Genomic DNA, 63,760 nt, shown 5'->3' with positions numbered 1-63,760 from the left:
GTCCCATTGAGCTCAATAGGAATTACTTGACAGTAAACAAGCATAGGATTGCACCACATTGCCCCAAATTTAAGGAAAGATTGTATACAGACTGACTGATTCTGGGTGCTTCCAAATGAAGGCTTAATACTGCAAATGGGTTCTTCACAAATGGCAACATTTTATAAGCGAACTCATCAGATTTTCCATGGAAAGGGTAAATCTGGATCAAATGTTAATGGCATTGTGTGGACACTGTGAAGCCCTTGGATGCATGTGAAGCACCAATTCCACAATAAGCCCACATCTGAAACCACTCTTTGCAATGCATGGATCCCTTGACTGTGCCACTAGGAAGAAAGAATTGCTTCCAGGTTACAATTACACAATTGCATAATTTGCAATTTGCTTTGCTTTTGAAACTTGATCATGGCTTTGTAATGATTTTAACTCAATGAATAAGAATTTAAATTATAGTTATTAGGCTAAACACACCCCTTGGGTGTCAGAGATACACACATGCAATAGATGCAGGCAATTCATGTAATTTCAGAGGCAAATATTACTAAACTGCAGATCTGCAGGAACCACTTTAGAATTAAATATTGTGCAAGTTGCACAAATCTCAGAAAAGTCACTGATTTGTAAAGTAAACTGTGGGCAAGTATCTGTCTGGTATTTGTGACTAGCTCACTGGTGTAAAATCCATACATCCACAACTGAGCATACTATGTGAAAATTCATTTTCTAAATGCTCTCTGCTTACTCTACTGTAGTTCACATTACATCTTGTTTACAGAAACCCAGGTTTGATCAAGACAATATCTGCATGCACAACACCAAACAAAATACAGCAAGAAGACCTGAACTCCTAGAAGAAATGGATTTGAAATGCAAATATTTCCCTATATGGGTGTTGAAAGGAAGCTTTAGAAACAAATGCATTTCAGGCTGTGTAGATACAATATTCCATTTTAGAATCAGTGAAGACTCAGTATGGTTTTTTTCCCCTATGTAGTCCATGCAAATCTTGATCTATTGCATATTTGTTGCCCCTGAAAAGTGCTTCTTGAGACATAGGTTTCGTTCCAAAAATAAAGCTTGTTGCAGATTAATTCCATTACCCTATGGTGTGGTCCAAACAATAAGGGCTGTCCAATGGTGTTGTGGTGGGCATATACAGTGGCACCTTGGTTTTCAAATGTAATCTGTTCCGGAAGACTGTTCGACTTCCGAAACGTTCAAAAACCAAGGTGCAAAAGGTGGCCTGCAAATGTAATTGAGGGAACTGAGAAACATTCAGCTGTAGCCATTCGACTTTCGAGGTGCATTCGAAAATGGGAGCATTTACTTCTGGTTTTTTGGCATTTGAAAACTGAAACGTTCGACTTCTGAGATGTTCAGAAACCAAGGCAGCCCTCTGGCAAGATTGCTAACACCAGTTCCTTCTTCATTCATCTGGGGCATGTGCAGTGAGGAAAAGGCATGGATAACCTAATCAAGGGGAGAGCTTTTGAATAGTTTCAAGTGACCACATCCAGGCTTGTTCATGGCAGGATCTAGAATCAATCTGGACTGAAAGCAGCACATTGAGCATGAATCCAGATTGAGAGAAAACTTCATTTTTGTGCTGCAAACAGGCTAGGGTTTCACAGTCTCAAACAACATTTAGCAGAAAGAAATAAACAGATACCAGACCTTAGAAAAACAATGAAATGCACTGGTTATTTTAGAGCAGGCTTCCTCAGCCTCGGCCCTCCAGATGTTTTTGGCCTACAACTCCCATGATCCCTAGCTAGCAGGACCAGTGGTCAGGGATGATGGGAATTGTAGTCTCGAAACATCTGGAGGGCCAAGGTTGAGGAAGCCTGTTTTAGAGAGATTGAGGGTAAATTTGTATATTGCAGTGACTTCAAAATGGTGGTTGGATGATTGAAAATTGGCTTTTGGTACAGGGTCTTCCAATACCAATGCTTCTGCAGAGAGAGGAAGAATCATATTCCGTTGCATAGTCTTGTGACATCTCCTAATGGGATGCAGAAGGATGCAATAGTGTGGATAGAGTAACCACAATTGCTTATTTCAGTATAAATTATCCTGACGGTCATTTCAGATCCCATTTGGTATCTGGATTGGATTTGAAATTTTGTTTCGTGTATGTTTCTATTGTGTTTGTGAAATTGCTTTGAGACGATTAATAAATGAAAATAATACTTTTGTGCAAATCAGAATTTCTTCGGGGGAAATCTCTGCCATATGGAAAGTAGTACAGACCTTTAGTGTACTTCGACATATGCGTCAGATCTCTTTTGCCACAGCATGTAGGCGTGGTGGGAAACCATTGCCAACTGTGGCTTCCCACCAAGTGTGCGCGCTCAGCAAAGCAGACACACACATCCATCACTTGCGATGAACCACACATGGGATTTGTGCAATTTCCTCCACGGAAGTGTTTTGGGTTTTTTCTGGTAGGAAAAGGATCTTGTGTCAATGGGGGACTGCATGTAAGAGGGATCAACCCCACCTCCAGGAAATCTGACATGAGCTGGAGAAAAACCGCTGGTCCTGGGGTCAAGTCTTCTCAGCATCTGTACCAGAATGTGTGTAATGCTGCCACTAAACCCAGTAAGAGAGTGTAACACTAGTGCAGGAAGTCCTGTATGCACCTGCGCTGGCTTAAGGGCTCCCTGAGCTGGCTGGAAGGAGACTGGGAGAGCAGGACGGAAACGTAATTAGGTATAAAGAAAGTGAACACTCCAGTAAAGTCTACACATCTGCATGGCTTGAGAAATCTTTTCACACTCAGACTGAAGCAGACATTACATCTCATTGGCGTTTTCCCTGCCTTGGTCTACGTCAGACTGTCTCCCACATACTCACAGTGGCGTGCCAAGTAGAAAAGAAAAGAAAAATCTCAGGAAATCTAAGTTTTGGGATTCAAGTGACTTGTGTCAATGGAAACTACTTTGGAGCATTAAATTCTGTCAAGGGAGATAACACAGAGAGATTCTCAAAGAGCCATCTCAGTTTTTTGATGGTAAAGGTCTTGTATTCTACCACTGAATTTCTTTCTCTTGCTTTCACTCTAACATACCAATTATTAAGCCTTCCTTTTCCTTTTTTTTTTCATTCCCAGTACAATGTGATGAATTTCTATAAGAGAAATTCTATAAGAAATTCTATAAGAGAAATCTGCTATGATGTTCCTCAGGACATTATTGTGTTTACATTATCCATTTTTATAGTCATTGGCCCACATCAAAAGCATACATATATAGGATTTATTTTCTACGTGATTAAAGCATTTCAATTATTTCAGTTATCCTAAATCTGTCCTATGAGGTTGACCAGCATTATTATCCTCCAGCTATGGCTGGGGAAGTGGTGAGGAGTTGAGGATAGCGGCCATCCTATGAGCTCAAGGCTGAGCTAAGATTTCAGCCGTGGTAAAGGTAAAGGTAAAGGTACCCCTGCCCGTACGGGCCAGTCTTGACAGACTCTGGGGTTGTGCGCCCATCTCACTCAAGAGGCCAGGGGCCAGCGCTGTCCGGAGACACTTCCGGGTCACGTGGCCAGCGTGACATCGCTGCTCTGGCGAGCCAGAGCCGCACACGGAAACGCCGTTTACCTTCCCGCTGGTAAGCGGTCCCTATTTATCTACTTGCACCCGGAGGTGCTTTCGAACTGCTAGGTTGGCAGGCGCTGGGACCGAGCAGCGGGAGCGCACCCCGCCGCAGGGATTCGAACCGCCGACCTTTCGATCGGCAAGTCCTAGGCGCTGAGGCTTTAACCCACAGCGCCAGCTGCGTCCCTTTTCAGCCGTGGACCTAGAGCTTATTATGTCCCCCGCTCTCTAATCGTGGGTCTTGACCAGCTTCACACCCACTTTCACACATGCATGCAGAGAGTCACAGCCACCTGTTCATTTGCCCAATGCCTCCACCAACACCGGCTTGGTTGAAAATCTTTCAAGTTTAATTTCTGCATTTCCACGTTAGGCTGGGAGAGACATCAGCCTGAAATTTAGGAGTGTCATCGCCAGTCAGTGTAGATAATATTGCTCTATATGGATCAAAGGTCTGACTCAGTTTAAAACAGCTTTATGCTCCAAGTGCTACACTTTTTCTTTATATTCATCCTTCTGCGATAGATAAACTGGAAGGTGGCACAGAATCCATGCACAAAAGTTATACATTTTGTCTGATGTTTTAAAGGGCTCATCAACTTAGGCAAGCAATGTCATTTGGCCATGTGATAGGGTTTCAAAGTGGCAGGCACAGTTTCAAAATAACAGCTAAAAGCACTACTCCTGAGGCCAGTATAATGAACACAGAGCCTTGAAACCAAAACTAAATGGCAGGGGAAAGCTACCCTTTCTAAGCAGAAAAGAGGTTTCCACTGAACTCTGCACAATCAGTTCCATCCTCTCATGAAAGCCACCAGGCAGACAGTTGCTTGAAGCAATTGTACTACATGTACACAGTGCCTTTCAATTGGAACTCATCCTTTTCTTTTAAAATAACCCTTATATTTGTGCCTGGACAATTGTGTTGGACTAGATCCTGCATGTGTGTGTTATAAATGTACCCCCCCCCCCTCCACTCCCATTTTGAGAAATATTGATACAGACAGAGACAGATGTAAAAACCAGAGGCGAGTCTGGATTCAAAGCCACAAAAGAACATGTAAATAGAATCACTATAAATACACTGTGTGCATTTGAGATTTAATACTGTTGATTTTGGAACTAATCACTACCAAAGCTAAAAGAACTACATATGACTGTTCTTTGTATGCGTTATGATATTATTGCAGGGATTTAAAGGAATATAAGACAGAAAAATGTAACTTCTTTTCATCAACTGCCAAAATGGATTTGACAAAAAAAAAGCCGTTCACGTAATTGTTCCCTTGATTCACAATTTTGTGCTATCAATCTGATCTGCAAGCCTTAGCAGGTGTTCCAGCTTCTCTCCATGCCGTGAAAACTCCACCTGTCTATTTCTGCAGATAAAGCTGTTGTCTCCACACCATGGGGCAGATGACAATTCAGTAGTGACACATGTTTTAAAAAACATTTGTAACGATTGGACTAAACATGAGGGAGATGCTGAAATCCTACTTCCCTTAGTGGTTTAGCCAATAGAAGTGTGAGGGGGCCACAAAAGATGTTTATAAGATTGTGGATGGAAGCAGAAAGTAGACAGAGAGAGATTGACTAGAACTTCTTGTCACTCCATAAAACTGACTAGAAGCTTTCAGCCAAAGAACTGGCGGGGTTATTTTGAAGCTATAATAATAATAATAATAATAATAATAATAATAATAATAATAAATTTTATTTATATCCCGCCCTCCCCAGCCGAAGCCGGGCTCAGGGCGGCTAACAACACTAAAACAGTACAACATTATAAAACATTATAAAAATGAATTAAAATCAAAATTGATGGCAACCATAAACTAAAGTTTTGTAAAGATTGCCAAAGGAGGGAGTCAGGCTGCGCCCTGACCAAAGGCCAGGTGGAACAGCTCTGTCTTGCAGGCCCTGCGGAAAGATGTCAAGTCCTGCAGGGCCCTTGTCTCTTGTGACAGAGCGTTCCACCAGGTTGGAGTCGCAGCCGAAAAAGCCCTGGCTCTAGTTGAGGCCAGCCTAACCTCTCTGTGGCTTGGGACCTTCAAGGTGTTTTTATTTGAAGATCGTAAGTTCCTCTGTGGGGCATACCAGGAGAGGCGGTCCCGTAGGTACGAGGGCCCTAGGCCGTATAGGGCTTTGAAGGTTAAAACCAGCACCTTAAACCTGATCCTGTACTCCACCGGGAGCCAGTGCAGCTGGTATAGCACCGGATGAATGTGATCTCTAAGCGAAGACCCCGTAAGGAGTCTCGCTGCGGCATTTTGCCCCCGCTGGAGTTTCTGGGTCAGTCTCAAGGGCAGCCCCACGTAGAGCGAGTTACAATAATCCAGTCTGGAGGTGACCGTCGCATGGATCACAGTGGCTAGGTCAGGGCGAGAGAGGTAAGGAGCCAACTGCTTAGCTTGGCGGAGATGAAAAAATGCCGCCTTTGTTATAGCTGCAATCTGCGCCTCCATGGAGAGGGAGGTATCGAAGATTACACCCAAACTCTTAACGGACGGTGCTGGCACTAATTGCACCCCCGCAAGAGATGGGAGTTGCCCCCTCAGTCCCATGTCGTCCCATCCCAGCCAGAGGACCTCTGTCTTCGAAGGATTTAACTTCAACCGGCTCCCACGTAACCATCCAGCCACAGCCTCCAAGCATCTGATCAGTGTGTCTGAGGCCGAGTCAGGGTGGCCGTCCATCAACAGATAGAGTTGGGTGTCATCAGCATACTGATGGCAGCCCAGCCCAAAACTCCGGACAAGCTGGGCGAGGGGGCGCATAAAGATTTTAAAAAGCATCGGGGAGAGTATTGCACCCTGGGGCACACCACACACCAAGGAGTGGCGGGATGACAATTCCCCCCAAGCGCCACCCTCTGTCCCCGACCAGAGAGAAACGAACGCAGCCATTGAAGGACTGTGCCCTGGATCCCCACGTCGGCAAGGCTATATGAGAGCTTCGCCCCACCAGCCTACCTCACTCATCCAGGCACACACACTGCTTTTTTGCCATCACTACTCTGACTTGCCAGGCCACAGTGACAACTGTCTGGCTCTATATTCCTAGAAACCACAGCTTTCCTGGAACTCCTGCCTGCCTCAGCTTAGCACACGGCCCCTCGTGGTGATTGTTGCTGCTGTGAAAGGTCTTTAGTCCGGGGCCACCAGAGATACTCTGCTCACTTGAGGCTTGCGTAATGTGGCTAAGGAAAGGGTTAATAAAATTACAAAATGGACAAAATGCTCTATGGCATATTAGCAGCTCCCATGCAGGTGCTGGGAGCTGAACTGTTGCAAAATATTTCCTTATATCACCAGCAAAACCCCACATTGACTTCACACTTCCATCCAGATGCTGCAGTCAAGGGCTGGGGGCGGGGGTGGGAACAGACCCACCACAGCTCATGAGGTGGTTTTCCTAAGGCATAAAAGCATCTAGGGCCTAATCTCAATGTCACAACACCACTGTATGCATACCATTACCTCACTGAATTCAGGCAACAGATTTTTATCAGTACAGCGGGACATAAAAGGTGATCCGTTTTTGGCGGGAGGATGGAGGCAGTGAACTTTTTGGCTATCTGTTACAGGTTTCTGAGGAGCAGACACTCCTGTGACAGCCAACCCCTTGAAGTGATTTTCCTTCTTTCCTTCTTTTTAAAGACTCGGCCAGTCATCTCAAATCCTTCTGCTGCAGCATGGGCTTGCAAAGAGTGTTTTCAGGTGCAAAAGAATGTCACATTTTGCAGCATCTTCACCAGCAGCGCAGATTGCTAGCGTGCTGTTTTACACTGAATACGGAGCTTATGCAAGAGCTGAGATATAAGAAGGTCGTGCATAAGCAATGGAAGAAATGAGAAATGAAGAATGAAGGATATACAAGTTACAAGAAAGTAGACTCTGACTGAACATCAGGAAGAATTTTCTGGCAGTAAGAGCCATTCAACTGTGAAATAGACTTCCATATGAGGTGGTGGCCTCTCCTTCCTTGGAGGTTTGTAAGCAGAGGTTGGATGGCCATCTGTCATGGATGCTTCAGTTGAGATTCCTGCATTGCAGGGGGTTGGGCTAGATGCCCTTCAGGGTCCCTTCCAACTCTACGATTCTACAATTCTAGGGTAGTGTTGTTTTCCCTTTGCTCTCAATCCAGAGACCAGTTGGCTTATTGGACACATAAAGGCGCTGTGGGTTAAACCACAGAGCCTAGGACTTGCCAATCAGAAGGTCGGTGGTTCGAATCCCCGCAATGGGGTGAGCTCCCGTTGCTCGGTCCCTGCTCCTGCCAACCTAGCAGTTCGAAAGCACGTCAAAGTGCAAGTAGATAAATAGGTACCGCTCCAGCGGGAAGGTAAATGGTGTTTCCATGTGCTGCTCTGGTTCGCCAGAAGCGGCTTAGTCATGCTGGCCACATGAGGGAGCTGTATGCCGGCTCCCTCGGCCAATAAAGTGAGATGAGTGCCGCAACCCCAGAGTCGGTCACAACTGGACCTAATGGTCAGGGGTCCCTTTAACTTTTCCTTTTTAAGATTGTAAAGAATGTCAGCTTTGCAGAGATCAAACCACTCCCTGACTGGTGCTTATCTCGAGGAAGAAGCATCTTAGTCAGAAGAGGTTACTGCTTATGGTGATGCATAGGCCGTAGGGTTGCCATATTTTGAAGAGCAAAAATGTGGACGCTATGACGGCCATTCAAACCAAATAAATGCAATTTGTCCCAAAGTTTATCCCTGGAAAAGAGGACGAGTCCGGGGAAAAGAGAACACATGGCAACCCTAGCCAGGGTCTCCCCCAAATAATCTGCCTATTGAGAATTCATCCTGATTTGGTTATACAATATCTGCTCTTTACTACACATTCTGTTTGCAATGAGCTTATAGTTCTCTCTATCAGTTTACCGCAATCCCACATTTAAGCACATTTCCTTGTCACTTTCCTAACTGCAAAAAGTTTTGTTTTTGTTAAAGCACTTTAATTCACTTCAGTTGTGCAAACCTAATTTTCCAGCATGCAATTGAATCTCTCCTGCAAAATACTAACAGTTTGGAAGCAACTTATAACTTCCTTGAAATGGAATGTGGAAGACATCTAAGTGCACCTGCGTATAATTTTGTTTATCACCTTTTGAAGTTTGCCTCCTAATATATTTTTTTTTATTCTGGAATATTTTTCTTATAAGATCAGAAATCAGCCATTTGGGGAAACTGCATCTCATCATGATTGTGGCCATATGTCTGTTATTGAAGGCTATCTTCAAGAAACAAAACACAGGAAGAGAAAATAGAACTCTAATCCTTTTTTCTGTTTTCTGTCCTAGTTGACTGCATTCATTGATGTCTTTTTCCCCTCTGTGTTTTGCCAGTAAAAATACCTGGCTAGTGTAACTCTGTAAAGTCAGCTGTAACTCCAGAAGCCTACGTGCTCAAATAATATTTTCAGCTTGAAAAGGGCACGAATGTGAGGATGACAGGTAATAGATTTTACAGCCAGAATGCATCCTCCAAAAAGCTACCTCTTCATAACATTGGGGTAAAATAGATTAGTCTATTGGCATTTGTCACCAATCCCTGAAGGTGACATTTTAATTATCAGACCCCTGATTGCTATTGCAAAAAGAGGTGTTTGAACCTTACCAGGGGAACAAGTGAATAACAACACAATCCTATACACATCTACTTAAAAGTAAGCCCCACTAAATTCAGTGGGGCTTACTCTCCAGTACTGCAGCATAAATCACCCAGATTATACTATTATGAGCTTCCATCAGAGAAGTCAAACCTTCCCCCAAATATAAATAAAATAGAAAATTAATCTTGCACCCTTTTGTTTTAGGAACATGACAAAGCATATTTGAGTTACATCTAAACATATTTTAAAGTACAGGAGCAAAATGTTTGTTGGGGGCAAATAGTTGGCTAAATGGTCTCAACACTGACAATCAACAAAAGAATGGGCTTGGGCTTTTGACCCCATCATCCTGCAATCCTATTCATGCTTACCTGGGATGTGCAAAACCAACATTTTGAAGGAAAACTGCAAAGTTGTTTGAAGTTTACACATCTTTTGCCAAACCACAGCACATACCGGGAACCAAAAGTTTTAAAATGAAAAACTCATTAGAGTTTGGAACGCCACTTGGTAAAGACCTTTTGCTTAATTAAACTACTAATATGCCAGAAACCAATCACCTTGGCATTGTTATCTCTGAAAAGTGACCTTAAACAGACAGTTAAGCATGAAGATCAGGTCTTGTTTTTACTGGTGGCGACTCAGATTATCATTGGTCAATTATGGAAGTCATGTTTAATGCTACCTAAGGAATCATGGTTCAGTAATGTCTGGGATAGATCACTGTCTCTTACATGACACAGACAGGTGATGAGAAGTGAAGTGGTGAAAGATTGGTCTGACGGATTCTGGACTTTATTCCCCCCCCTCCTTTATTTGGTGCTGTCAGGGAACTGCCATCGGAGCTAGAGGCGGAGGGAAGGCTCCAGAGGGATGCCGGAGAGGGTCACAGTAGGGAGAGAGGCAGCCCATCTGCTGGGGAAGGAAATCAGCGTAACACCAGTGGTGAAGGGGGGCAGATTGGGGAATCGGAGAGGAGGCTCCAGGACTCTTCACCGGAGACCAGCGGGGAGAGCACGGGTCCTCCGCTGCCCACACCCACCCTGCGCAGAAGACTTCCGCGCAGGGAGAGTAGGAGGAGACTTGGCGTCAAAGAACTTCTTTGCTGGAAGAAGTTCAAGAAACGCCCAATGACGGATTCTGCCAGCGACTGAGACAGCCACGAAGTGAAGGGCTGTCCAGACAGAAAGGGTTCAACCAGGCAACCTAGCCAGGAGTGGCGGCAACTTACACACGAGCAACCCCTAGAACCATTACAGGTGCATACTGATCACACAAAACTGGTAATGGGATGGCTCACTTGAAAGAGCATGAGACTCTTAATCTCAGGGTTGTGGGTTTGAGCCCCACATTGGGCGGAAGATGCAATGCAGAGGGTTGGACTAGATTACCCTCATAGTTCTTTTCAACTCTACAATTCTGTGATTCTATTAAGTCATTTGCTGAGATCTAGTCTGACTCCGTCCTGGGTATTTTATGTCTCTAACAGGATTCCATTATGTAGTTGTTCTATTTTGTTTTCTTGTAATCAATAAAAATTATTAGAAAGACAAAAGGGGAAAATAGAAAAAATGTATGGTATTTATGTTGTGGGGTTTTTGTATGGCTCTGGGTATGATAGGGTGTAAGTAGCACTGCGTGTGCTTAAATTTTTCAAAAAAAATAATAATGTCATGAGACTGAGATAGAATTTGTGCAGCTGGACACTTTTTCCATGAGACCCATCTTCTTCACATCCTTTTTCAGCATGTCATTGATTATTCATAATACAGAAAGCAAATTATTCTGTTGATTGGGCTTTGTTGCATGCCAGAGAATAAGACAGGTGGAGTGTGACAGAACTCACTTTCAAATTTATGGAAAACTGCCTTCTGTACTATTCAAGCTTCAAGGAGGCAGAAAGTGACACAAATCTTCTGTGTTAGATCTGTAAGACTCCAAGGGAGGTCTTGAACTGGGGCTTCCGGAAGCCAACCTTCAGAGCTTTACCTCTGTGCCCTGAATCTTTGACCAGCCAGTCAGACTAGGCTCCATAGGCCAGTGGCATCTTCTGGGCTGCAGGAATAGCCTGAATCTTATGAGCTAACTTCACAGACTGAGGGCAGTCAGCTGATCTTGTTACCCAGTGGAGAACTACCAGCCCTATTTAAAAACAACAACAACTTGCTTTTAAGTCGATTTGGGAGATTGAACAACTTTTACAATCATTTATTGTAAAAAAACCAAAACAAAACCTCTCTTAATCTTCATCTTTCGAGATATGAACTCATAAATCAAAGAGCTAGGCACAGAGGATCATGTGAATACTTCTTAAACCAAGCAGTGCCATCAAATGCCATTTCTGATAGTGCTGTTGTTGGCACATGCTGTCTTATTCATAGCATCTGCCCAACTTTTTCACCATTCGTCTCCGCTGATAATAGATGTGTGTGTGGATGTCACATAGATGTGTTAGCTATACAAATCTGATCTTAAGCCAACCTCTGACTTTACCATGATCAAGAAGTCATGTTCTTCATGCCTAAGAAGCAGATAACGTTGTTTTAATAAACAGAATGAACCAAATGAGAAAGCTAAAGCAATATAGTTTGCTGGCACAGCTCCACTTCTGATAAAGCAGTTACGATGTGTGCAACATGGAAAACATACAGGAAATATTTCGTTGCTTTTATATCCCTGTCCCCCCCCCCCTCCCCAAAATGTGATCACTTCAAAGGGCCTCAAATAATTGCCTGTTTGCTCAAGGAAGACATTATTTATGGTGGTATTTTGGATTGCTGACACCTGCCATTATTTTAGACCACTTAAAAATAAATGGAATAACTCCACCCAGAGACACAAGTCCTAACGTGAGAAACTAAACAATCCAGAAGAGATTCCCCTGAGGACATTGAAGAGAATTATTATCAAGCCCTAGAGGCCTTCAAGGGAGAGCAGCCAGAATTAGGAATCCACTCATTTTCATAAATAAATTTTATGAGTGTGTGAAGAAATTTAACCATTGTGCTTCTTTAATTTCTTGAGATTTGGCTGCTGAGAGCATGGTAACCCTGCACTTTCTAAGGTGGATTTGTTTTATAAAGCCTTTATGGCTATGGCTGGTTTGTGGGTTGTTCCCTAGACCAAATGGATGAGAGGGCACTTGATCGTGATGGGGTTACACTCCCTCTGAATGAGTGGGTATGCAGCTTGGGGGTACCCATTTCCTGTTGCTTGAGGCTCAGGTGGCCTCGGTGGCATGGAGTGCCTTCCATCAGCTTTGACTAGTGGCCCTGCTGCACCCCTATCTGGGCAGGGATAGCCTAACTTATGCCGTCTGTGCTCTGGTAACCTCTAGGCTGGATTACTTTAACACATTATACATAGGGGTTCCTCTGAAGATGATTCGGAAGCTTCAGCTAGTGCAGAATTCGGCAGCCAGGTTTCTCACTGGGGCAAGAAAGTTTGAGAATATTATATTGATCCTGGCCCGACTCCACAGGCTGCCAATTCATTTGCAGGCCCAATTCAAAATGCTGGTTTTGACCTATAAAGACCTAAACACCTCAGGGCTGAAAGGACTGCCTTTCCCCATATGAACCAACCTAGACCATGCATTCATCATCTGAAGCTCTTCTTTGCATGGCTTGTCCACAAGAGGTCTGGAAAGAGGCAACAGGAGAACTGGCCTTCATTGCAGTGGCTTTCTGTTTGCGGAATGCTCCCTCTAAGGAAGCTTACCTGGTGCCCTCATTACATATCCTTAGCCTCACCCATTATCGCTCATCATTGCCATGAGGCTTCTCATCCTTGGCCATGGCTGGGTGGTGGTACTTGGGTTAAGGCCTTGCCTGAGATCCTGGAAGTCACTGGTTCAAGACCTGTTGTGGGGCTCAACCCCTGACTGGAAACAGGATTTGTACCATGAAGAAAGTGCATGTTTAAAGGATGGCTGCTTAGTTTCCTAACTGGATTAGGAGTTCAAGCAAGGCTTGTTTTCAGTGGACAGATGCTAGAATAATGAATCTCTGGCTACTGGTGTTGCAGGATTACAGCTCCTATAATCTCTGACCACTGCCCCAACCACTGGAGGACACCACCATGGGAATGGCTGATAAAATCTCTCTCAATTTTATTTTCTGTTATTTGCAGTTCTCTCTCTTTATAAATCTAAAAGAGCACTATGGTCATGTTAAGCACATTTAAGCAGAAAGCTTAAATACACTGCTTTGTTCTGTTTTCTCACTTAATCATTGATAAATGGGGCACCACTTCACAGTCTTTAAAATGTAAAATTGGCCGTATTAGGTACCGAAATACGTGCGAATAATTCCTGCCTCACCCTTTAAAGAGTTTCCTAGCAGCACAAAACAGAACACAAAGAATGTTGAAGACCAACTTGTCTTATCTTGCTTCCGTTCCTGCATGGGTTTGTGCAGACAAGGGTATAAATTAAAGGTTAAAATAATGGCTTGGCACTTGAGAAAACAAATTAAAGCACATACGCTCTCATCTGCTCTACACAAACCGAATGCACATTTTAGTGACTTGGGGGTTAATAGCAACATGAAATGCACAGGAGTGTAGCATGGAAAGAACCCCCCACCCCACCCTGTGCCTACTGCCTGAGGGACAAAATAAAGAAGACTATGATTATGTATTCTATAGGGCCAACTTAGAGAGAGAGCTTTTAAAATGTTCATCTCTTTAAAACGGACAGAACGAAAATGAAGGGCAGAATCCAATGGTGGGCCTTTGTGGTCAGAAGATGCTTTTGATGTGGAAGTCACCTCTGCTAACAAAGCCCAGCTATTTTGGCCTATTTGCCTTTCAGGGGGGCTTCTCATACCACCTTCCACCTCTTATGAAGGGCCCCTGAGCCTTATGGAGCTCATATTCAATCAGGAACGTCACAGGTAATCAGACAAAATTGCTACTCTTCCTCTCCTGCTGGTGGAGACATCAGCTGGACCCAGGCATGCAAACTCTAGGGGGCAAAGGTGTTCTGCCCCCTCAATATTTGTTTTAAGGGGCCCCCACATCCCTCCCAATATTGAGGGGGGCCCGGCACAACATCACAGAAGGCTGCACCAGCCTGCACAGTGTTGGGAGACTGGCGCACCTGGTGCAAGGCCGCACCAGCCTTCAGTCCCCCAAGGAATCCTGGGAAGTTTGTTAAGAGTGCTAAGAATTTTAGCTCTGAGAGGGGTGAACTACACTTTCTAGGATTCTTGGGTTGGCAGTCGGAAATGTGCTTTAAATTTGTTTTAAAGGTGTGGTGTGTACACAGCGTTAGGTTCTCCCATCAGTTTTCTAGTCCAGAATGTGGCTACACAGAGGCACTTAATAGCCTGTGAAATATAACAACCAACAAATCAGCCATGTTGTAAATCAGGTGTTGCCAACATGATGCACTGCAGATGCCATTGGCCGCCAAGTCCCAAACAATGTGGCCAGTGATGAGGGATGATGTGAGTTGCTCTCCAACAACATCTACCACTGCTCCAAATATTTATAAACGTATTAATGTGCTTCATGACAAATGCACATGCAAACACACGTACATATACAGGTCCCTACTTGCAAACTCAAGTGAAGTTTAAGTAAGTGACCGGTACGCCTACCGAACGATGGGAATGTGTGTGGAAACACTGCCCAAGGAGAGGCAAATCCTTGCATAATGAACATGCTGTGTCTTTTTTCTCCATTGCTCCCTAGTGTCCTTTGACAGGGTTGCTCAGCATGATGACTCACTCTCCCTCCCAGCCAGAACCACTGGGCACGGGCATGCCCTTCTCCTTGCCTTCGTAACATTCTCCTTCCACTCCACCGCAGCAGTCTTGCAGCTCTTCTCCTCCACTGGCTTTCCATGGGATCTTCCTTGCGTGTGTGTGAGCACAAATGCCTCCGCTTAGTCACTTGGTACACAGGCACTAACAGCCTTTTTCCCTGTCTCTCGCCGCCGCTCAAACCCAGAGACAGGATAATAAATGGAAGCTGCGTGGGCTTATAGGCTGCTGTATACATTTGAATAAATTGACTTAATTCTACCTGCCCCGTCTATTTATGTCTATCACCTGGAGAAAGCAGAACAAAGACTCCCAGTTCAGACAGAAAGCAGGCCTGTTAATATTTTCTAGTCCGTTTACATGAGGCTTCTTATCCTTGGCCCCTTCAAGCATGGGAGCAATTCATTCAGAGGTGAGGACCATTTAGTCACTATGCAAGATCTGGAGTTAGCTCCCTTAGCTGTATATCAAGCGGTGGTGGCTGCAAGCATGGAAATGTTTATTTGTTTCACAAAATTTACGTACTGCTTGATTGTAATAAAACCTCAAAGAATGAAACAGTAAAGTTTAAAACTACAGTAGTACCTCAGGTTACAGACGCTTCAGGTTACAGACGCTTCAGGTTACAGACTCTGCTAACCCAGAAATAGTACCTCGGGTTAAGAACTTTGCTTCAGGATGAGAACAGAAATCAGGCGGGGGGTGGCGCAGCAGCGGCAGCAGGAGGCCCCATTAGCTAAAGTGGTACCTCAGGTTAAGAACAGTTTCAGGTTAACCAGAACAAATTAAGTTCTTAACCCTCTATTTAAAATATTCAAAAAATAATTAAAATGAATGATAAGCTAAAAACCAGATTAAAATGCTTCTCAACATTCTACTTCTCTTGATAAGCTTGCCTAAAGAAAAATGTTGAAAAGAGCACGGTGAAGGTGCCTGCCTGGTTGTCAAGTGGCAGGGAGTTCCAAATAGTGGGAGCTGCCATATTAAAATATATACAGAATATTATGTGGCACCTGTAACAAAGCCAGTACCACAGGTTGAAGTGGTCAAGTGGGCATAGATGAGGTAAGGCAGAGATAAATTTCTAGGTTGGCAGAAGCTGGGACAGAGCAACAGGAGTTCACCACCGTCGCATGGATAGTAATAGTAACACTGTAAACTTGGCCCAGTAGCAAATAAATAGGCAGCCAGTTCATATCTCTGAGCAGGTGTTATATGACGACAGGGTCTCGCTCCTGTCAGGAATCACACTGCAGCCTTCTGCACCAAGTGTGGCTCCTGGATCAAGCTTAAGGTAAGCCCCACGCATAGTGCATTACAGTAACCCAGTTCTGAAGTAGCCGATGCATGAACTACAGGGGCATGTCTTTCCTGGTCCAGAAATAGCCATAGCTGTTGCATCAGTCACAGATAGCAAAAGGCACTTCCAGGCACTGAGGCTACCTGGGCCTCCCTCCAGGGACACAGCTGGATCCAGCAGCACTCCCAGGCTGCAAACTTGCTCCTTCGGGGGGAGTGCAGCCCCACCCAGAGTAGGTAATGGACCAATTTCTCGGACATGGGAATGACTCGCCCACAATGCCTCCGTCCTGCCAGAATTCAAGTTTAGCTTGTTTTCCCTCATGCTTTTAATCACTGTGTCCAGGGCACCGGTCCAGGCACTCAACAGCCTCTCCCAATTCAGATGTCGTGGAGAAACAGAGCTGAGTTTCACCTGCATGCTGTTGGCACCTTGTCCCAAATCTCCTAATGACCGCTCCCAGTGGCTTCATATAGATATTAAATAGCACTGAAGATAAGGCAGCATGAGAGAAGGGAGTGGATTGGTCAAGATCAGGTCTTGCAGACTCATAGAGAGAACCTCCCTATGCTTTTGCCCGTTGCAGTTTGTTAGGCGGAAATGTTTGGTTAAAGCACTTTCTAGGTCAAAGGTTGCAGGTTACAGAGGGAGTGTTCCTGTTGTCGGCTTGTTTTTCTCGTATTTTTGCTGTAACCCAAGGAATATATGTGTGTGCTCTGAGTTTTTATTGTTTCTTCACATATTTTTCTTCATAAACTCTTTTTTAAAACAAAAAAGTGGCAGGGTTCCGTATCCCAGCCGGTTGCTTTCGCCTGTCTCATGGCCCCTCTCCCACCTGCACCAATGAAACAGTTCAGGAAGTGTGTGCAGATGTGTGGATGGAATGATAAACATGCGACATTCTGCAGACAGATAGAAGACAACAGCAATCAAATAGCAGAGCCAAGTTTTCATGCACTTTGGAATCAAAACCTGAAGTGAATTCCAAGTTGCCGTAAAGAGGCCCAATTAGGTCCACAATGGCAGGAAATAAAATTGGAACACAACCAGGTGCTTATCCCCAGGATACTTATTTTGTCCCACATTTGCTCAGTTCATATCTTACGGCAGACTTACTTAAGCTGGTGTCAGCCATATGTCGTTGGACTTCATTTCCCATCAGCCCCACCCAGCAATGACCAGTGGTGAGAGATGAGACCATTGCGTTCCAAAGGATCTAGAGGGCACCAGTTTGAAGAAGGCTGGTTTGTGGAATTAGTCCTGAATTGGATTGGTCAAGTCTAAACCTAACTGCCAGAGTAGATGGAAGGTTCCTATGGGTGCCACCATTTTAGTTCCTTCTGGCTTGTAATGTGAAATTAATTATTTTTAAATGCTGATTGCTCCACTGTCTATGTGTCTGGTGAGCTAATGTCCAGCAGTTCTTCCATGCAAGAACTTCCAAAACTTGAAATCTTCCACATTCTCCCCAAAATGGCATTGGTGAAAGATTACATCTGAGGTTGTTGGGGGTTTGGACTTCTAACATGACATATCTATTCTCAATTGACTGGAACTTAGTCTACTCATGACCCACTTGTTTTGATGACAGCCATTATTATGTCAGTGTTTATTTGGGGAAAGGGTTGAGAGAAATAAAAGACCCCCCATTTTACTCAATGGTTGAACATACATGCTTCACATAATCACTATAATTGCACCCACAATCAGGAATAAAGAGACAGGACTCGGGTATTGGGTTGATTAAGGGCCACAACTTTACATAATTTACAACAATTAAGCTGTGTGGGCATATCTGAAGCAAGGGATGGCCTTGCCACTTTCTCCTAACCTGCATTCTCTGGGCACACCAATCCTGCCCTGAGAGCAAGTGCCTTGCCAACCCCCTCCTGCTTGAGGGAGACCCTCTCAAGACTCCATTCCCCTCAAGCCCCATTACTTTAGGGGTATGGTTTGAGTGGGAGGCAGTGGAAGACAGAAGTGCCTGGCGTGCTCTGGTCCATGGGGTCACGAAGAATCGGACACGACTAAATGACTAAACAACAACAACAACTTGAGTGGGTCTCAAGGGAGGCCCTTTCTCTGCTCCATATAGTCCCATAGTCCTTTAGGGCAAACCTCAGGATCCACGGCCTCCGGGTGTTCACCATTGGTCCTAATTCTGTTTTAATTCCTGCACAACCCTGCCATGTAAAAGGGGCAAGCCTCTTCACAACTGGCTGGACACACTTTCAGGCCACACTTGAAAATATAATTGCCCTTATTGGAGAGGCATATACCACCACACCTGTGTGGTAAATTATCCTGCTGGTTTCGAGGAGAAGAACTAATTTGATAATAGCCTCGCCTTTGTAGAATACAAAACAACAACACCTTAAAATCATTATATTAGGATTGTTTTCATTTCATTTGTGGTACTTATATGTGAGGAGACATATATTTGCTGAGCAAATGCCACCTTCTCTTCGCTTCTGTGACAGAATTTGTCAGAAAAGCGGTGCTTACAACACGGTCAGGAGGATGAAAACAATGGTGTTATTTTAGCATACTACAAGATCAGGCTGAGATTATATAAGTTTAATGAAATATGAGTGGCGATGGATCAAGAGTGAGATACAATAAAAAGACAAACAGGTACAGAACAGTGAACACCACTCCTGGTATGGAATGGGGAAATGGCAATCCCAGTGACCAGTACAGCAGTAACATCATAAATAGCCATGATTTAGAGGAAGAAAGTTCAATCGGTGGACTCATAAAAACACAGGAAGTGCCCTGTTGAATCAAGCCAAAAGGCTCATCTAGTCCAGTATTCTGCTCTCACTGCAGCTAAGCAGAGGCCTGTGTGAAGCCCTTTGGTTCAAAAATGCGGGAAAATATACATGGTTTTTGTAGCATAGAAACAAGGAACCCAGCAGTCTTATAAGATGTGTCCTTTGTGCCTTATTTTAGCAGAGTGCTTTGCATTTTTAAACTTGTCTGTGGACTGTTTCACACTGTATCTCTCACTTGGTGAGTTGTGTTTGCTGTGGTTTTTGCTTCAGTGTGATAACATTACCACATGCACGTCAAGGAAAAAGGGATGCTGAGTCATGTTCGTTTCTGCAGAATTGGAGAATGGATATAGCTGCCAACAGTTTAACAAGTACAGCTCCCGATAAGATCTTTATCACTACACCTGAAAGCAGAAATTGCTAACCTGAGTTTATTTAATCTTCTGCAAACTCTTCTAAGCAGTTCCTCTATGTGTTTTTTTTTCCTTTGAAATTGTTAGAAAGGAATGTTTTGTTACCTACTGACTGTGATATGCAAATCAGAATCAGTTAATCCAAACTATATCGAAGTGCCATAATGGTGTGCAGAAAATGGTATCACAGTGATTTATCTTACATTGCTTGCAGGCTTCTCGTGCGAAATTAAGTGGAAGTAATCTGGAGTTTCGGGACGTGGGTGGGGCTGTGGGTTAAACCACAGAGCCTAGGACTTGCCAATCAGAAGGTCGGCGGTTTGAATCCCCGCGATGGGGTGAGCTCTCATTGCTTGGTCCCAGCTCCTGTCAACCTAGCAGTTCAAAAGCACCTCAAAGTGCAAGAAGATAAATAGGTACCGCTCCAGCGGGAAGGTAACTGCTCTGGTTCACCAGAAACGGCTTAGTCATGCTGGCCACATGACCCAGAAGCTGTACGCCAGCTCCCTCGGCCAGTAAAGCTAGATGAGCGCCGCAATCCCAGAGTCGGTCACGACTGGACCTAATGGTCAGTGGTCCCTTTACCTTTAATAATCTGGAGCTTCAGTGGCAAGGATGAAACTATGGCCTTCCTGGTGAAATGGCCAGCAATGGGGTGGACATGGGGAAAAGGCCCACACATTGCTGGGATTCCCGATGCATCTATATGAGTATAGAGATCCACTAGGGCTGCCATTCATCTAGATTCTCCCGGGGGAAATCATGCTTTTGTGTGTGTGTTTTCATAAAGAAAAGCTCAACAACTTTCGGGGAGTCCTGTTGTTTACTTTTTGAAATATGGCAACCCTAAGATCCACTGCAACATGTGAGAAAGAAGCTTGTGAGGAAACGTGCCATGAACCCTTTCCTTCTATGTTAGAGCTGGAAAATGAGAAGGATCAACCTGGAAATTAGTTAGCCAGCCTGCATTCTCCAGCTATGCAGTTCCAAATACCAGTTGCTGGAAACCAAGGGAGGGGCGTGTGATCTTGACCTCATGTTCTGCTCCCTGGTTTCCCACAGGCATCTAGTTGGCCATTGCGAGAACAGGATGCTGGACCAGACAGGCCATTGGCCTGATCCAACAGGCTCTTCTTATGTTCTTACATGCTCATACAACAAGTCCATAGCGGCCCATTTCATCCCTAATGCCCGCAACCCAGATGCTGCAGATGTTCCACAGCTTTTTCTCAAGGCAGCACGATGAAGGCAATGACCACTTAAAAGTAAAATCATGCTTCAAATTAATCTCAGTGCAACTTGGTTTCACTGTTGATGCATGGGAGGGATATGATGTGGTGTGAACATGATTTTCAAAGAATCCCAGTTCTACTGACAACTGTGTTTTAACAGCCAATGCTGGCAAACAGATGCAGGAAGTTCTGAGGAACAACTGAATGAATATGAAACTTCCAAAATGCCATTTTAAAAGTTACACTATACAAATAAAGCATGCTTTATTAATTCCTCCCTAGGAGAGAGAAAAGGGGCAAGGGCCCAGCCAGCCAGCCATTTCAAGTTTTCTGTCGTTGTGTGGAAAGGGAAGGTTTCCAAGCAGTCGGATCCAGGGGGGGAAATATTTCTAACCCCCAATATGGGAAACAGTAAATTCCAAGCATGAAAGCCCCATTCATCTAATATGTCATTTCAGCAAGTTCTGGTTGTTCATCTTCTCATGTTTTGGAAACACCGTGAAGCATCTCTGTTTTCACTTTTTTCCAGAGTTATTCAAGAAGTGTGGAATGCACCCAATATAAGGAAATCAAGATAAGTCAGACCAGTGGGAATTAAACAGTGTTGTTGCTTTACATAATTGTCTGTAGTGGAGCAACTTGTCCTCTTAAGGCCACCACTCAGAGCTCACGTGAATTGTAGCTCTGCAGTTTGCCTGCCTTCTTCTACACGCTGATGGCTCCAAGTAGTTTTGGGCACAGTGTGATACTTTTGATTTTTAACAGTAATGCTCTGTTGGCAAGCAACTTTTGAAACTTTGAAACTTTGAGAATCTGCCACATGGCTTCCAACCTCCTGAGAGCACCTAATGATGGGGGCCTTTATTTTGTCATGCACACTTTTGCTTATTTTGCCTGAGATGAAACTCTTTGTATCTGTACTTCCTTACTCTAAGTTACAGTAATTGATGTGAATTGCTTTATGACTTTGTTCCGTGAGAGCTGAATTTCTATGGTTACTGGACATGCATAAACATCTAGGCTATCTCTCAAGCAAAATATGCCTTTTAAAACACACACACACCTGTGAATGTGAGCTATAAAGGGCAGAATCTGCCATGTGCGCAGAGCTTATATGGAGATAAATTATCCCATCACAAAAGTGAACCGTGCTATAACTATGGCTCTAACTACAAAAAGATACATTTGTTCAGTTTAATATCTGCCTCACCATACCCAAAGGATGTGGATGGATTATATAACATTAAAGTGGTGAGAAATAAGAAGCAAAAATATACACCCTGAAACAAATTGCAGTGTTCATCCACTCATTCATTTCTAAACCTCTTAATATTTTACAAATCTCTAAGCCAGGTACAATACAAAATCGAATAACCTTCATGCATTGCTTATCACAATTACAGTCTCCTGTGTAGCTGCACGCATTAACGGTAGCCAGATCTGTGTGGCACAGAAAGCCACAGCATGACCTGCTGGTGAAGGTCTTTTCATGGTTCCGGAAGCACCATAAACTGAAGCAGATGTTGAAAGTTATTCTTCCTCTTCTGTACTTCTAAAAAGATCCAGGTGATGTTGAACCCTATTTGGTTTCACACTTCATTCTTCCCCATGAATAATATTGTGTAGTTCTTCAAGATGACCCTGTTGTTACCTGGATTTGGACCTGTGAGTCAATACTCTCCTGTATTCTGCCTTTGTTCCTATAATCTTGTACTTATCTGATGAGCAATGGACAGAATGGTCTGTGTAGCGATGGCTGGCTCTAAGTAGTCCCTGAAATTAAGCTGCCCCCATATGTCCAAGAGGACCACAATCACTCTGGAATACCAGGTCGGGCCACAAACACCACCAAGGCAATCTGTCCCCTATTTGCAGTTGCAACGTTTGTTACTGCAGACTTGCCCAACATTGTCAATGACTGTAGGGGATTTTATTTTTTTAAGGTGGGGGGCAGATGAGGTCTCCTCCCTGAACTCACAGTGCCAAAGTTCAGCATGGTTCTCAGGAGCAGTAGAAGGTTCAGCTTTGCAGGGAATCCTTCTCCAAGAACATTCTTGCCCAAACATTTACAGGGGAAATATTTGGTGATGATAATGAAGCACAGCTGGATGCTTTGCATAATGCACCAAACTTCTGCTGCTCAAAAGGACTACTGGGAGAAAAGGTGAGCTCTTTCCAGCAGTGCATGGAGTATCATACTTTAGAAAACACAGCAAATTGTTATTTTTTAAAAGTTCAAAACTGGAAGTTAAAGCTTTCTGTGGAACCATTTGTCCACCTGCGTACCACCCGTAAGAAGGCATAAAATGATTGATATTGTCTGTCCTGCACAAGAAACTGGGAATGTGAAGTATCATCAATTCTCAATTTTCAGGGCTTTCAACTTTCAAGTTTCAATTTTCAGGGTTTTCAAGAAATCAGAGGCTCACTAGCAACACTGTGGCTAACATTTGCCCCTTCCATAGATGTGGGACAGCTGTGGTTGTAGGCCAATGACATATGGATAATGAAGAATTAATGGAGGTACAGGGTGCTCACTCTCCACATTAAACAACAGTGCGGATGGATTCTAAGGTCTAAATCTAGCTCAGATAACTTTTTATTCAAGTCTGAATTTCTTCATAAGTAGAGTGGTTTTAGATATTGAGCAAGGGAGGAGAGCTGGTACACTGCTAAGTAGAATGGATAAAATGTATAAAGTACAGTAATATAGTAACGAAGGCACTGGTTGAGAGTTAAGTACAAGAAGAAAAATAAATGGATTTTTCTACTCGACAGCATTTTGGTAAGAAGAAATTAAATATTGGCATGTTGCATTTCCTGCATTCTGGGGTCACAAACCCTTAGCAGGTTGAGAACAGATAAGCCATTGGTTGTATTAGCATGGCCAGAGATGTATTTTGCAAATGTGTGAAACTGAAGCAAGCTGAAGTCATATGTGTTGGCTGAAAGAGCTTTGTTGTTGTGTCTTCTTAAAAGAATATCCTATACCTCAAGGTTATTTCTAGTTACTCCTTGCATGGGCAGGCACCGTCATTGACTTAGAGGCACAATAAATTCACATCAAACTGCAAGTACGGCGATTCAAAGTGGCAGGGGCCAACAAGTCCCTTAGCAATGCAGCTTTAATGAAACCGTGATGACAGATGATGGCAGCTATGATCTTTGCACAATTATACGGGTTTCATGTGCCTCATCACTGAGAGAGGACTTTCTCCCTCTCCTCATTTCTTTTCTTCCCCGGACGTTTGGTTTGGTTTTAAATAGCTTGATTATGACATCAGCTTATTGTGTACACTTTTGCCAGATCATAATCGGTCTGTGGTTGCTTATGATGGATGCTCCTGCTTTGCATTCCCCATCGGCACCTCAGTGCACAACCCAGTAAGACTGGGAACCAAACAACGCCTTCAGCCACTCTGCAGGCTCAAATGAGTGCCCTCGGTCACATGCCCCATTGCACCAAGCCTCTATTCATTCGCTAAGCCGTGTCTCGTCTGCTCAGTGGTTTAATTTTCACCACTGGGGTGCCGCAGCCAAGAAACTTGAGGACAAACTCTGAAAAGAAAAGCTGAAAAGAATGTTTAATGAGAATAAATGTTCGGCCCGTCATCCATCTCAATGAGGGAGACAAACAGGGTATTTTTCTTTTTATCTATTCTGAAATTTGTATGGTGCTTTTCTTCCCAGGGAAAACCGTGGCAGCCGAGGGTAAGCGATACAGACTACGACTCAATCACTGTCCGGTCTCATCCGTGAGAACAACAGCCCCAAAACAAAAGCAAGTGGTGCCAACATCTGTCAATATCAAGCAGGTGAAAAAAGGACTGGGCTGGCGGAGAGACGTAGTTCTGCTTCCTGGGTTAGAAATGAACATAGTACTTACAAAACCTATCCAAAAGGGAGAGGATCTGGGAAACCAACATTTGCACGAAGCAGGGCCCTGTGCAGACTCACCACACCACCAGTGCAACCAGAAGCTGAACCTCACCACCTCCATGGATTCAGCGTATGTAAGATGAGCCCATAAGCAGAGTTCCTCCACATAAGAGTGATCATGGGCCAACAGGACCCACATTCCTAAATGGAGGCACTCTGCGTGCATATGTTAGTACATGTATGTGTACAGCATCTTCTCATGTGTGTCAAAAGCAGGCTGGGGGTATCCAAGGCATGGTGTATCCCTGCATCCATGCAATCCCCTTAACACATGCATTGAATGCAGGTGGAGAGACTCCACGTGAAGGAAAATGCATTGGGGAGGAGGGTTTTTACTCAATTCGCAATGGTGTGGGGTTCACATGCTTTAAATCGAGTCACGCGATTGGTCCATCTGGCCAATCTCTTGAGTTCTCCCACAGCCCTGTGTGGAGATACCAAGGATTGCACATGGGACCTTCTCCATGCACAGCAGATGCTCTGCCGCTGAGCTTCAGCTCTGGACTGAGTTGCCAAAGCAAGTGTATCAGTTCCTTTTTGGACTGATCTTCAGAAAGATATGAAAAGTCCCATGTGTTTAGCAGGCTTTTGCAGGAGTTGGGGTGCTTCTGCTTTTAGTGAACATTCTATTTTATTCCTAGTGTGTGCTTTTTTACAGCTTTGTTGGTTTTTTAATGGTTTTCCATGACTTTCCATTGCCTATGATTTTCATTACTGTATGTTACCTTGATCCTTCATAAAGAGGTGAGATATAAATGGATTTAATAACTGGGGAAGGTTGGCATGATCTGTAGCAGATATATCACCTGGAAGAAAGCAGTCTGGCAGAGGCCTGATATGGCTCTTTGAAGTCAGAGCAAACCATATTTCCAGCTATACTGCAATACAGAAACAAGGAGGTGTGTGATCCCCAATGTTAAAAACTTATCCAATTGGAGATTTATCATGATATTTAAAAAGTTATCTTGAACTCTCAAGGAAAAAAGGATTTAAAAAATAAATACAAATGGTGCTTACTTTGAAAGCTTCCTTCTAAAGGGCTATTTCTTGTTTCCGTTAGGGTCACCTGCACAAATACATTTCAAGCATACGGCTTCCCCAAAGAATCATAGGAACTGTAGATTGTTAAGGGTGTTGAGAATTGCAGCTCCGTGAGGGGATAAACTACAGTTCCCAGGATTCTTTGGGGGAAGCCATGTGCTTGAAATGTATGCTGTGGGTGTTGAGTGCTAAAGGCAAACATGTGAACTTGGCTCCACAGGTGATCCAAAGGCACTTCTACTTGCTCATGGCTGCCTCCCTGAACTCTGAAGATTTCCTTGTCCCACTCTGGCCCTCCATGCCCCACCCCAGACTTTCCCAGAGGGTCTCTCAAACCTCGGGAATTTTGGTGGGGCGTAGAGCCAGGAAATGCCCCCTACACATGCATTGTTCTGCCCATGCATCTCTGAACCCAATCCACTGGTGCTAATCTGTGGTTTATAATAAGCACCGCAATGACCCATAACCCAGTTTCTCTCCTCAAAGCCCCAGTGAAATGTGGGGAAAGATACACACAGTAGATTCATCTGCTCTCACTTCACACCCTAAACCCTTATCCCAATTAGCTTAAAAAAACAACAACTGCTTTATGGATTTTTGCATTACTTCTCTCCCAAGCAACTACCTTAAAATCTTCTAGGGCTACTAGCTTAGAGCTTTTCATGACCCTCTTTTGGTTTGGTTTGGTGTGTTTTTTTTAAAAAAATAATAATAGTGGCAATAAAAGGACTTTAAAAATAAAAGCTATTTAAGTAGGTGAGCTTCAGTAGAGCAGCTCATCGGATGTTTCTCATTTGGCATGTTTACTGCCATATCCTGCAACTTGCGAGCGCTTGTTCCTGTGTGGCACACATATACACACGCACACACAAGCATTTGATGGTACACAAGAAGCACGTCTTGGGAAGGAAACAAACACATAGATTTTCATTAGCAAAGCCTCAAGGATATTCAGGATGTTCCAAGCATGTCAGCAGCACGTCTCACATGAATGGTATATAACATGCTGGAGGAGGGGGAGAAACGGATGCATTGTTCAGCATATTCACTGTGCGTGTGGTATGCATGTACTGCTTAACCTGCCAACACCCAGACTTTGGAAACAAGACCGGATGCAAGCTCAACGCAAGGGGGGAGAAATCATATTAATGGAACAAATTTACAAGGACTTGGGTCATTCTTCTGGTTTGGTTTTGCTGGATATGCATTTGTTAACTAATAGGGGACCGATCACCACCACACCTCCTCCTTCCAGGTTCTGCATTTACTAACAGAGACCAGGATCATCGCTTCCCATAAAGGCCTGCTTTATCGAAATATGAAAATATCACCCCTTTAGCTCCACGGATTGCAACCGAGGGTGAAAACAGGGCATATAATTCAGCATTCTACAAAATGAGATCAAGGCTGCGCTCTGGAACAATGAGATCCTTTGAAATCGGAAGTGTAGAAGATGAGGAAATGCGGGAGATAGCAAGGACGATACCTACGTTACACTGTTGGTGTGTGTGTGTCTGCACTTGCAAGTCTATAAGATGTCAGGGACAAAGAGATACATTCATTAAAAGACATTAAAAGGCTGGGGGCGTGTTTTGTTGCTCCCCACCAACAATGTGCTCAAATATATTTCATTTGAATAGCAGTCAGTTATTGCAGGGTGTTTCATTCAAGCTTGATTTACTCATGCAGTTGGTGGTGCAATGGCTGTTGCGTTTGTGCTGCTCTACAAACTGCCACCCATGTGACACACACACACACACACACACACACACATATATATATATATATATCTTGGCAGCACAATGCTAAAATAGCCGGAGTCACGCAAGGAGTCGCTTCACTGCGTAGCCTGGTTGTGATTGTGCAAGCCTTCCTAGCCAATGCCAGGACTCTGAATAGATATGTGAACTGGGTCTCGTATTGATACAGGTACACAGAAAACTGTGTCAATAGATAGTCAGACTGTTGGTCTACCAAGCAGTTAGTTTCTAGCTCAGCACTGTCTACACTAACTGGGAGTGACTCTCCAGGGTTTCAGGGCAAGGGGGTATTCCAGCCCTGGAGATGCAAGGGATTGTCTTGCACCTAAGACTTTCTGAATGACAAGCAGGTGCTCTACCAAGAAAGGGCCCTTCCCTTCCCTATTAAATCTCAAGAAGCTGCATCACTAGTTCCAGAATAATTAAGGAAAGAGAAGCTAACGAGAACCAAATAAATCTTGAAACCAGAAAAAGTCCCACGCCGAGGCCTAAAGCCACACTTCCAAGAGAAAAGTTAATTAATTCAAAGTTAATTTATGGCAAATCTGAAAGCAACCATTTAAGGGAATCCCATCAGTGCCCTTTCACTTATGGAAGGGATTTAGATTTGGCAGAAGCATCCACTATTGGAAGAGTAATAGAATCATAGAAATGTGTGGGTAGGAAGGGACCCTGAGGGTCATCTAGTTCAACTCCCTGAAAGGCAAGAATTTCAACTAAGGCAGCCGTGACAGGTGGCCATCCAACCTCTGCTTGAAAACCTCCAAGGAAGGAGAGTCCACCATCTCCCAAGGGAGACGGTTCCACTGCTGAACAGCTCTTACCATCTGAAAGTTCTTCCTGATGTTTAGTCGGAATCTCCTTTCTTGTAACTGGAGTCCATCAGTTTGGGTCCTACCCTCAGTGCAGGACAAACCAAGCTTGCTCCATCTTCCATGTGACAACCCTTTAGATATTTGAAGATGGTTACCATATCTCCTCTCAGTCTCCTCTTTATGAGGCTAAACATATCCAACTCTCTCAACAGCTCCTCATATGGCTTGCTTCCCCAACACTTTATCATCTTGGTCACCCTCCTCTGCACACATTCCAGCTTGTCAACATTCTTCTTAAATGATGACACCCAGAACTGGACACAGTACAGAAGAGAGTGGATTGCTTCCCTTGTCCTGGACACCATAAATCTGTTGCTGCAGTCTAGGATAGCATCAACCTTTTTAAATTATTTTTTGCTGCTGCATCACACTGTTGACTCTTGTTAAGGTTGCGGTCTACTAAGACTCCTAGAACTTTTTCACATGTATTCCTGGCAAGCCAGGTGTCCACCATCTTATATTTGTCCAGCTGGTTCTTCCTGCATTACATCTGTCCCTACTGAAATTTATTTTGTTAGTTTTGTCCCAGTTCTCCAATTTGTTAAGGTCATCTTGAGTCCTGATTCTGTCTTCTGTGATATTGGCTAGCCTACCCAGTTTGGTGTTATCTGCAAATTAGATGAGTACCCCCTCAGTATGGTGGTACCTCAGGTTAGGAACTTAATTCATTTCGAAGGTCCGTTCTTAACCTGAAACCATTCTTAACCTAAGGTACCACTTTAGCTAATGGGGCCTCCCGCTGCCGTGGGAGCACGATTTCTGTTCTCATCCTGAAGCAAAGTTCTTAACCTGAGGTACTATTTCTGGGTTAGCGGAGTCTGTAACATGAAGCATCTGTAACCTGAAGCGTCTGTAACCCAAGGTACCACTGTACTTTCATCCAAGTCATTTATAAAGATGTTGAACAACAACAGGCCCAGGACACTACTCTGTGGCACTCTACTTGTCACTTTTTTCAGGATGATGAGGAACCATTAGTGAGCACTCTTTGGGTTCTGCACTCCCTGAAAATCAGCCCCAGAGAGTTAGAGACCCTCCAACACAGTGTGACAGGTGGCACAGGGGTTATAAAGAGAAGGGGACTTGGTCAACAGCCTTTCCACAAATGGGGCAGCAGGATTGGATTTCACCCATTGTTTCTATAAGCATACTTCCCGTTTCCCAAGACATTTGGTAGGAATTGGGTGGGTTGCCATATCAAAACATTGAAACTACAAAACACAGCTGATGTGTGATGAATCTTCCATGTCACCCAAAGGATTGAAGCTATTGCAAAATGAAGGATAGTCTTTGTGTTCTACGATTAAGGATGAAATCCTATAGAAGCAATTCTTCAAAACGTTCAGATCTGTCAAAAGCCACCTGTCATGCAACATCCTAGCCCCCAAGGTCACTGGGCTACCTTACTTATTGCATATCAATGACCTGCTCCCAGCTCAGATCACAGCATTACAATGTATGGCGGTGATCTAACAAATTCTTATCTTGAAGTTCTTGTAGCTCTTTCACTGCTTCTGCACATTTTTAAAATGTGGTTTTCTGAAGGAGGGAAAGAGACATATTCTATGGGTCCATCTAGCATCATAGAACCAACTGCAACGCCACCTTGTTAAAAAAGGGCAGCCTTGCCACCTCAAAGACCCAAAGGGGCAGAGAGTTAAAAGCCACCTCTTTCTCAATCCCCCCCCTCCTCCTCATCTTCTCCTTCTCTGCAGTGTATGTTATCCTCTAAAATACTCGGTGCCTTCAGCAGAATCAGTTATTTTCGTTCCCTGTAAGTCCCTCCCCCTTTTTTGGGGTTGCGAAATTGCTGAAAGTAATTTAGTCTCTCTGCATATTAATGAGTTTGAGGAAAGGGCAGCGGGAGCTGTTTTAAAAGAGGAGGGAAGCGGCAGAGCGCAGACAGACAGCAGCTGAAACCGACAGGGCTGCAATAGCAGCAGCAGCAGCAACCAGGAGAGAGCAGATCATAGGCATTCATTCACATTGCAATCTATAGTGTGGCAACACCAAGTCTCAGTCTGACCAGTGCGTCTGATCAAAGAGGCAAAGGAAAGACAGCAGTTTATCCAAGTGAAATCTAAGAGAGCATACCTTTAGGCTCCTCCAGGTCTTCTTATCATGAAGCTCTTGACAGCAGTTTTCCTCTTACTGTTCATTGTAATCTGCTTTACCAGCGTGGAAGGTAAGTTACAGGTTATTCACTTACCATGCATTTCAGCACCTTTTCTCTCTCCCTCATTCCCTCCCTCCCTCTCTTTTTCTCTTTCTCTCATGCACACACATTTCACTTTTACCGCTTGTTGAAATAGTTTTGAAATGTACTTAGAAGCAACTGACACCTGAACTAAAAAATAAAATAAAATCCCAGAGCAAATATATTTTAAGCTATAGATTTGTATAGCAAGAACACCAGAAAAGCAGAAACCCCAGCTTCTTCCCAAAGTTAGCTGAGCTGAGCTGCGTATCACAGGAAATATTCCCTTTGCATTTAATCTGGTGTGGACTCCTTTGGAATGGTGAATTCACACACATTAATGCACACTGGGGAAAGTAACTAGAACTTTGACCGGTACAGTTTCAGCCAAACTCTGCAGCCCATTAAGTACTGGTCCCATGCTCTTGGGAATGGTTTTGAATTGGCCACCCTTTAATTTGAAGGGCTGATTTTTGCCCAGCTCAGATGCTGCTTTGACAATTTGTATATCAAATAATTCCAAAAGAATTCAGAAGTCTTTATATTCCTTTTCCAATTTTTTTTAAAAAGAAGCAATCAGTAGCAAAAGTTATATTTAACCATCACCTGAATAGTGTGGCTTGACTGTTTATTTATCTTAATGTGCATATTTTTTACAAAGTTTGATCACAGCAGGTGCACTTTTAAAAGACAGGACCGCCACATGGCTTCAAATACAAAAGATTGCAGACCTGTGCACACTTACCGTACTTGTGAATTAGTCCTAGTCAACTTATTAGCTCTTACTTACATAAATTGGTTGGGGAGTCTACTAACTTCAGGGGAATTCACTTAACCATATACAATGGTTGCAATCTTAAGATCTTGCTCAGTGAAAAACTTTTGTTTTTTGCAATATGTTGCTTAGGATTACAACTAGCCTAGATAAAAAATACAGTTATGTGCTCTTTCATATTAAACTGTAGAAAAGATGAACTTTTTCTATACTGTATATGTTTAAATAGCTCGTGAATTAAAGAGAGTTTGGGAGCAGTGATAAGGACATGTATAATATGAAATGAATTTTATACACACAAATGGGTAAATACTTTTTCTTCTAGGATCAAAATGCAGATGCGCAAGAAAGGGCCCCAAGATAAGATTCAGTGATATACAAAAGCTGGAAGAGAAGCCAAAGTATCCATATTGCAAGGAAAGAATGATCATGTAAGTCACACCTTTTTTTTTTTTTTAAGGGCACTATCAAAATAAATATGTTTGTATCAATCAGATTGTTTTTCTGCCTTTTTAATGTTTTAAAGAGGGAGAAAATGCCTATGACAGTATGGTAACATGTTAAACCCAGCACAATTGGTAACTGTTATGAAAATGTTCCATCTGTCTCTGATATAGTAAATCTGCTTAATTGTAAATTGCTAGAAAAGAAGACAAGGCTTATGAGGGTAATATTAAAATGCCCATAAATGTAATGAGCAACATTAGGTGCCTTATCTATCTATCATCTATCTATCTATCATCTATCTATCTATATCTATCTATCATCTATCTATCTATCTATCATCATCTATCTATCTATATCTATCTATCATCTATCTATCTATCTATCTATCTATCTATCTATCATCTATCATCTATCTATCTATCTATCTATCTATCTATCTATCTATCTATCATCTATCATCTATCTATCTATCATCTATCTATCATCTATCTATCTATCATCTATCTTTATTTCATTGAGCTTCCAAATATCTGCTATAGAAGGCTGCAATATTGCACAAGTGCTTGACAGTATAATCCTATACATTACTCGGAAGTAAGCCCCACTGAGGTCAATGGGACTTACTTTCAGATAAGTTAATATAGGATTGCAACCTTCATCCCATTCTCTCCAGTGGGCTTAAAGCAATTGAGTTCAGGATTGCACCATAAGGTTGCCATAAATCCCATCACACTCGGTGGAATTGAACTTCCACATAAATATTGGCTTGTACATGTGGAACACCTCTTCATTGCGTGGAGTAACCAGTGTCAATAAATCAAAGTGCTCAGCCTCAAATATAAACATTACCTCTCTATCTTCGGGGACCTGTTTCAACTTGCACAACTTTGAATGAGATCATTTCTGCTTAGGCATTTCTTGTGAGGCGTGCCAAATTAAAAGTCTGAAACTTTTTGTTTATTTGTTTTCACACTGCCATGTCATTTGTCGGAATGGGGCCAGGCCAACATTATGAAATAAAACAATTAGAATTCCTCCTTGGGATGCTGCCTTTGGAACTAGTTACATAACAAGTGGTAACCAACTTGTTCCCTACTTAGAAAGAGAGAGAGAGAGAGAGAGAAGGCAGTGTTGCATCACAACTGGGTCTTGTTTGCGTCAGCTGCTGCTAGAAACACAACCCAACCCTCCTTATGCACAACAGCCCTCTCAGTCATAGCAAGGTTGCCAGAAAGAAGCTCAGTCGCTTCCAAATGGTAAATCTAATGTGGGGGGCATGGGAGTGGGCATATGGAAAGGGGAAATGGCCATTTTCAGGACTCACAACATCTCTGTTGTTGTCTGGGACTGGCCCGCTGCACTGAAAGGTTCTGGGAACCTGCTGCAATGCCAAACAACTGGTGGCTAATTGTGGATTGGGACACACCTAGAGGTTAAGAACCAGTCAACGTGACTGGGAACAAATCCTCACTTAATGACCTGTATCTACTCACTTTACGGACAGCAGATTAAGGCCTCCAGTGTATCCATCCGATTCTGATTTTTAGCTTTGCTCCATCTGCCGCTGAATGGAATGTTCCTAGAAATGAGAAAGATTATATGGTTTTCAGTGGTTGGGAAATGGTTGGTATGAAAGAAAATGACCAGAAATAGCATCTTTGCACTCCTTGGCTTAAGGTCAATGGGTGAGTCCACAGTATAGACCACTTATTTCCACACTGGAAGCAGCTGATGCCCATTGATTTCTGTTGCAGTGACAGAAATGCTCAGGTGTTCAAGAAAATGGAAAACACTTGTCAGATAGGCGGACAGTTGTTGTGTGAACCATGTGCTAAAAGCAAACCATACTACACTTGGATGAGCTGGTTTGAAATTGAACCCCTGGCAACCTATGTTTTGATTACAGTGGTTCTCATAAAGTATTGAGAGCAAAGCATATTAGCCAGTGATCAGTAGTTTAATGCAAAGCTCTGTGGGCAAAGCAAAGTCTTCTATTTTATAGTAACTTTATAAAAGCCTCCAAACATGTCTATACATCATGATCTGCTTTTCTAGTGGGAAGCACAAATAGTTTTTCTTCGGATCAAACTAAGCCTACCAAGCAAATTGCCAAAACTCATCTGATTTTTTTTTCACAGGGCAGAGTTATACATTTCATGGTGTTCTATGATTCTTTTTTTGGATGTTGGACTTTATAGAACTTTCCTTTTATTCCATTCTCCACTGACCCCTCTCCCCACAGCTACTTTTACTCATGTTGGGTAAAGATACAGGCATCTTTTAAGCCTAAAAGAGGTGTGTGCTTGTAACTATGTTGTATTCCCTGATTACATTGGAAATATTTTGAATGGGGCAAAGCTTTCTTACAATTATGCTGATTAGCACATTCCCAGTAGAAACCTGTTTCTCCATCAAAGCACATTTGACTACACTTCCCTTAATGATCAAGGCTTCTTCTGCCTGATTCCAGATTATCCCCACTCTCATTGCAGCCCCATAAGACACAGCCTACACTGTTCGGATGCAGAGGCTTTTCGGGGGGTACAGAGAAAGGGGGTGAAGGGTAGAGAAAGGTAGATTGTGTGAGGATCCTATGGCTTGCATGATTGGATGCAACTCATAATGCCCAAGACACTGATTTGACACCCATGTTGATATTTCTAAATAATAATAATTTCCACTTTCATAATCCCAAAATACATTATATGGGACAGACTTCTTAAATGCTGTTTCAGTGACTAGATACACATTTCTGCTAAATCTCTTTATAAGAAATAAATGAGTTAATCCATATACTGACATTCCTGCATTGGAATGAACTGAACAACTATACTCATATAGTTTAGGAAGAAGGTCCCCACCGCCACCACCCATATTCTAGTTATTTGAAACTGCCTGGCTTGTGTTTTTGGCATTGCTCTTCTCTTCAAATGTACTGTCCTCAGCACGCCTGGCTGCTAACAGAGATCAGCAGGCACCCCTTCTTCCATTTTGCCCATTCATTTTAACAGGTCGGCTCTGCCTTGCATTTTGCCCAGCTTATTGTTGATAATTCTAAAATAAATTTTAGGAATTGGCACATGCACAGTTTTCATAGTTTAAAGTCTGTAACTCCCCCTTTTTGTGTATTTGTACAATAACATAAAGATTCATTTTTTTGCTCTTTTTTAAATAAATGCACATATGTGTGCTTCTGCAGATTGCTAACCAGTAAGGCGGGAGGGGAAGTGGGGAGACAGAACCTGGAAAAAGAGTAAAACCGTACGTGTGCAGAATCCTAAACGGAATCCAGAAATCAAAAACAGAAAGATGGAAGGTTGCTATTGTATCAGTACTGCTCTGCACACAATTTCAGATAATTCAGAATCCGGGGGGAACTCCAATAGAAAAATTTCCTATGCATGCCTAACTCACAAGAAAAGGTTTTATCTCCGTGAACTTTCTCTCCACTGCAATCTGGAGTCCGGCACTTTTCTCCATGACTCCCTGGCTCAATCTAGCCTAGTTTAACAGGTTTGCCGTAATGCACTAAGATTCTGCAAGAGCTGAACTCAGGTGGATTCAGAGTTTCAGGATTCAACAGCAAACCCTTGTTTCTTTAAAATCGTATGAGGCACATTTTCTGCCAAATGCACAATTAAAAATATTAAAATCCAGGAAGCATCACAAAAGCACAATTATAACACAAAATCCCACCAGTACATCAATCATGCAATCAACATTCAGCCTGGATAAATAGTATCATTGCTGCAGCAGCAGAGTTAGTAAAAGAAGCAGTCAAGAAATGTCTTCTGAACAAACAAATATATTTGCATAAGGGGGGAAAGAAGTCAGTGAGACAACCAGGTGGTTTTACCTAGGAAGAATATTCCAGAAGTACATAAAAAGCGAGTATGTTCATTTTTTGTTCACTACTATTTCCCCCTAGGATTTGGTAATCAGGGTATACTGCCTCTGGAAATAGCATTCCATACATCAAGTGTTCTGTGCTCTACATAGTGTTGGACTATAATTTCCATCATCCCTGAACATGATCATAGGAACAGAATTGTAGAGTTGGAAGGGACCGCAAGGGTTATCTGGTGCACACCCTGTAATGCAGGAATATTTTGCTCAGTGTGGGTCTCACACTGACAACCCTGAGATTAAGAGTCTCTTCTGCTCTACTTGCTGAGCATGATGTTGTTGGACCATGTTGCCTGGAGCTGATGGGAGTTCAGAACCGCCTCCTGTAGATATAGAAACATAGGGTGGTGCCAATATATGCAGCTACATCACATTCAAAGTAGCAGCATAGCAGTGGTTGCAATTTAGAAGTCCATGGCCAATGAGTGTTGGAGGCTGGACAGAAGAAAACTGAATTTCTGAGCTTCCTTCGTCTCATGCATAGTCCTAGGAGGGCAACAAACCCAAGAGCATGTGATGGAGACTCAGGTGGTCCTCGGATGGTGAGAGAAAATTGCCTTCAGAAACTCCCAGGAAGAACTGGCAAGTTCAGGACAGTAATTCATTGGTATGGCTGGTATTGTAGCTTAGTGGGAAAAACTGGGCCAGAAAAAGGAGTGGCTGAGCCAGCCAAGAGGAAGGTGGGGATGCAGAATTTTCTTCCTACCTTGTGTACTGGAATAGCAGGCCAGACCGTTCACTCCATCGCCAAGGAAGAAGGCCACCCCTCCCTTTTTGCTCTCTCTTTCCTCCGTCCAAAAATATGAGCCAGAGTTTCTATGTGAACACCAGGAAATGGGTGTTCCACCCTCCCTCCATGTGGACCGATGTGCCAGTGACCTCCTTTCCTGACAGGTCCTTACAAATTAGCAAACTCCCACAAGGTGCGGAGGTAGCAGTTTCCCAGTCAGCTCGCATACACAGTTATGTCTCCATTACATCAGTAACCCAGGGCTGACAAAGAGTTCAGAAACGTGCATCAGCATAACAAAAGCAGTGCGAGGCTTTCCTGCCCAAGCCTTGGCTGCCAAGGACTGGAGTCTGGGCCTCGGAGTTTGCCTGCCTGATGGGAAAACCAAACAGCAGTATGCTCTCACAAACAAGATGCCAGCAGTAGAAGGACGCTGAAAGGCCGTCAAGGAAAAAACAATAGCAAGCTTCTCCAGGATGGGTATGGGAGAGACGTGTGCTCCAGACCTTTAGAAGCTCAGCCAGATTTGGCAGCCAAATGAAAAGGCAGAAGCCGTGAGGTACAAACATAAATGAAATGCCCATTAGAGAAACTTTACACTCTCCCTGAAAAATCATCAAGAAAACACACACAGTTAAGCCCGCTTGGGAGTGGAGCTCTAGATATGAAACAAGGTCCAGAGTGCAAAACTCTCCCTTCTCATCTTTTTCAAGAACAGCTGACGTTGTTCAATATTTCAGATACATTTTCACAGCCCTAAAAGTTTGTTCTCTCTCAGTATATCTCCTCCTCCTTTCCCTTTCTCCTTTTCTTTTAAATGTTTGAAACTGCAACGCTGCTCTGAAGGAAATTAGCGTAGAAGAGACTGAACCAGGAATGTTTTTGTGTGTTTGGTTGCACTTTGTTGCAGCACGGAGTGGGAGTTTTGACTAAATTTGCAAACTGCTGCAAGAGCCACCTCTTAAATGTTACATAAATTTAGTTGTTATTATCAGTATTGAAAGAAAGAAAGAAAGAAAGAAAGAAAGAAAGAGAGAGAGAGAGAGAGAGAGAGAGAGAGAGAGAGAAATGTGTGGCAGCCTTTCCTAACAATCTCCTCCCACATTTCTGCATGTAGAATTATTGCAGTATTTCAGAAACAAACTTTTCATGAAGAAACCGTCATGACACGATCATTTTCTTCATTTTGACTGGAATCCCATTCTTTTCAAAGAAACAACAAGAGATTTGTTAACAACTGCTAGATTTTTCTGGAGTCGTTGTGGTAATAAAAAACAACAACCCAAAAGCGATTAAAATCCTTTTAAAAAATGCATCAGACTTTACGTAGTCAGAACATTGTGTTCTGTCAGTCATTGCTTGTTTGCATGGCTTTGCCATTAAAATATTCCACATTCCATCTCAGGTAAGGAATTTTAAGGAGTACAGCTGGGAAATATATATCTAGATATATTTGAAATCCTGGAGCGGTAGATATAAAAGCTGTTGCTAATCAGGTCTGAAAATAGGAGAGTGGGATAATTATTTAGCTGACTCAGTGTAAGACTGTGTTGGAAAGCTGAACCTTTTGCAGACATAGACAAGAAAGAAAAGCTGGAACGCTGGGGACACAATACCCTGAGGTCTGAACAGACTGGAAGGAAAGTCATTATACTGCAAAGTAAAGGAAGAGAGCGAATGTCTGGCTGATGCAAGACAAATTTATTGTTGGCCAGGCAAAGACTAAACATGACATGGAAAGCTTCACAGCTTTGCCAAACCCAATGAAATTAATGGGCTGCTTGTATGGATATAGGGTGACCATGTGTCAGAGGGCAGTCCTCTGTTTTGAAGGTCTGTTTATCTGACGTTCATTTAAAAATAAGAAACCACATAAAAAGGGGGAGCAGGAGCCTTGAAGTAGTCTATAAACCTTGACAATGACCATCTGGGCAGCAGACTGAGCAGGCACACACACACATCCGCTGGGGTCTTCTGATAGCTCAGTTGGTAGAGCATGAGACTCTTAATCTCAGAGTCATGGGTGTGAGTCCCATGTTGTGCAAAAAGATTCCTCCATTGAAGAGGGTTGGACTAGATGATCCTTGTGGTCCCTTCCAACTGTACAATTCTTGGATTTTGAGATTCTTTAAATTATAGTGATTATTTGCACTCATACATACAAATTACCATGAGCAAATTTTATGGAGCTTGGGGTCCTCTTTCATGGTGATGCAAGTTCTCTTCTTAGGCCATGCATGCACAAGTGGCCACCCCAAGAGGGTGTGGCAACCCTGAGAATCTTCTGACAGCTGTGACACCAAAAAGGCTCACTAGATCCCCAGAGATCAACTTTGATTCACTTTGCTAGCCCCAGCAGCTGCTTCCAAGCAGCACATGGTTGCCTCAATCTACTCTTAGTGAAAAATAATCCATTTAGCCACCTGGAATTGTGCCATTGATGACCCATGCTTGATGGCGTCCTATTCTTGTACATTCCCCAGCCAACAAATAGTTGGTCTAGTCAGCTGCTTGCCATTCTGGCAGGAAGAAGACTGTATCCAGTCTTGCTTTTCTCCCCTCCAGCAGGTGATGGGTGCTGTCGAAGCTCAATGACACTGACAATCTGTTCGCAATGCATGGGCTTCCAAATGGACTTCAAATGAGACAGCCCTATTCAGAGTTGGAATGTCCATAAACATTCCATGACATCACATCCACCCCAACCAACTGGGATTGGAGGCATTAGTGCAGCAAACAACAATATGGCATGTATGTAACACACTGCAGGATGGGGTGGGGGAGATGGGGGACCAGTGCTATATAACATTCTCTTAGGATTAGACTGCTAGCTATCGTTCTGTTAAGAATCCATATTTGTTAACATTATTACGGCAGCTCCATCTTCACAACTTGTCTTTCCTTTCAGAGTCACAATGAAATCCCGATTCCGAGGTGGCCACCAGTACTGCTTGCATCCCAAACTCCCGAGTACCAAAAGATTACTTAAGTGGTACACAATATGGAAAGAGAAAGAGAGGTGGGTATCACTCGTGTCCAGAGCACAGGACAGCCTCCGGTCCCTATGAGCAAGAGGTATCTTGCGTTATTAAGTACATGTGTTTATTCTGGGAAAAGATGTCTCTGTCTAACTTGAACACTTGACCCATAAATCACAGTGACAAGTGTGACATCGCTGCTGGCTTTCATATCGGAAGTGTGGTATCAATGTAATTTAAAGGGAAAGCGTTGAGCTGTCAAGTTAAATCCCAGATTTCAAAAAACATCAAATATTTCAGATGACAGTTCCATTTTTATTTCGCAATTTGGACACAAGGGCTTAAGCATAAATCCAAGTCAGCTTAAGGACCAAACAACTAGATCCATCAGCCAATGTAGTAGCAGAAATCAATCCACAAATTGGAACTCCTTCTACTACTTCCTCTTCCTTTTTTGCCTCATTCCTCCAAATCCTTGGCTCTTTTGATTTTATTGTGACTATCTTTATGGCAGGTGTCATTCTCTTGAATTGTATTGTCACTGTGCAGCTGTTAAATGCATAGTATGAATATGAGTAAGTGCAGCAGCTGCAGCTATTTTTGAGCACAATTAGTTTTTGAGAAAGACAGTGTGGCATAGTGGTTAAAGAGTTTGAGAGTGGCTGGCTTAAATTGAGTTCAAATCCACATTCAGCTATGAAGCTCATTGGGCAGCCATGGCCAATCGCACACACTGAACAAAACTACATCACAGGGTTGTTGTGAACATCAAGTGGGACACACTTCATGTACTCTACAGCATTCTGAGCTGTCTGGGTGACATTCAGGAACCACGTCAGACAAACAAGGCTGGCGTGAAGGCCTTGGCAGGTACTGACTCAAATCCTGGGACAGTAATTTAGCCTGTCTGTGAAATGAAGATGTTTACTCAGAAGTAAGTGCCATCAAGTCCAATAGGACTTGCTTCCTAGAGAGCCTTGTTTTGTTTTGGGGGTTTTTTTGTCCCTTCCTCAGTCATGCTGATAGTTTCGCCTGATTGTCTGCCAGCGCTCTTGCGGTAGTACTTGGGAAGCCGGAGAGAAAATGGTTTACACTGCTAAATGTCAACTATTATGTAACCTCATTTCCTCTTGTTTACTTTTTAAAGGCTACCACAGAGGAAATAAAATACTCAAGATCTTATGTTTAAATAATGCTAAGAATCTGCCTTTGGCTTGTAAAGAGCAAGGCAAGTCAGATGTAAACCTGCCTAGACATCCAGATGCCACAAAACTGAGGATGTCTGGTGAGAAGAGGGCTGCCTGAGGCCAAGGGCTTAATTCTTAATTTCTGGATTCCTCTGGGTTGTCAGACTGATCACGTTAATTCTTTCTCTGACAGGTCACTGTATTTTACACACACACACACACACACACACACACACACACACGAAGTTGCATAGCCTGGTCTGAAATGGCAAACAGTATAACCCCCACATCAACAAAAAAGCTTGGCTGCTTTCACCCACCGTCTAAAGGGTCATGTTTGCTGTCTCATTTAAATACATAGGGATGCTGAAACAAGTCATATAACTACACAACAAACCTGTACAGAGGTACCTCGGGTTACATACGCTTCAGGTTACATATGATTCAGGTTACAGACTCCACTAACCCAGAAATAGTACCTCGGGTTAAGAACTTTGCTTCAGGATGAGAACAGAAATTGTGCTCTGGCAGCGTGGCAGCAGCATGAGGCCCCATTAGCTAAAGTGGTGCTTCAGGTTAAGAACAGTTTCAGGTTAAGAACGGACCTCCGGAACGAATTAAGTACTTAACCCAAGGTACCACTGTAAGTGTAAAGTGGAAACAATGGGTGGTATTCAGCTAGGCTTTGCTCAGAGTAAAAGGTAAAGGTAAAGGACCCCTGACAGTTAAGTCCAGTAGCAAACGACTCTGGTTGTGGCACTCATCTCGCTTTACGGGCCGAGGGAGCCGATGTTTGTCCACAGACAGTTTTTCCAGGTCATGTGGCCAGCATGACTAAGCTGCTTCTGGCGAAACCAGAGCAGTGCACGGAAATGCCGTTTACCTTCCCGCCAGAGCAGTACCTATCTATCTACTTGCACTTTGACATGCTCTCGAACTGCTAGGTTGCTCAGAGTAGATCCCCTGAAAGTAATGAGCATGATTAAGTTAAGTCTATTCCAATGGGTAAAATTTAATTGACCAATGCTTGAGGCTGATGTGAGTTGGAGTCCAATCTCATTCGCAAGAACACAGGCTCACTATTCCTGCTCTAAAACCTGCCCCCTTTCCCTTGAAGTACATTCACTGGTGGGCTGAAAAAAAGCACTTTGTTTATGATCAGGTGAATTCTTTTCATATTACTTTGCAGCTTCCAGTACTGAGCTATAGCACTGAAGATGTGCTTTGTTCTAAGTCCTGCTTGCATACAGCGATGCTAATATGGTGAATGCAGTAGATAAAGATCAGACAACAGGCCCCAATTAAATGCTAGTTAAACATTGTCCTCTGAAAAGGGTCCTTAATGATTGCTTTCACCGACTCTCCCAAAGTTTGTGAATGAAAATGTTTTAATTGCTGCTATCCTATACCCCTAACTTTTGAGTAAGCCCTATCAAACTCAATGTGGAATACTTCTGAGTAAACATACATAGGATTGTTGTGGATTGTTGTTTCTTTTAATGCTCAAGGCAATAGGAAATTAGACACCTGCAGATTTGTGACATTTCACTTTCCTGACAGGAATCAAATTATTCTCTATACATTAACCAAATGTTATAATAAAGATGCTATTAAGGGAGAATTGACCATTATTCTGGTCTAACAAGGATGTTCTTAGAGAGAACAGACTATGCCACATGACCTGTTCTGGCCAATGCGCTGCTTGGATGACTCCCACATATATAACCTCTCCACACCCCATGATTCTTTGTTTTGGGCAGAGCTCAGTGTGATGGTACACTAGTTAGATCTCTAATACTATGTAGGTCTCGGGTTTAAGATCTGCGGTAAGCAATTTATGATGGTTAAGATGCCCCATGTCGCATAAGTTCAGCTATTTTTCTTCAGACAAAAAGCAACTGAAACTGTGGTTCGTAACATGCTCAACTAGAGACCCATTTCAATAGCTGTATTTATTATGCATTATGCCACATAAGAGCCTCTGGCTCTGTTTCACTCATGCAACTGCCTACCGTTCATTTACCACTCTGCAGATAACAGCCCTTTAAGATTAGCCTTCAGATTTTGGGAAAGTTCAGTTATGCTCACAGGAATATAACATGTCACCCTCTGTATTGCCTTATTATACCGGCAAATTCCAGATTGATGCTGTAATTTCTGGCGTTACGTTGGCACAGTGGCTACAATGCCTCTGGGTGAGCACTGGTGCAGCAAATCTTTGAATCTTAAGTAACTAAAGCAACATTAGCGTTCCGCAAAAATCTTTGTTACACGTCTAACCCTGAGCTCACCCAAGAAGCTCATGGTGAAAGAACAAAGTAAACTTCTCTTTCCTAGGTTAAAAAGCCAGAACATTGATCATGGAAGCACCTTTGCTTCTCCCTATAGCTTGGATGAATAGAGGCTTATATAAATAGCGATTTCCTTCAGCATCAGGGTTCATTGAACTTCAGCGCACCTGCCCTGGGGTGAAACAGCAGAAGCAGATGAACTATTAAGAACAAAGAGCCTGATTGCATGCGAACCTCCCTTGTAATACAAGCTTAAGGGACAGACAAAACACTGAACATGCGAGCCACGGAATCCAATCCCACTGCCATAGAGGTCAGTGGGGATTTTGCCAGGAGAAGCTGGACACAGCTCACAGATTAATTTTTTAATTAGGTATTAGAGGCTTTAAAAAGATAAATGCAATGAAAGCCTGCACGTCTCCTTCCCAGAAATAAGGCCAATCCCAAGTATGGCGTGCTGCTTCATAGCTTGTTTGTATAACTGCAGCAACTGGATTGCCTCCCCACAACCATTTTAAAAAGAAGTTTTATGTTGTTCATTTTTGAGACTGCAACCCTATATGCACTTACCTAGAAGTAAACTCTATTGAACAGAGTGGGACTTGCACAGGATTCCTCTGGCAAATATTCACATTGTAGTTTCAAAAATCATTCCACAACCTTTTCAGCAAAAAAAGTGGCTGAATATGCACTCTGACATCTTTCCAGTTTGCTCTTATGGGATGGCAAAAAAGACGGAAATCCACATTTGTTGAATATTCTGTCTTGCCTGCACCAGTTTAAATTCAGAAGCTCTGCCTGACTGAAGGCAAAACTACAGTTGGGATTTCAGATCCTTAGCTTTATGTGGTGTTGAGTGGTGCATCAAAGTGTCTGAGAGATTGCAATGAGAGTCAGGAAGTTCATGGTTTGCATTTTGCTCCTGCCATGAACTCACTAGGGAGCCTTAAGTAAATCACCATCGCTCACTCCACTGCCAATATGGGGACAATAATACTTGCACAGTTGTAAAATTGATTGATATATTGGAATGGAAGCTCTATGACTCTCAAACATGCTAAAGAAACACAGGAAGCTGCCTTATAACAAGGAGGACCATTGGTCCATCCAGATTAACATTGTCTACTCTCACTTGGCAGCAGCTGTCCAGGATTTCAGAATGCAAGGGAAGTATCAAAACAATGCAGGAAGCAATATATTAAAGAAATATAATGTACTTAAGAAAGATAGTGGATACCACTTATATGCACAGTTTCTATTTCTGACCTTGGGCAAACAGGCCGATTGTGGCAATCTCTGCTTCTACAGTGGAACCTCGGTTTTCAAACGTAATCTATTCCAGAAGACCTTTCAACTTCTGACGTTCGAAAACTGAAGCATGCATTTCCGGAAGCATTTACATCCCGAAAACTCAATACCGAAGCTATGTGGCATGTTTGGCTTCTGAAAAGCATTCGAAAACCGAAGCAGTTACTTCCAGGTTTTCGGTGTTCGAAAGCCGAAATTTTTGATTTCCGAGACGCTCAAAAACCAAGGTACCACTGTATTTCCATTTCCAATGGAATTCTCCATCATCCCTAGGTGAGTCACATCCTTTGCGCCACCCACTTTTGCCTCCGATCCTGCCTCCCAGCCACTATTGTCATGTGGTCCCCAAAAGGCTGTCCTCAATGCAAAGTGGCTGTTGAGCTAGTAAACGTTTTTCCCCTGTCCCAATTTACAGGGATGAAGATGTGTCCCCCTAATGATTTCTCTGAAATGAATCAGTCAGGAAAGAGTCCAACACTCCTTACTCAATTCTCCATAGTTATATAACAACAAACTACAAAGAAGTCCTAGGTATAAAAAATAAACTCCGGTGTATACTACGTATAGAGTTATGCTATTATCAACTGCCTTTTTACAACACTTCTGTGTCTAGCACACTATCCAACAACCCAGCTAAGATCTACAGAATAACAGACTCACAGTTTCCTTATTTCTTGGCATTCACAGCCTCTCCTGTCACATAACCTCTCTTACGGTGCTGGTGGAGCTTGAAAGTTACAGCAATTTGATATAAACAATGCAGGCCCCTGTGCCCAGTCAACTGTTGCTGTTGTACTTGTACACTTCTTCCATGGTAATTGACTCTTAAACTCTTGTTTAAGATTCACAGGGAAGTGCCCTGAAGATATGTGATAAGGTAACTTACAAAGCAGCTGGTGATTCAACTCTCCACCCACGGAATCTAACCATTTCGTATTTGAGTAGCAGAGCAGCTAGAATGAAGCAGGAAGAGTCCGGGAAAAGCTTGACGGCGAGGTTGAAAGGCTCACTCTTGCCTTGGAGATTTAAAGCAGCATCTTATCACTTTAAACAGTCATGGCTTTCCCCCAAAGTATCCTGGGGAGTGTAATTAATACATTAATTAATTACACTGAGAGTTAATTAATTGCACTGAGAATGGTTAGGAGACCCCTTGGTCCTTTCATAGAGTCCTTTCATAGAGTTAAATCAAGTTCTCTTCCCAGGGAACGCTGGGAATTGTTGTCCTGGGAAGAAAATTAGGATCTGCTAAGGCCACTCAGCATCAAGGCTGTCTTAAGCATATGCGGTGCCAGGGTGCAAAGATCCGCCCGGCGCCCCCCCCCCCGGTGCCCAATTCCAGGCACGCAGGAGGGTGGAGCCAGCCAGCTGCCTCAGCGTCTCGCTGGCTCGGTCGCCCCCGAACTCGTGGTGCAGAGCCACCAGCAGAAGAGCCCACCGCAGTGCTCCGACCGATGGGCGGGCTCTTCCCCAGACTTAACTCTCAGGCCCCGGACTCTCGGCCTGGCACCCCTGAAAGTCCAGCGCCCAGGTGCCCCAGACCTCTAGTGCCTATGGGTAAGATGGCCCTGCTATGCATCCTTAACAAACTACACTTCCCACAATTCTTTGGGGGAAACTGTGATTGCTTAAAGTGATATGATACTCGGGGCCACCCCAGGACATTTTGGCACCTGAGGCAGCTCCCTTAGGGGTTTCCTTTAAGACATAGCAGGAAAGATCGGCATTTTAAATAGGCACCTACCTGGGTGAGCCTTTCACTTGCCTTGAGGATGTTGACAGGTATTTTAAGACTATGGAGGGCATGACATAAAGGCAACCAGCCTTTTGTAGCAGTTATTGGCTTTGGGATGCTGGCAGGTATTGTGCTTTGGCATTTAGTTTCCTGGGTGGCTCCGAGGTTGCTTGTTTTGTTGTTTAAATCCAGCCAGCTGAAAAGCAAGTTCTGCTTCTGTTATTTTGGTTCTTTTGTTTCAGCAGAGTTTATGAAGAGTAAGAAGGCAGAAAGCTAGCAGAAGAAATGGGATTCTGTGGCAGACATGAGGGAAAGATGGACAATGGAGGGAGATGACTTCTCGCAAGACAAGACACAAAATCTATATTGTTATAAAGCACTTTTTACCAAGGATCACTTTTTACATTTTATAGCTGTAAAAAATAAAAAACAAAAGCTGCCAGATTTCATAAGGGTCTTTTACACACTAGATTTCATATAAGCCCTCTTTGTAGAGAGAAATCTCATGAGACGTAATCTTCATTTACAAATTGGTGTCATTTGTTTTTGTTTTTTAAAACCTTCATTCAATAGCTGTTCATACATCACCGTTACTGGAAACTGGGCTTTATAAGCTCATTCAGCGAATCATTAATTTGTTTTGTTGTTGTTGCTGTTGTTGTTTTTAAAAAAGGTGTTCCAAAATAATGTCTCTTCTTTGGCATTTGGGAAATGTTCTATGCCATTGTAAAGAGTTCAAGTTGTAGAAGATTTCCATTTCTGTAGAACAAAGGAAAAGCTGAGGTAAAATTTTCTATGTAGGATGCCTGATACATTCTGCAGTACAATTTCAGAAATAAGGTTTTTCAGTGATTTTGAACTGGATATAAGCTGTTCACCTGTTAATCCTTGCAGAGGGTGTAATATGTAATATGCTACCCCTTTCTTTTTGTTATTTTGTATGGGAAAAATATTTCTAAAGCAGTTTAATACGAACAAAGCACATTTTTCCCCACCTGCGGTTCTTATTATTAAAAGGCTTGAGATATTTTAAGCTTCAGGTATATTGTGTATGGTTCCATCGATTTGTAGTCTGAAACTCTTTTAAAAATGTACCTTTTATGAGAGGTGGTAAATCTCTGATAGGGGAGTGGATATATCTGTTTTAGTCACAAAGCAACATCTTTATTTTGAATGTAATACTTTCAATGGTAAGCAGTGCATTCCTCTTTTTAAAAAAATTATAAATAACAAAACTACCTTTTCAATTGTAAATATACTGCAGGAGATTTTCCTCTATTATCTTGCCGTATAATGTATTGTACTGCTAAATTATCATATGCTATTTAAATGTTTGAAATATTTAGGAAGTTGCATGCAGATTTCATATTTCTTTCTATGACAAATGGAAACATAAAGAATAAAAAAAACATTTTAAATGGTTGATGCCATGGTTTTTATTTTTTGCTTGATTAGAAGTGTGAAATCCTGCTGCAGGCTAATGATCTCTGCATTGGTCTTTTAACATTTAACATGTTCGTCAACCCCAACTCACCCTTCAAAGAAGACAGTGTAACAATTCTTGTAATCCCCACTCCACACCATGCTGTGCTGAGCAGTTATGCTACTGCCATCCCCCCATTGCCCTTTACCCTTTACGGACCCGGGTAAAATTCCTTTTGGTTTCCATTTTAATGCAAAACCACCTAATGCACCCTCCCTGAGCCAATATACTGGGGACCAAAATGCCAGTCTCCATCAATATTTCCACTTCTCTGATTAAAATAAGAACCAGTTTTTAGAAATGGGTTAATTAGTGGCAGGGCAGCCCAAGGCATTTGGCACCTGAGATGACCCACAAAATGGCACTCTCCCAGAGAATAAGGAGTGACAATCTACATCAGGAACAAGGATGGAAGGAGACAAGCAGCACCTCCTATTCGCCAAGAGGTCACTGTAGAGATGTCATTAGGGGGGTTGCTGAGATGTCAGATGCAGCTGTTGCTGCCACTACCTCCACAACAGCAGATGATGCATTCCCTGGGGACCAGATCTGCTGCCCCTGTGGACTCCGCTGCCTGAGGCAGTTGCTTCACCTCGCCTCTTGGGTGGGCCGGCCCTGTATGGCTTCACAAAAGTGTGCGCATTTGCGAAAGCAATATGCAAAAACACAATATACTGCAGGAAGCAGCTGGCAAAATTGTGTACAAAATTGTGTGTATTAGGTGAATTGCGCTTGAAAAGCCAAACACATTTTTACATTGTACCTGAAGAAGTGTGCATGCACACGAAAGCTTATACCAAGAACAAACTTACCGTAGTTGGTCTCTAAGGTGCTACTGGACAATTTTTTTATTTTTATATATATTTCGACATTTTTACATACATTTAAATGATGATGATGTCATGGGCTGCAGAAATGACACAAACTGAATTTAAGATTGGAAAAATGAGAAGCTTAAATTGACAAGATTCTTCCATCACTCTTTACCTATTCTTAAGCAAGAGCTTATGCTTCTTAGTGGGTTTGACCATCCGTCACTCTAAGGCTATGCATAGTGAAGAAAGTTTGATGTCAGCAGCTTTAATGAGATTCAAGGGGTAAAGATGCATAAAAAAAGAATGAGTTCAAGTTATACAGGTACATACCTTTAGTAAAAGTAGGGAAGGCATCCAGCTTTGTCCTAACCTAGCCCTCCTCAACCTTATGCTCTCCACCACTTTTGACAATTGGCTATGCTGGCGGGCTGCCTAATGCAACCCATCTTACCTAAATCCAGGTTTTTGAACTTTCTGCTCAGCTTTTCCCAGGTTCAGAAAGCCAGGAGGGCAGTGATGTCTCACCTTGACAGTTGATCCAAAACGTTCTGAGGCTGATGAGACTGGGGTTGTTCCATACCGCTGTTTGAACCTAGTCAATTCCCCTCCCTCAGTTCTTCCCGCTGTCAGTTCTCTTAATTGTCCTTATTCCCTCTCCCTCTCTCTCTGCCTTTAATTTTAGCATTACATATCATCTGGGCTGCATCCATTCTGCAATTATACTGTATCAGTTTCTGTTTTAATAAGTGTGTCAGAGTAACTCATGCAGCTGTGCTAAAAGCACACTACAGGACCGGGGGGAGAAAGAACATTTCCTTGCCTTTGGTCAACTTTAAGTATTACATGGAATTAGTAATGGGATACAGAACCTGTCACCACTTACATGTCACTTGTTCTTATATGGTCTAGGGCAGAAGTGGCCAACATTTTATTAATAAATGTCTCGTGATCTACATGAAGGCTCTGTGTTTTGCTCTTGCGAACCAGGTGTCCACCATGCCTCAACATACTGGGAAGCCACTGGGACCCAGTGGTGAGGTGTATGTAGCACTAGGAATTCATTAAGCAGCATTGTACGAACAATCTTCATTGAACTTATTAACTTTCCATGGTCCATTGGTGTTAAACCGATGGGCTGTACCAAAATACTGGATAGGAATCTACAGAAGAATTTTTCCCCCTACTTAAATTACCGGTAATGCATGAAACAAAATTGGCATTGGCTAGTCAATTTCCTAGCAATCTCAGAACTGAATGTATTTTTGTTCCAACAGATGTTCCCAGCTGGATGAATGGATCTTTACCATGAGTGTCTGCTTCTTTAGGGTTTCAGTGTTATTTTAAAACCTATAATCATAGAATCGGAAAGGACCACAAGGGTAATCTACTCCCAAACACGGCAATATAGGAATCTTTTTATCCAACATGGATCTCAAACCCTGACATTAAGAGCCTCATGCTCTCCCACCTGAGCTATCTCACTCCATCCACTGATGTTTGGGTGTTTTTAATCATCTTACATGAAAATTGCCTTGAGACACTTGTATAGAATGAGATTAATAAATCAATTATAATGATAAAAATGAAAATGAAGAAGAATCAGTGTATAAAAAGAACAATGGCTATCTTCCTACTACAGCTAGCAATTTTAGTTCACAATCAGGCATCTATGGGAAGTGGGGTACAAAAAGATTCTAAACTGCTCTGGGCCATATCAATCCATATTATTTAGAAGTCAGGTAAGAGCAAATTTGAACAATCTTTAACTAGGTTATTTTAAATGAGGGAAAAAAGTGAGACCCTTTGAAAGAGGGAAACTGCTAGAAACATCCCTTTAAAAGGGTAAAAGCAAAATCCCTCCCCCACTCCACCAGAAGTCACCCCCAGCTGAAAATGTAGCTCCAGACTAGTTTTAGCATGTTTTAAAACTTTGGTTACTTTAAGAGGCAGTGTGGTATGGATATGTCAACTGCCTTCATTTCTTTTTTACTTAGAATTCCAAAAATAAAAATCCAATATAAATATTATTACATAATCAAAAGAATCCAGACATAACAAAGCCCACAATAGTAACTGTAATTACTACTACCTGAGGAAAGAAAAATCTCTATGTAGAGCTGAAAACCACAGTCATTTAAGTCAAGACGTACTTGAGTAACAGCTACAGATAGGTAGCCGTGTGGGTCTGCCATAGTCAAAACAAAAAAAATTCCTTCCAGTAGCACCTTAAAGAGCAACTAAGTTAGTTCTTGGTATGAGCTTTCATGTGCATGCACACTTCTTCAGATATCTGAAGAAGTGTGCATGCACACGAAAGCTCATACCAAGAACTAACTTAGTTGGTCTTTAAGGTGCTACTGGAAGGATTTTTTGTTTTGTTTTGAGTAACAGCGTAATCCTTCATCGACACTGAAATAAGTACTCCCAGGTAAGCAAGCTTAGGATTGCAGCCTAAATTATCTAGATAGTTTGATGTTTTAGTGCCCTTTAATTTGTTGGAAGTCACTCAGAGTGGCTGGGGTAACCCAGTTAGATGGGTGGCATATAAATAATAAAGTGTTGTTGTTGTTGTCATTGTCATCTATAAAGCAGAGTTGCAGGTACTGTATACAGTGATTCGGGTCCTACCTGCCAGGTTACTACCAGAAAGTAGTACTAGGAGTTCACTGTTTACCTCCATTACTTGTGTTGTGGGACCCCAACAAGGGTCCATTCTGCCTCCTATGCTATTTTAACACCTGAAGAAAACCATCCAGAGCTGTCATTCAGGAATTTGGAGCACAGTGTCAACAGCATGCTAATGACACAAAGCTCTGACTCTCCATTCCATCAGAATCAGGAGATGCCATGAAGGTGCTGAGCAGGTGTTTGAAGGCACTGGTAGACTGGATTGTGGGGGAGACTAATAAACTGAGGCTGAATCCTGATAAAACAGAAGCACTGTGGAGAAAGGGTGGTTCCCGTGCCCAGGAATTAGTTATATGTCCTGTTCTGGGAGGGTTTGCACATCTCTTGAAGGATCAAGTTCATAATTTGAGAGTACTCCAAGATTTGGACAATTCACGTGCAGAAACTCTCCCAGGTCACTTGCTTGAAGTTTACCTTTCTCTTTTGCTTTCAAAGCCGTTTTTAGTGGAGTATATGTTCTCTCTCTTTTGCAACCACATCTGAAGTGCAACCCAAATTAATCTCCTCCCACAATATAGAGAATACCTTATCCATATGTGTTCCATGCTTTCTGGAACCTCAACAACTGGACTAGGAAATGGTTGCTGAAATGGGCAAGTGGCTTTATTGTCACTTTTTGTGATTCCTGAACTTTCAGTCAACACAAGAATCACGTCGGTGCATGGGATATATCTGTCTGTTGGCATTGGTACATAGATGTTTGGTGTCTGAGCAGGCTCTGTTGTGTGGCAAGTATTCCATGGTTGAGGAGAGTCTACAGGGAGCAAACTGTACATTATTTGACCTTTCCATGGCCAGTCCAGATGATCACATTAGAACTCAATAAATGCATAGTTCTTGATTCATTTGCCAACAGAATCTGAGGGTCTTTTCTGAAGGTGGCACATCTGTTGAGGGCATATCTTATTTCCCAGAAGGCAACCTGCAGTACTTTGCAACTGAGAGGATATGTACCCATCCCCAATCCAGCGAGAATGAAATATGGTTGCATGACTTTTTTTGAGCAGAGCCTACGGAGTCACTTATGTTGCATGATGTGAGTCCTATTCTTTCAAGGCTGAACATCCATCCTCTGTACTACTCATGTGCAGGAGAAGCCAATTGTCTTCTCCATCATATAGTCTGTTTTTCTATGCAAATCCACTCAAATGTCAAAATACGGTCTCTCTTCCTGGCCACAGCTCAAGGCATTCAGCCCTTCTGGCTCACACTTGCTCTCTGGAAATTCTCCCTTGCTTGAACATCTGGCTTAATTATAAACTGTTCCTTCCCATTAAAGGTCTCCCCACTCTTGGCTGGCTAATTAGCTTCAGCTGCTTTTATTAATATTTTGTGGAATTCCATCTTATGTGTTCTCCTTCCTTCAAGTACTTAATGCTGGTCACACAACACTGTTCAATTAAACTGCACAGTAGCGAAAGCAAAGTTACAATCTCAGCAGGGTCCCATTCCTAAATGTTCTCTTTGTGAACCCACCACCCTTTTATGACCTATTTTAGGGCAAAAGCCTAGCCTTACTCTTAAGGCAAGAACCAAATAAGAAGAGAGAAGCGTGGTTTTTTGTATACAGTATATAAAAATTCATTGAGCATCATTTCCTTGCAGCAATGTCACATTAAGCAAAGTAGATCAAATTAGCCTTCTAGCATTTTCTACACAGCCAATCTGGTGGGCCAAAAAAGTAGGCTAGAAAAAGGCAGCTCAGATTTGAGGTGGGGGGATCCATTAATATATTTATGAACATTTAGAGCACAACCCATTGGCACATGAAGGGTTCACAGGGAGAGATCAGCAGAAGGGCCAATGGAGCCTCACTGTAACAGAAAGGCACATGTCATTCAGCCATTATTCGCCTGTCCAGGACTGGGCCTACATATCACTCAAAGGCTGGCCAAATTGGAGGAGAGATGGAAGAAAGCTCCATTGTTGCCTCTGCTCTGTTCCCTTGCACTCATTTCCAATTTGTTTTCCATTTTAACATTCCATTTCTATAGTACAGTATCTCTTTGTGTAACAGCAATTTGCTGCAGAGCCAAACCATTTCCCCTAAAATAAAGCTACATGTATACAATAAAGTTTATTTCCAATGTAAGAGAGCCCACATATTTTACAACTAAAGTGAGTTCATTTGGAGAACCATAGATATCTGAAATGGTTTTAGAGGCTGCTAATTCAGGATTTACTATCCTGAGTCAACATTTTTCATTTTATGAGCTTGTATTCTTACAAAACTATTTTCTCTGTTTCAAGCTGTCATCGTTGATGTGGGGTAAGGTGGAGAAGGGTGGTCAAAAGTATACCAGAATACAGCTAAATAATAAATAAGTAAGTAATTATAAAGACTGGAGGAAATACATAAGAATCATTGCTACTTCCCATGGGGCCTGCAGTGAGAGAGCCCTAGGCTCTCTCTAACCACACCACCACACTGATCTTTAATAAGAGACAAGGACCATAGTGGGCTCTGATTGTCAGGAAAGAAAATAAGGACCCTACCAGGCATAAGTAGAGTTGCCCACTGTTGCTGAACTGAATCCATAGGTTTTCAAGATGGAAAGAAAAGAGATTCATACAGTTATCATCTCCTGGTTATAATAATAATAATAATAATTTATTATTTATACCCCGCCCATCTGGCTGAGTTTCCCCAGCCACTCTGGGCGGCTCCCAATCAGTGTTAAAAACAGTACAGCATTACATATTAAAAACTTCCCTGAACAGGGCTGCCTTGAGATGTCTTCTGAACGTCAGGTAATTCTTTATCTCTTTGACATCTGATGGGAGGGTGTTCCACAGGGCGGGCGCCACTACCGAGAAGGCCCTCTGTCTGGTTCCCTGTAACCTCACTTCTCACAATGAGGGAACCGCCAGAAGGCCCTTGGCACTAGATCTCAGTGTCTGGGCTGAATGATGGGGGTGGAGACACTCCTTCAGGTATACAGGACCGAGGCCGTTTAGGGCTTTAAAGGTCAGCACCAACACTTTGAATCGTGCTCGGAAACGTACTGGGAGCCAGTGCAGATCTCTCAGAACCGGTGTTATGTGGTCCCGGCGGCCACTCCCAGTCACCAGTCTAGCTGCCGCATTCTGGATTAATTGCAGTTTCCGGGTCACCTTCAAAGGTAGCCCCACGTAGAGCACGTTGTAGTAGTCCAAGCGTGAGATAACTAGAGCATGCACCACTCTGGCGAGACAGTCTGCGGGGAGGTAGGGTCTTAGCCTGCGTAACAGGTGGAGCTGGTAGACAGCTGCCCTGGACACAGAGTTAACCTGCGCCTCCATGGACAGCTGTGAGTCCAAAATGACTCCCAGGCTGCGCACCTGGTCCTTCAGGGGCACAGTTATCCCATTCAGGACCAGGGAATCCTCCACACCTGCCCGCCTCCTGTCCCCCAAAAACAGTACTTCTGTCTTGTCAGGATTCAACCTCAATCTGTTAGCCGCCATCCAACCTCCAACCACCTCCAGGCACTCACACAGGACCTTCACCGCCTTCACTGGTTCTGATTTAAAGGAGAGGTAGAGCTGGTGTCATCTGCATACTGATGAACACCCAGTCCAAACCCCCTGATGATCTCTCCCAGCGGCTTCATATAGATATTAAAAAGCATGGGGGAGAGGACAGAACCCTGAGGCACCCCACACGTGAGAGCCCAGGGGTCTGAACACTCACCCCCCACCACCACTTTCTGGACACGGCCCAGGAGGAAGGAGCGGAACCATTGTATGACAGTGCCCCCAGCTCCCAGCCCCTCTAGACGGTCCAGAAGGATGTTATGGTCGATGGTGTCAAAGGCCGCTGAGAGATCCAGCAGAACTAGGAAACAGCTCTCACCTTTGTCCCTAGCCCGCCGGAGATCATCAACCAGCGCGACCAAGGCAGTTTCAGTCCCATGGTGAGGCCTGAATCCCGATTGGAAGGGATCCAAATGGTCCGTTTCCTCCAGGCGTGCTTGGAGTTGTTCAGCAACCACCCGCTCAATCACCTTGCCCAAGAATGGCAGATTTGAGACTGGGCGATAGTTGGCCAAATTGGCCGGGTCTAAAGATGTTTTTTAAGAAGCGGTTTAATGACCGCCTCTTTCAGCGGGTCTGGGAAGGCTCCCTCACAGAGGGAAGCATTCACCACCCCGCAAAGCCCATCGCCCAGCCCTTCCCGGCTCGCTTTTATCAGCCAGGATGCGCAAGGATCAAGGAGACAGGTGGTCGGTTTCACTCGTCCAAGCAGCCCGTCCACATCCTCGGAGGTAACAGATTGGAATTGATCCCATATAACAGGACCAGACAGAACTCTAGCACTCTCCCGCCCTGGCCCTGCTCCCACGGTGGAGTCTACCTCCTTCTGAATCTGAGCGATTTTATCTGCAAAAAACTTTGCAAAAGCATTGCAGGAGATCTTGGGGTCCCTACCCGGCCCCGGTGGTACAGGTGGTTCCGATAAACTGCAAACCACCTGAAAAAGTCTCCTGCTGCTGTTTTCTGCAGATGCAATGGAGGCAGCGAAGAAGGCCCTCTTCGCCATCGCCATTGCCACTTGGTAGGCTCGACGTTGAGCTCTAACCCGTGTCCGGTCTGATTCAGAATGAGTTTTCCGCCACCGGCGCTCTAGCCGTCTCAACGATTGTTTCATCACCCTCAGCTCCGGGGAAAACCACGGGGCTGTCTGGGCTCCATGCAATCGGAGAGGGCACTTTGGAGCCAGACAGTCAATAGCCCTGGTTAACTCCGCATTCCAGCGTGCCACCAGGGAATCAGCTGAAAGGCCATCAACTTGGGATAAAGCATCCCCTACCACTCTCTGGAAGCCAATTGGATCCATTAAGTGGCGGGGGCGGACCATCCGAATCGGTCCCACCTCCCTGCGGAGGGGAAGGGTTGCGGAGAAGTCCAGTTGCACCAGGAAGTGATCTGACCATGGCACTTCTTTTGTTTCGCTTTTAGTTAATGTCAGATCACCAACATCCATAGAGGTAAACACCAAGTCTAAGGCATGTCCGTGGCTATGAGTTGGGCCAGACTTATTCAGGGACAGCCCCATGGAGGCCATGCTTTCCACGAAGTCCCGAGCGGCCCCTTGTAAGGTCGTGTCGGCATGGATGTTAAAATCCCCCAGGACAACCAAGCTAGGTGTCTCCAGGAACATATCCGCCACGACCTGAAGCAGCTCGGGCAGGGAATCCTTGGTGCAGCGGGGAGGTCGGTACACCAGTAGGAATCCTGTACTGCCCCTATTGCCCAACTTCCAGAACATGCACTCACAAAACTGGGTCTTCCCAATAGGACGCCTGGTGCAGACTAATGACTTCCTAAAAATCACTGCAACCCCTCCCTCCCCGCCCACATGACCTGGGTTGCTGTGCGTAAGAGAAACCTGGTGGGCAAGCAGCGGCAAGGACAGGCCCATCTGCTTCATCCAGCCAGGTCTCTGTCACACATGCCAGGTCAAATCCTCCATCCATAATCAGGTCGTGGATGGCAGTGGTTTTATTCATCATTGACCTGGCATTGCACAGCAACACTTTCAGGTCTTGTGGGTTTCCCTTGCTGATTACTGTATCCTTCCGGTCAGGACCAGACCTGGAGGCAGGGATAGTCCTCAAACAATGACTAAACCTGCCTCCTCGGTAATGACATGGTCTGGTCTTAGCATAACTCCTCCTCCTGCCCGTAATCACTGAGATCGGGTGTCCCAATACATCTCCCCCTGTGGAACCTGCCCCACCCAATCTATTGGCTGAGGCCCACTCCCAGGCAGCCATGACCCTTCCCCTTAAAAGGCAAAATACAAACTATATAATAATTTAACAGAATAATAATAATAATAAAACAAATCAGAACAAAACAAAACAAAGCAAGGAACAATAGTGCTGACTCAGTGCTTATCCCACCCCAAGCAAAAATAAAATAATGAAATAATATAATATTATATAAGTTATGGTTATATAAGTTGTGGAATAAGAAAGTATTTTCAGTGTACCTTACTTCTGAACCCAACGATAAAGAAACCCTAGTACGAAGCCTGCTTTCTCCTTGAACACTTTTAAATTTTTACTTTCCCCTCTGTGTTAAAAGCAGGGAGAAGAGAATTCCCTCCACACCACCTTTGAGCTTGGTATACCACAGCAGTGGATGGGCACTGCATCTCCTATCTGTTGTCGTCAGAACAAACTCCCACCAAGGATGTGTTCCAGAGCTAAAATACTGTCACAAGATCAGAAGCTAGAATGACATCTAGTGGTATTGTCAAGCATTTGCATATTGTTTTGGTTTAAATAAGGCAACTCTCTTTGAACCATGACTCTTTTCAGATATTGCGAGACTCTTGTGAAAATGGGATCACATCATAGCATCAGGTTTCTCCCCTGAACTTTATGCTTCGGCTTATGATAATAAGTGAAGAGACCTCCTCATGAAGAGATGTGGGATCTCTTCACCCAGTGGCAGAGAGCAGGTGGGGGCGGGGCTGGTGCGCATCTTGGGGGCGTGGTATGCCACCCATAGGGGCATGGCGCCCAGCGCGGGCGGTGGAGCAGCGGCGATGGCACCCCGCTGGGATCGCGCTGCCCCTGCACACCTCTTCCTCCGCCAGTGTCTTCACCCATTATAAAGAATGCACACAGGGCAGGGCAGGGTCTTGCCACCCTGTGGAACACCCTCCCTTCAGATGTGAAGGAAATAAGCAGCTATCCTATCTTTAAAAGACATCTGAAGGCAGCCCTGTTTAGGGAAGTTTTTAATATTTAACACTGTAGTTTTTAACACTTGATTGGGAGCCGCCCAGAGTGGCTGGGGAAACTCAGCCAGATGGGCGGGGTATAAATATTATTATTATTATTATTATTATTATTATTATTATTATTATTTTCAATCACCCCACACATTCACAGAAGTCGTATAACATCCCCCAAAAAGTTTATGTGATAATTTCCCAGAGAACCTAAACAGGGCTGTGTTGTTCTTCACACATTACATCTCATATTTAAATGTAACAGAGTGACTCCTGGGGGAGGGGGGGGAGAATCATTTTTTTTCCTTACAGAGGAAACCATATTTAGAGCATCTACACAACAAAAGGGCTTCAACAGTTATACACAGAACATGTCCTAACAGCAAAGCAGAATGTTCAATCATATTTGTTACTTATTTTATTACACTGATATCTCACTTTTTTCCTCCAAGGAGCTCAAAGTGGCATACACAGATTTCCCCTCACCATTTGAACCTCCCACAACAGCCCTGTGAGGTAGGTTAAGCTGAGAGCCAGTGACTGGCTCAAGGTGACCCAGTGAGCTGCATGGCTGAGTGGGAATTTGAATCCCGGTTCTGCAAGTCATAGTCTAACCACACGGGCTCTCAAGTCATATACTACCAAAATGGCCACTGTGGTGGCAACAAAGCAACGTTTCCATCACATGCACAGGATTGCTTTGGAAGTCCCTCCTATTTGCGTGGCGAGGCCTCACAACCACCCTATTCCCCAAGGTGAAAATAACCAGACAACACACAGTTTATTGGGTTTGGGGGATCAAATAAGGACACAACTTTATTGGTAACTGATGTGAAAGGTGGCGCGGCAAGAAAGAGGTCAAAAGGCCCCAAGGGCCTGGTGTTTATCCTTCCCCTGGGCACGGTGCCAAGCACCACTACTGTTCAGCTGGCACCACACCCCGGTGACGCCCCCTACATACCTGCCGCCATTGGCCAATTTAGTGGCAGGAGTACGATATGGCAGGTCATAGGCCGGTTCATAGGGGAGACATGGTGCCGGCCTGCCAAGCCGCCCAGCCGGAAAGGGCAAACAGACTTTTCAGACTGACATTGCCGAGGTTTTTTCTGAATGGTGCTGCAGAAAGCAATCTTTCAAAGGCTTCTCTTGCAATCTGGAGGATTTAAATTTATTTTTGGAACATTTTGCTCTGCTTTTCTTACAAAGATTCAAAGGAAGAGATGCACGGATGAAGTCCTTTGAGAAATGGGGACTGGCTAAATGCTCAACAGCTTCCATTTGTTTGAATTTAAAGTAAATTGAGGAGACAAAACCTACCCCTCACCCCAAATGGGGCAGAGGATGCATTTAATCACCATCCCAGCAGCCCACCTCCTTATTTTCTCCTACATAAATGAATGCCTTCCTTTTTGTGTCAGAACTGCACTAAAGCTAATACATGTCTACTCTCCACCATTGACTCCCATACCCTCCAATACTTATCTGATGAAAATATGGATATAATAATAATAATAATAATAATAATAATAATAATAATAATAATATACCCTGCCCAGCTGATTGGGTTTCCCCAGCCACTCTGGGTGGCTTCCAACACATATAAAACCATAATAAAACCTCTGTATACAGGAGTGCCTTCAGATGTCTTCTAAAGGTTGTACAGTTATTTATCTCCTTGGCTTGGGGAATCACATAACTCCATACCCTCCAACATTTCTCTGATGAAAATAGGGACATCCCCAGAGAAGAGCCCACAAGTGATCAGTGTCCTCTGTTTATGTAGCCACTATGCAGAGTGTACCAGATTATATACCTCATACCTCAGCCATCTTCATGACAGATCTTATGAGAGTTTCTTTTCTGTTTGACTCCATGCTTTTCAAGCCATGTAGTTTTAAGGAACCATCAAAACCAGTGGTGCACTTATGTAATGTTGGACTCTTGGTCTAATTAGTGAGGCACTTTGCTTACTTCAAAATGTGATAAGCCAAGCCTGCTGCATTTGGGGGCCCTGTTACTCATTCTGCTGTGTGGAGCCCTGATCCCTTGTCCTGATAGGATCAAAACTCTCTGTTGTCTCTTCAGATGGAAATGATAGACAGAATCAATGCCCAGGAGACCGCCATACTGAGGGAAATGCCAAGCTGTTGTTGTTAGTACGTAGTAGTGGCGGTATTTGATTTATTACCTGCCCCTCACCAGTAGGTCCAGGTTACAACAGTTTAAAATTCAGCATTAAAAACATATTACAGCCATGGGTATAGGGCTGGTTCACACACACCTCAGTTGCCAAAGTCTGGGATAAAGAGGTGCATCTTCAGCATTTGTCAAAAACTGTATCGTGTATGTGCCAATGCACCTCTCTGGGGAGGTCAATTCCATATCTTATGAGCCGCTGCAGAGAATTCCCTCTCCTGAGCTGCCAGAATTTCTAAGGGTGATGGAATGACCAAGAGGGCCTCCTCTGCTGATCTTAGCATCCAAGAAGGTATCTGGAGAAGGAGGTGGTCTCTCATATTTGGGGGGCTCAAATCATTTAGTGCTTTAAACACTACAGTGAGCCCAGCAACAAACTGGCAACCAATACAGATGTTTGAGAACAGGAGTTGTATGTTCTAAAGGCACCGCCAGCCCATGATCTAGTTAAAGCTTCTGAGCCATCTTCAAGGACAACTTCCATATAGCACATTGCAGCAATCCAATCTGGAAGTTGCTAGAGCATGGAGTAACGTGGCCAAGTCATCTCTGTCCAAAGGGGGCCAGAGCTGGTGAACCAGCTGCAGCTGGAAATAGGAATCCCAAGCCACCAAAGCCACAGGTGACCATGTTGGGTCCAGGAGTACTTCCAAGCTATGAACCTGCTCCTTGCTGGGTAGTACAAACTGGTCCAGAACAGAATGTATTCCCAACTTCTAGACTTGAGAACCTGGAGCCCATAACACCTGTTTTTTTCAGATTCTGTTTCAATTTGTTGGCCCACCTCCACCCATCACTGCCTCCAAGCACCTGTCTAGCATTTGAGCCACCTCTGATTCAGATGGAACAGAGAGATAGTTGTCACTTGTTGTGTCATTAGTATGCAATATGAAAACCAGAAAAAAACTCTTGTTTGCATACCCATCCTAATGATTTTAGGCTGCAAAACCTATGCAGATTTATCTGGAAGTCAGTGATGTTTCTCCCTGAGTAGACATGAGTAGACGTCTTTGGATTTTGCTGTTCTGGGCTGCTTCTCTGTTCTTTGTGATGTAAAAGTTCCACTTCTGATTAAGACATTCAGCTTACAGTTCTACAAAAGGTGAGTTTAAGTCTAGGAAACTTGTGGGAGGGACATCATTCCATAAGTACCAAAAAGTGGAGTACAATTAAGCCCCCTGGAAAGAATTTCTGGCCTCTGCTTAAAACAGATAATTATTGCAAGCGTTGTTATGATTTAGCTGTTCTTGGAAACCTTGGAATGAAAAATGTTTTTCAGGGCTTGCGGAAGGCTTTTTGGATGGCAAAAAGAAAACACCACTCTAATTGCCCTTCTTTGTTGCATTTAATTAAGGATTCCAAAGCAGTTGAACTTTGTGTCTTTTCATAGTTAGGAACCTACATGGAAAAGAAATCTTTCTGTGCAGCCACCAATCACTGCTTTGTTAGGTAACTAGGCACTAAGTGTGCTATATCTGAACACTTAGCACTCCCCAGAAAAGATGTTTGCTCAAAAGAAACTGAAGGCTAAACAACAGCCTCCATTGGCCCCGCTAAGTTCTGGCAGTTAGGAGCTCACTTTTAATCCCCAGGAAATTGTGTGATTCCTTTCTGCATTGCTATATCTGTTATTCTGTGTTATGTAATGCTTATTCCAGATGGTAATGGTGGTGTCACTTCCATTTTCTTAGGCCACATTCAACCCTATTTCAGATTCTTCTTTTTAGTTTGGCAAAGTATCTGTGTGCAACTCCACTGGGCTGTGTGTATGTGTGTGTGTGTGTCTTAAAATAAAAAAAGGAAAGCAAGGAGAGTTTTCTATAGCAGCTTTTCCAAGGTGTTAGGATATTTAGTTTAAAAGTATTGCTTTAACAGTCTAATTACTACTCCTGAGTCTCCATGTTGGTTCCAATTTCTGAATCAAATGAGATTTATTTATATTTTTGGAAGAAGCGTGGCTATTTTGGGAGGGTTTTTTGGTGGAAAAGTCTAAGGGCCACATCCACCCTTGGCCTGCCCTCTGGGAGCCATATACCAGCCGCGGGTGTGGCCAAAAGTAGCATGGCTGCCCATTCTCTCACAAGCACATTATTGTCTGTGCGCACACAAAGAAAGATTTTTCCACCAGTACAGACACAGCCCTGCTGTGTTCAGATCCTCTGTGGAGAGGGGTACCACCCCTGCTCATCCACTGGTTGATCTGATGACTGGGAAACAGCTGATTTGCATCTCCATCCGGAGACTGGGCCAGGGGAAGTTCTAAGAAGGAATATGCACAAGAACTAATATGTGCAAGAACTAATGAATAGCAATCAGGAATTGATCGATTTGGGTTGGACACCAGAAGAATGTGTTTTAAAATACTTATTAAAAATGCACAATTCTGAAATAGGCTCTTTATAACAGTTATGATTAAAATCCATACACTTGGAGTGGAGAGAACCTGCAAGGGCCAAGGAAATAAATTCTGAGCGAAGTGGTGATCATGATCAAGGGAATCTCTCTCTCCCCCCCCCCCCTTTTCCTTTCTTGGTCATCACTGTGGATGAAGACAGCTAGTTACAACAAACCAGGGAAGGAATGTGGCTATAATAAATAAATAATAATAATATATTAGAGTAACAAGAGCATGATCTCATGTAACTGGTATTATGTTGACACAGAGCTTGAGTGCATCTGTATGTTGCTACTCTGGCTCAATCGCACAGAAACTTTAGTGTCAGGCTAATGGTTCAGAAACTCAGCAAAGCCCATAGCTTTTTGTAGAGGCAAGAGATCTGTTGCCAGAAGAGGACTTTTCACACAACAAGGCAGGATTGCCATCTAGTGGCTTGAACTTAGAACATCCATTACTTTGTCCATAAGATCATAGTAGTTACTCTGATGTTGTATGGAGAGGATTAAGGGACACTGTCCATTTCCTTGGGAAGAACTAACCATTTTAAACAGTTACAAGCTTTTTAAGACTTGCAAATAACATAGTAATATGGGATGTGACAAGTTGCAACCTGTGGCGTAGTGTGGGTTGTCAGCACCCGGGGCAAGGCAAGTAATTTGCGCCCCCTAACCCATGGATTTGCGCCCCCTAACCCGTGGATTTCCGCCCCCTAACCCTAACCCCCAGATGTTGCGCCCGGTGCGGCCGCCCCCCCTGCACCCCCCATGCTACGCCACTGGTTGCAACATCTCATGGCTTGCCAGCTGATCTCCTCCAGGGTGCTTTGAGAAGGCAAGAGCTTGTCTGATCAAGCAGTATTAAGTCAGTGACAGTTCATTGAGCTCCGAACCTGTAAACACCTTGCATAGTGATAGTTATTAATTTGTTGCTTTCCTGTTCAGAATATGCAAGTGGGTGAAGTCTAAGGGGAAAGTAAACCATCAGAACAGAGGCAGTTTATTAAAATGATGGAAGGGCACAAGAACTAGTTTAAGAAGCATTAGATTATAAATGGAACATCAGGATCACTTGGTCTCTGACTCAAAACCTTCTGCAATCTGTGGCTGGTTGCAGCTATCCTGTCTAGTTGAGCCTAAGTGTAAGGTTCCCTCCATATCCATCTCCAAAGGTCCCAGTAGTTGACAACCCCCCCAAAAAATTATAAAGATGTAGACAGATCTAATTTAAATTTATTCTCTTCTGTATTCACTGTGTCCTCTTCTGCAATTTCCTGGTCATTTTGTTCTACCCAGACACTGAGGTCCAGCCCCGAGGGCCTTCTGGGGGTTCCCTCACTGCGAGAAGCCAAGTTACAGGGAACCAGGCCTTCTCAGTAGTGGCACCCGCTTTGTGGAATGCCCTCCCACCAGATGTCAAAGAGAACAACAACTACCACCAGACTTTTAGAAGACATCTGAAGGCAGCCCTGTTTAGGGAAGCTTTTAATATTTGATGTATTACTGTATTTTAATATTTTGTTGAAAGCCGCCCAGAGTGGCTGGGGAATAAATATATTATTATTATTATTATTAT

General features: G+C 43.4%; 1 protein-coding gene across 2 annotated transcripts; it reads left to right on the top strand.

Moving 5' to 3' along the window:
* Positions 1-30,020: 30,020 nt before the first annotated feature.
* On the top strand, positions 30,021-47,304 carry CXCL14 (C-X-C motif chemokine ligand 14). Of its 2 annotated transcripts, none has more exons than XM_083728674.1 (4): positions 30,021-30,512; positions 31,625-31,730; positions 39,291-39,401; positions 46,127-47,304. In XM_083728674.1, exons 1-4 carry the CDS (start codon positions 30,449-30,451, stop codon positions 46,140-46,142), a joined length of 297 nt encoding a protein of 98 aa, XP_083584800.1. In that variant the 5' UTR covers positions 30,021-30,448; the 3' UTR covers positions 46,143-47,304. The 2 variants fall into 2 exon arrangements, with proteins under 2 accessions (XP_083584800.1, XP_083584799.1); XM_083728673.1 differs by having other exon boundaries at positions 30,181-30,512; positions 46,124-47,304.
* Positions 47,305-63,760: the final 16,456 nt, after the last annotated feature.

The sequence above is a fragment of the Podarcis gaigeae genome (assembly GCF_964106915.1).
Source record: "Podarcis gaigeae genome assembly, chromosome: 2".
In the NCBI taxonomy this organism is placed as follows: Eukaryota; Metazoa; Chordata; class Lepidosauria; order Squamata; family Lacertidae; genus Podarcis; species Podarcis gaigeae.
Note: the sequence above shows the minus strand (reverse complement) of the source record. Positions and strands in the feature narration are given on the sequence as shown.

Coding starts and splice junctions, on each gene's coding strand:
- CXCL14 (XM_083728673.1), top strand. CDS start 30,449: ATGAAGCTCTTGACAGCAGTTTTCCTCTTACTGTTCATTGTAATCTGC. Junction 30,513..31,624: donor CTGCTTTACCAGCGTGGAAG/GTAAGTTACAGG, acceptor TTTTTCTTCTAG/GATCAAAATGCAGATGCGCA. Junction 31,731..39,290: donor TGCAAGGAAAGAATGATCAT/GTAAGTCACACC, acceptor CTTTCCTTTCAG/AGTCACAATGAAATCCCGAT.